The sequence below is a fragment of the Rutilus rutilus genome (genome assembly GCF_951802725.1).
Source record: "Rutilus rutilus genome assembly, chromosome: 3".
Taxonomy (NCBI): domain Eukaryota; kingdom Metazoa; phylum Chordata; class Actinopteri; order Cypriniformes; family Leuciscidae; genus Rutilus; species Rutilus rutilus.
Window position 1 is genome coordinate 38,456,423 of NC_140211.1, and position 72,089 is coordinate 38,528,511.

General features: G+C 37.9%; 1 protein-coding gene across 1 annotated transcript; it reads right to left on the reverse strand.

The window, feature by feature from the left end:
* Positions 1-1,235: 1,235 nt before the first annotated feature.
* Positions 1,236-59,192, reverse strand: rbpjb (recombination signal binding protein for immunoglobulin kappa J region b). The gene is made up of 11 exons (XM_084403984.1): positions 59,061-59,192; positions 26,812-26,850; positions 12,969-13,064; positions 9,403-9,568; positions 9,125-9,299; positions 8,782-8,919; positions 6,925-7,037; positions 6,558-6,698; positions 4,768-4,923; positions 4,552-4,655; positions 1,236-3,227 (listed from the first exon to the last, which is right to left on the reverse strand). The coding sequence occupies exons 1-11, from the start codon at positions 59,078-59,080 to the stop codon at positions 2,891-2,893; spliced, it is 1,485 nt and encodes a 494-aa protein (XP_084260110.1). The 5' UTR covers positions 59,081-59,192; the 3' UTR covers positions 1,236-2,890.
* Between the last annotated feature and the right edge of the window lie 12,897 nt (positions 59,193-72,089).

Consider the following 72,089-nt stretch of genomic DNA (forward strand, 5'->3'; position numbering starts at 1 on the left):
GGCTTAAAGCACTTGTTTTTGTCTTTTTTTGGGTCGTGATCCCATATAAATCAAGGGAAGCATTTGAATAATAATGGGGGGAGAAAACACATTACTTGAACGGAAGTTCTCACAATGGCAATGACAAATGAAAAACCGTCAAATATGAGAAATTAAAATGGACTGCTGGTAAACGTTTAACAAGATATCTGTTAGAAAATGCATCCATGCTTTTGCCCAGTGCCGTCTTCCCCCACATGGAAGTGTGCGCTTACATGATTCTGAATAGCAAGAACGCGGTAAAATGGAAGAAGACTGCGACGCGAGAATTCTGGGAAACCGAGTGCAAGAGCTTTAGGTTAAACTACCTCATGGAAGAGTTTTGCAAAGTGTCCGTCAAGGACAGAATAAAGTCATTTTGAACAAAAAATACGGGTGATGATGATGATGATAATGATGAAAAGAAAAATCTAGTGGAGGCAACGAGTGATTTTTTTTTCCTTTTTTGTTTTTTTAGTTTTTTTGCAGAAACATTCAAGTTACAGTTTTTCCCGAAATAAACTACATTATAGGCCTACAATGCTGGAGTATTGCCTTATTTGATGGGTCGCCTACTTGTACTACACTACAGATTTTCCAAGTAAGGAAGACAGTGCAGGATTCCACGCAAAAGGTGTCTGATTAAATTAGTATGAAGAAGAGAAAGTAGAAGGAGAAGTGTAAAAGAAAGTGAATATGACTCTAGTTGAGCCAGCTGTTCTTCATGACCACATGTGTTGTGGATCAGGCTGGTGAAAAAATCAGTGGCTATTTCCACAGACCAAGACACACAAAGTGACCTATACAGTATTGCTGTATGCTTACACATTTGAGACACACACATTTAAAAGGCCATTCATGTTTCTAGTCCCATGATGTCCATTTGCTATCCGGACATTAGCATACAAGGTAAGGACAAACTCGGACACTAAACACCCAACCGTTTTGACGGGAAACACCAAGGACATAACTGGGTTAAGAGCCACAGACGCACGAAAAAAAAAAAAAATGGCTGAATGGTTTCTCTTTTTCGTTCTTTTGTTTTTTTTTTCTTTACTTTTTTTTATTGTTTTTTACAAATGGATGCATAAAATTCAAAAGTTAAATTACTGTACATAAAAAAGAAAGTCACAAAACACTATTAGTGCTGGTTGATGGGTTCATTACAGCTAGGATTTTTTTTTATTTTTTTTTTCATTAATACTAGCCCAGACAGCAACATAGTGTCGGCCCAGATCCGGCCCACATCTGGGCCGAACGGAATCAACGTGCACCAGGTGTGGGCCGGATCTGGTCCGACACTATGTTGCTGTCTGGGAGTCTACTAGTTGGTGAGACACCAAGGCCACGATAAACACATCAATGACCAACGGAGTAAAGCTTCCTACTTTTGGTGTGCGAGAGGCCACAATTCTCAACATACTCTTCAAATATTCAAAAAACAGAGACAACAATGCAATATAATATCTTTGGGTATGTTCGTATCTATTACACATTTAGATCATCTAAATCCAAACGAAAAAATTTAAGTTTAGGGAGTTTAAATATCAAAAATCGCATGTAAAATGTTCAAAATGCAAGGCGTGGTTCCTCGGGTCGCGCTTGTAAACCTCCTTTTGAAGGGGTGAACTAAAGCGGGAACCTTTGTTCCAGTAAGGCCACATCTAATGGTAGAGCACGTCTCCAAATCATCCTTTTTTGAGAGCATTTCAAATTTTAGAAACTGCAAATGGATGTTCAGGAAGACAAAAAACTGGATTTTTTTAGAAAGGAAACATTATAAAACGGCACTAAAACTGTAGGAGTCTAAACTCAGGTCAGAACTTGACCGTTACAAATATCCAACTACTGTGAACTTTCTGAAATTGATATGTGAGAACCGTACGTGCGCCCTAGAGCAAATTAACTACACTATGGCTACCGCATCGAAGAGACACGTTGCATCCAAAGCCTCTATATTGTGTTTTCTGATTTCCAAATAAGACATAGAAAGATGGCATTGTTCCTTTTTGTGAGATCTAGACACATCGATCGATGATGAAATGCTTAAAGGAAGCGTAGCGCATATTGTAATGCAGGCAAGGCAGACGCATTGCTTAAAGCTCTTTTCTTTTTAAAGACTTCATAAAAACGAATGATAAAAAAAACAGGCCCTCTGAGTTTCTCCCAAATGGAAAATTAAACTAAAACCGTAGGGAAAAGAAAAAGGACGGTATTACAAAATACAAAGTATCAAAACTGAAGGAGTCAAAGCGAACATATGTATATGAAACTATCTATATACAGAAAAACAAAAAAATAAAAAGGCGAAGCTCAGAGGAGGAATAGAACCTATTTGGTAACAAAAGCGTACTATAATGTTTGATATAAAAAAGGTATGGAGAAAACAAAACAAAAAAATGTACCTTTACTAAAGCTTATACAATATCCTTGGTCCATAAAAACTGTCAACTCACAATTTCAATGTGACCCTTTTCCTAAGAGTTTCGACCTCCCAGGCTATGATACATCTCACCCAATCGCACACACGCAGACCGGAAGGAAGAAACATAGGAGACTAAACATGATTTTCAGTCGGCTGATGTATCATTGCTGTGGTCTTGTCTCCATGTCTTCTACACCCGTTGACAGGTGCTGGTGTTTCCTCTCAGGCATTGTCTATTGCTAGCACCAAACCGGATCCTTGGAGAAAAACCACAAGAGGGCACAGGAGAACCATCTCTCAAATATGTTGTCCTCGCCACAAGTTTAGCCTTTTTTGCCCGTCCGTCCATTGATTTTGAAATTCAATACGCAGCACTTTTGCAAACAGTTTGTAGTCTTCTGTTTTCACGCATAGCTCGCAGTGAGTTTGTGAGCACTGCTGCGTGTGTTATAACACCACAGCCGCGGCTGCGTTAGAGGACGACGCTGTGACGGCGTTAGACGTGCTGTTGGAGCCGTAGGGTGTCGTTTCTCCGGTCACTCCCGCGATGTTGCCGGTCGTGGAAAGCAAGCTGGTGTTGCCCGTTCGTAGGATGGCGCCGGCCGCGCTGCAGTGAGGACGGGGACCGGGTTCGGGAGTGTATGTGAACGTGAGCGTCGTGGAGTAGATGATGCCGTCGTTTCGGACCAGCGTCACGGGGACCTGCACCGGCTGCCGAACCCACCGCCAGCCCTCGCGGAACGCAGAGATGTCTGGGACGACGCACAGCATGCTCTCCCCGCACCTTCAGGGGAAATAACATGTCTATCAGTCTGTTTTTACAATGTTTGTAATAAAAGTACATATTTTTCTTTAACCACTACATAAGGATTACATACAGATTAAACAAAACATGTGGGGTCTGTTCTTTACAAGAAAAATTTTACAAGGCAGAGGCACTTAATTCAACCTACGACCTGTCAAATCTTAACATGTCTTTTACTGTTGCAATAAAACAGGTTTGTAAGGATTTAGGACTACCTTGAGAAAAAGAAGTGCACTCACTTGTTATGAATGTCCATTTGTAGCGCACTTCAAATCTACACATTTTCATGTACTTATTACAGTAATAACAGTAAATCATGTAGAATTACAAGCAACTAAATCAAACCATAACCCTAATTTCGTTAATTAATATTACTCAGTACTTATTTCTATAAATACAAGTTTCTTAACATACTTAAGTACACTTTTAAAAAGTGCACTTTGTAATAATGTCAAAGTTTTACTTTATTTTAAAGTAATTGGTTATACTTTCCTAAATTGCAATCATAATTACAAATGTGTAATTATTAATATATTTAAATACCACATACAAGTCTTGTATGACATTAAAGTATATTTTAGTTTACAATAAATGCCCATGAGTACGCTTTAACCATATTTCAGGCATATGAAATGGCATTTAAAGGTGTAATTAAGTGCGTCAAAAAGCACTTTAAAGTTTAAGTTTGCATCTAATGGCAACTAACATGCAATTAAGTGTCCAAAACATTACATTCAGTTTGCACTTATCACAGTATATACTAATAAAGTGTATTATTTCTGTAATAAGTACTTCATTTGAAAGAATGCAAATGTGTACTTCTTATTAATGTGACATACTGGATGTTAAACTGAAACTTTGAATTAATCCACAGCCAATTTACATTTTAGTATAGCAATTCATTTTCACACTGATAAGGATTTCATTCATTTGTGTGTAATTTCAGTAAGATGAAAAAAAAAAAATTGTAAGGAGAAATGCTATACTACTCAGTAGAATGTATTACTACTGAGTAAGTATGTACTACAGTACAAATTTCTCATATATAATAATGAAGTGCATTTATTGAAGTATTTTACACCCCTGTGGAGATCTAAATCAAGCTTATATAACAATATAAATGTATAGAAAAAAACCTTTAGATCCCTGTTTGTAACTATTCAGCAAAATTAAAATTCCCAGAATAAATGTATCTGTATCATATACATATAATATACTGTATTATACATAAATGACATTTCAAGTTCTCTTGGATTTATACTCCCTTTTCCTATATAGATATCTTTTCAAATAATATCCATACCTGTACATGGTTTCAGCCTCTACGTCACCGAACCACACGCGCAGACTTGGAGTGAAGTTCTGTCCTGTTAGCTCCAGCATCGCTACATCTCCTCCGCCATTTAACTGCTCCATCACAAACACACACACAGTGTACATCCATTATCAACTGCAGGCAGGGACTTGTGAGTGTACAACACCAGTAAGAGATGCAAGCTTCTGTGTGTGTATGGGTTACCTGTAAGCTCTCGACCACAGGCACAGGTGTGACGGGGGTGTGTACAGGGCCCATGCCCTCATAGAAGGTGTATTCTGCTTTATCAGTGCTGATGATTGTCCAGGAGGCACCATCATTTATCATCTCTTTATTTGGTTCCTTTGGGCATGGAGTAGCCTACACACACACACACACAAATCACACATAAATACAGGGAACTCAAAAATAGCATAAAAAAAAGGGATAATACACAATCAAATAGCCATTATCGCAAAATAAAAACCAACAATCAGGATACTTGTATCACCCTGAGAGGGTTTATTTAGTGATAATGACTGAATTACTTCATCCCGCCTATTAGATGGCTATCTAAATAAATAAATACATGGATGTGATATTGCTAAAATTATTTTAAAAGTTACGCAAAAATAATGCTTCCACTATGGAAATATTAAATCCATAAATAATTGTAACCTGTCATCAATTTGATGTTTTATGGACTTGACTAGTGCGCTAACATTTACATCAAATGTACCATGTCATCCTCTATTTTAAGTGCTCTCTCATCCAGCTCTTTGTGTCTCTTTCTGAATCTTTGCTATCAGTCAAAGGTTTGATGTCCAACATAAATTACCCTTCCAAAGTCTGGGGTAAGTAAGTTTTAGGGGTTGGGGGGGAGAGGGTTTGAAGAAAGAAATTAATTTCTTATAAAAAAAAAAAAAAAAATTCATCAAAAGTGATAGTAAAGACATTTATCGTCACAAACCATTTTTATTTCAAATACATGCTGTTCTTTTGAACATTCTTTTCATGAAAGAATACTGGAAAATGTATCAGTTTCCACAAAATATTAAGCAGTACAGCTGTTTTCAACATTGATAATAATAGTAATAAGAAATGTTTATTGACCACCAAATCATCATATTAGAATGATTTCTGAAGGATCATGTGACACTGAAGACTGGAGTAATGATGCTGAAAATTCAGCTTTGCCATCACAGAAATAAATAACATTTTAAAATATATATATATATATATATATATATATATATATATATATATATATATATATATATATATATATATATATATATATATATATATATATATATATATATATATATAAAAAATTGTAGTAATATTTCACAATATTACTGTTTTTACTGTATTTTTTTAAAATTAAATAAATGCAGAGTTGGTGAGCAAAAGTTCGGAGCCCCTAAAGGGACATGGTGATGGAAAAAAATATCATATGGGAGGAAAAATTAAGTTTGCTTGCAATACATTTGCATTCCCTCGCAAAACGTTTGCGTTCGCTCACAAAGAAAAGTCGCAGCAAAGTTTCTCGGGGGAACGCAGAAAGTTTGCGAGCAAATGCAAAAGCATTGACATACAATTTTTCCTCTCATCTCATATTTTTTTCCATCACCATGTCCCTTTTGAGGCTCCGTACATAAGAGACTGCATTCAAAAACACACACACAAAAAATCTTACCAATTCTAAACCTCTCTGAATGGTAGTAGTGTACATTAAAAAAAGTTGCAAGGAGGTGTCATTTGTGTTGGAATGAAAAAAGAGAGACCCCGGAGAGAAACAAAACCGAAAATACTAATATATAGTTTGGAGGTCATTATAAAAACAATGACTGCTCACAGCTTCCAATTCACTTTTCATTTAAGAAAACATACGTGATTTTAGATGGATACATATTTCGAACAAAATCAAACTGCATCACTGAGGTCATCATTATCAGCACATTGAACCAACGGTAAGAAATGCATTTACTCTAAGTTTCCAGTGAGCTACTCACTTGAAATTGGATGATCCTCTCTTGAGAAAGGCACAGGTACATCCTCTCCGTATCCTTCAGGAAAAAGGCACACTTATGCAGCTGGGAGACGGGGTCATCTGCATCCAGCAAGGCGGTCTGCTTGTCCACTTTACGGATGATCTGTGTGTGCGGGGAGAAGGAAAGGAAGTTGATAATCAGCAGAAGAATCATATAAACATCTCTGCACATCACATCTCTGCACAACTCTGCAGTGACTGATTGTGACCCCTAAAGATTTATAAACTGACTGTTAATTATACATACTGTCAGCAAATAGAAACAAAACAGAGGATAACAGAGAGAAATGATAACATTCATCGTCAGATGAATAGAGACAGATTCTTACCAGTCTAGGAAGAGCCATGCCAGTCACAGAGCACACGAGTTTGACAGTTTGGCCGTAGTGAATGTAGCCGTCTCGCACAGTGAACTCCTCTCCCTCCGACTCTTCATCATCCACTGAAATATAATAAAAGAAGACTAAGCATATCCTCTGATCAGACCTTCCATTATGGTTGTCAAAACACAGACAGTTCAGTGTCAATGGCATGTATGTTTTTCCATTACATACAAATAGTTACGGTCAGTAATAAAGGAAAAAGAAATGACTCAAGAACACTGAGGAGTTTTATCTTTCTTTCTTTTGTCTATTTAATTGACATCAAAGACATAATAGACAGTAATGGGTCTATTGCACTGCATTTACACTGTAAGGCTTGACACAACAATGGCAATAGTTTTCTCCGAATGACAAGCTCCAACATGATTGGCTGGCTTTATGGAATTCAAAATGGGAGTTATTCAGTCTGCCAGGAGACAAAATCATAACAGCCATTGCTAAAAATGGTTTGAGCTGCTGCTTCTGAGAAAGAACTATTAGCTGTATTTGTAAATGTTTGCGTTTCCCTGTATCAAAGACCTAGCAAGTTTTGTTTAAAGTCCCAGTGAACCAGAAGTTGCAACCGACTTTACTCCAGTGTTGTGACGTATTTCCAAGTGAAACGGAATATTGAATAGAGGGCAGGGTTTTACTTTAGCGCACCTCCTCTCTCCATCCCTCGCTCACAGCAGACTGATAGTCGGAGGGGAGTGAAGCGTTTTCAACCCAAGCCGTCAAATTGACATGATCAGAGAGGGAAGCCTTTTCAGAGCGGAAGCAAAGATTAAAGATGATTTTTTTTTCTGTGTATTAACTTGCACGGATTTATTGTTCACCACAAGACTAGTAATGTGCGCTAACAAAGTAAATAGTGTCAGTTTTGATTTCATGATGACTTTAAGACACATAGTAGCAGGTAAAGCAAACCTGTGTAGTCAGTTTTGCTCTCAGGGTTAACCTCCTCTTAAACATCACAAACACCAAGTAAACTGTGGTTGGTCAGATTTCTAATAAGGCCAAAATAATATTAACAGTGAGTGTAATAGTTTATTACACTCTGCCAAACACTTTGTTCTTTGAACTAAAGTACCGCACAAATGTTTGGAGTCAGTACGTTGCTGTTTTTTTTTTTTTTATAGGTCTTTTCATGCATTAAATTGAAAAAAAGTGACAGTAAAGACAAAAAAGACAATGTTACATAAACATTCTATTTCAAATAAATGCTGTTCTTTTGAACTTTCTATTCATCAAAGAATCCTGAAAATAATGTATCAGTTTCCACAAAAATATTAAGCAGCACAACTGTTTTCGACATATTATTAGTATGATTCCAGAAAGATCATGTGACACTGAAGACTGGAGTAATGATGCTGAAAATTGAGCTTAACCATATCAGGATTAAATTCCATTTAAAATAGAAAACAGTAATGTTAAATTGAAAATCATATTTCACAATATAATCTTTTTGATCAAACAAATGCAGTCTTGGCGAGCATAAGAAACTTCCTTTAAAAATGCCAAATGCCAAACTTTTGTACAGTAGTGCATATACAAGTATATATGACAGGGATAGTGTTCCTTGAACATTTCTTGCACAGACTGATCGGTTTGCTTTATTAGACCTCAATATATTGTCAGGAGCCTTTTTGAATCGCCAAGGACTATGGGCTTGACAAAAAAAAAAAAAAAAAAAAACCTTTAATGTTCTACTAATGAAAGAAAGTCACATACAGTAAATTTTCATTTTTGGGTCATCTATTCCTTTAACGATTTGACAATCAACATTACTCCACAGAAGTGTGTGTGAATGTGTGTTCGACTTACAGAGGTGGATGAAGAAGGCTCCCCACTGCTGTGAGCTGGCGTGAAAGTTTCCTCCCTCTACGTGCAGGTAACGTGTGCTGACCGTTTGAGAGCGAAGCCGGTTAAATAACGCCACTTTCGTTCCTGATGCTATACAGACTGCACACAGGAGAGACACACAACTCTGTCAGAACACACCACAGAGACTTCAGAACATGCTGTTGGAATCAATATCTCATTTCCATTTAAAGTTATTACACAACAGGATGTTATTATTCATTCCGGTTATGCTTTATTGTCAAACCGTCTCAAAAGCATTGTAGGTGTTTCCATTGAGCGTGTTATGGATGGTGAATGCACTCACGGTCTGCGTTTTTGAGGGACTGCTTTTTTTTCGAAGGTTTGGAGATGACCTTTATTCTCTTGCTGAGGAAGACGCCGATGTCTGCGCTGTTGCCGTAGAACATCTTTACTGACAGCATGAAGTGCTTCCTTTTGTCGGAGTCGGAGATGTATAATGTTTTGGCTGTGCAATAGTTCTGCAGGGAAGAGGCAAGATTTGCGTATTCATGAGATAAATAATGGTATGCTAATCATGTTGTTTTGGCTCTCGCGGTTTGCATCTGTGCATGAGTGTGTTACCTTCCCCTCTAAGTTTAGCTGCTGCATCTCCTGATCGCTGTTGCCGATGCCGATGAAGGCGCAGGGCTGAGACTCCTGCTCCGAGCAGCCGTCTCGCTCCATCTGCTCTCTCTTCTTCTTCCATCCACAGCCCATCAGATACACGCATGGGGGAGGACAGAAAAACCTAGGCAAACACAAAAATTAAGAGTGTTACTGTAAGATAGAGAAGTGTTTGAGGAGAACATATACTGTTCATTAAAAATATCAAAGCATGGCATATGGGCCATGCTCATTTATAAAAAATAAAAATGCCTTTTCAGAACAAAATGCGAGTCGTGCATCCATTGCTGGCACAAATTTAAAGTAGCCATTTTAGTATATTTAGATATGTATTTAGACAGAATATCATACGTATGTACGGACGCAAACAATGGATAAGATGGAACACTTCATATATTGCATGAGATGGATGGATGGATGAAATACTTCATAGTATGGGATGGATGGATGGATGAAATACTTCATAGTATGGGATGGATGGATGGATGAAAAATACTTCATAGTATGGGATGGATGGATGGATGAAATACTTCATAGTGATGGATGGATGGATGAAATACTTAATAGTGATGGATGGATGGATGAAATACTTCATAGTATGGGATGGATGGATGGATGAAATACTTCATAGTATGGGATGGATGGATGATGGAATACTTCATATATTATACGGATGTATGGATGTATGGAATACTTCATATTATGCGGATGGATGGATGGATGGATGGTGGATGGAAACAAACACTGCATGAGATGTATAGATGGATACTTCAAATGTTATGTGATGGATGGATGGATGGAATCCTTCATATATTATGTGATATGATGGATGGATGGATGGATGGATGGATGGATGGATGGATGGATGGATGGATGGATGGATGGATGGATGGATGGATGGATGGATGGATGGATGGATGGATGGATGGATGGATGGATGGATGGAATTCTTCATATATTATGCGATGGATGGAATACTTCACATATTATGTGATATGATGGATGGATGGATGGATGATGGATAGATAGATATATAGAGCTACTTCTGGGCAGGATTAAAATGAAATAATGAATGAATATTTAAAACAAACAAATAAAAAAATAAACAATCAATTATATAAATAAAAGCTGCCATTGTCATGACATGACATTCATAAACAAATTAATGAATAATGCAATAAAACTCAACAGATTCTGCAAGGGGTACATTAATGATAAAATGTACAATTATAAACACAACTGTTACATGAATGAATGAATAGCTAGACATTACGCATCAAATGTACATGACCTATCAGAAGTGCATTACATCAGCACTAGGTGGCAGCAGAACATGTGTAGTGTTGGTACAGCTTTCACTTGCAGGACAAACTCAAGAAACCACCATCAGATGGTCAATCTACAACACTGAAAACCTGAACCTATGCCTTGTACCTGTACTTGTGTAATGACAATAAAGTTGAATCTAATCTAATCTAATCTAATCTAATCTAATCTAATCTAATCTACGCAAAGCTGCACAGAAGGTACATTTCAGAACTCAGGAACACACTGCATTACACCACGTCCTGAGCCTCACCAGAGTTCGGGGTCTATGTCATCTTTGCTCATCTTGTGCATATTGTGGCTTAGATCATCAAAGGGATGTTAGAGCAAACAGACAGCAATCGGCGTGACCTTGAATACCGAAGCACGGAATCTGTACTTGACATTAAAGCCGTGATCTCTGTGGGTGACGTTATCAGCTCACCGCACATCTTGGGAGAAATGCTTGTAAACGTCTAGACGTGAGGCGGGGGAATGCTCATGACACAGAACTGCAGCTAATATCTGAAAACTGGTGCAATAAAAGGGGAATAACAGCGGTTCCACATCCAGTCAGACTGAGAGATGCTGTAGATATGAGTTAGGGGACAGACCCAACCCCAAGAGTTTTTAAATCAATTTGTTGGCACTGTTTAGCATTTTCTGTATTGGTGTCTTTGAAATGAAAAAGGAAGACATGTCTGAAGTCTACTTTCACATCCTAATAGTGAAAGACGCATGTCGTAGTCAGGACCAGTAGACTTACGAGTTTGACCTGTATCAATTTGTCATTGACAAGGCAGCAACAACGTGTTGGTTTAATCTACTCTATATAACATTTCTGATGTCATTTTAATGTTCACCGCCATGTAAAACCACGACTTTACTACATACAGCTACAAAGAAAACTAGAGTTCGACATTTTCTGATGGAAACGGTTGCACAAATCTGATCTCACCACCAAAATGCTAACCAAGCACGTACAAAATTACAAAATGCTCACCAAGTACGACATGTTCCAGGATCAACATCTTTGTTGATCCTGGAACAACATTCCAATCAACCAATCAGATTTGAGGGACAAGTTTACAGTTTGTTTACAAGTTTAGGTTTACAACCAGGGTTAGGTGCTTCTACATCAGTGTTATTCACCTATCATTTCCCTCTGATTTTAGAGATAAATTATGGGTAGGGTTATGTTTAGGGGTAGGGATACGATTAGGACTGTTTTTGGACAGGAATGAACAAAATCTGATTTTGGCAAAATCACAGTGACCCTAGGATGTTTTGGGGGGTTGTTATGGCATTGGTTTGCAGGTAGTTACTATGTGGTTGCTTTCCAGGGTGTTGCTATTGTGTCCTAAGTGTTAATTAGGGTGTACAACAGTAATAGTAACCATTAGGAATTTGAAAAGACAACATGGTCACAAGGACATGCAAAGAAGCAGAACTGGTGCAACAAGTCAAGTGCTTCACATTCATTTTCAATTGAAGCTAAGTGATACATTTCCTACTTACAAAATCATCTCTGATTACAGAACACATGTATATGATTTCATGAAGCGCATACTTTTGTTCTCATCTGGCATTCTGTCGCTCTTGACAAGTGTCCAGGTTTTGGCTGTGCTGGTCACGAATAACAGTGCTGTCTCTCTGCCAAATGAGGCCGAGCGAGCTGTAACCGCGACATCAGTTCCCCAGACACTGTGGTTCTCTACAGTTATCATCTTGTCTCTCTTTCCGCTGACCTTCTCTCCTTCACTTCCCTGTCTCATATCACCTCACCTCCTTTATTATTTCTTTTCTCTTTCCTGTCATTATTTGGTTTCTTTTTTTATCAGCTTCTCTCTCACTCCTTTTTTTCTTCTTAAATGTTCTTTCCTTCTCTTGTCCTTTCACCTCTTCATCTTACTCCATTCTTCCCTAAAAACCTAATTTTCCTACTTTAGGGAAGAGATGGACAGCATAAGGGGTTTCACATGGGATACGTTTTCGTGCTCAAAAACACAGATGGAGAGCTTAGGAATGGAACAGAGGTTAAAAGTGGAACTATTTTTAATGTGTCTTAAAATCGCAACACTCTAAGATCCTGAAAAAAAAAAAGTGAGACACATTGCAACTACCAAAGACGAAAAATGTTGCAAATGTTCTGTATTTACACCCGCTAAATGGTTACATTTCATCTCGTGAATTCATCAAGAATCGCAGTTGTCATTTACCTTTTTTCATTGCCGTATGATTTCTGTGCAACTTTAGCGTGGAGGATGAGCACAGTTTGGTCTCCTCGTTCCTTCAGGTAATTCCGCATGGCTTCTCTGAAATCACAGAAGGAAAAGAAACACATAAGACAGAAAATGGGAGTAATGGGAATTGTGAGTAAATCTGTAGCCACATACTCGAACCCAACGTAAATGATGAAAGGTAAACTTAAAATGTGCGTTCAAATATAATAACGTATGCAAAATCTCGTCCAATTGATTACTCATGCACATCCATTTCACTAGCAGACATATACGGTATACGGTCCACATGTAAATATATGAATGGGAGTAAACGTAATGCAGTGCTGTAGGAATGAAAGTGCTACCTTACATTTAAAATAACTAATCATTTGCTTTGTTTTTTTACTCTAGAACGCACTTGCACATTAGCTGGAAAGGCACACATTTTTTTACGTGATTTGAGTTCAAGCAGCAAAGTATATCATACCATCGATGTCAGATTTTAATCTTGATTTGAAGTATGTTATTGAAATGTTATTTCAACAAACCGATTTTGGTCTATCCTCATTGCATGACAAGCTGCCCGATTCTGGCTGCCAAGTAACCTGACTTGGCTTAAAGAAACTTTGACATAACATTATCATAGAAAAAACTAAAATCCATTACTGAAACAGGTAAGATTACATTTTTGTTAAGTATTTTCATAAAAACGGCAGCTTTTCACTTGTCTGCTTTAAGTCCAGTACCACAGTTAAATGTTTTTTAAAACATGTCCTTGTGTTTCAGACCTGTTAATCTGCTTTAGAATTGCTATTGTAGACGGTTCTGGTGAAAGCATGTGTGTGTGTTTTTTTTTTTTAAGAGAAAGCTTTCTGAAGGCCTGTATGCGCTTCAAAACCCACATCTCCAGAGCTTGACTAGAAACACAGGCCCAAGTTTGATTAGCCAATTCTCTGGTGAGTGCAACTATGTGTTGCTTGCAGAAAGCATACAAACACTGTGGCCAAAAACCTCAGCTTTCCAGCTGGGGGTCTTTAAAATAAAAAGAAGGGGAAGAGGGGGGGTAAGAAAAAGGGCAAAAGGACAACAATGTGTGTGTGTACAAGTCAAACGCCACAAAAACTCTTAGCTCATAATCTAAGAATTCCGATTTCGTGTCAGTGTTCCAATTACCTCAGTTAACTAACGAAAAACATCCCAGCATGTGCAAACTTAAATTAGCTCTCTAAATGTGGATTCTCTGCAAGTGTGATGCATTTCAAGGAAACATATTTTTTTTTTTTTAAATTGCTTCAAGGTTGTTTAATGCAATAACATACGTGCTTTGAACAGAATCCCAAACAGAAATATTCAGCAGGAAGATGAAAACACTCTGATCTGTAACAGACCCTAAGTGTTGGATTGAAAAAAGGTTACGCACAAAAAAACGGCTCATTTGCACAGATGTCGGTGACACCTGACACGTCAAAATGCTCAGAGGGACACAGAGATGGGGTAATTGTGGGGGCAGCTTACACACACACACACACAGCTTCCCTTTGCCACGCAAACGTCTCACACACGCTCAAGTTAGACAGGCTTTTGTTATGGAAAGCAAGGGGGCCCTGCGACATGAGGGTGGGAGGGGAAGAATGAGAGGTAAGAGAGGTGAAAGGGGTTGTGCTCTGACAATAATCCTTCTCCTACAAGACGAGAGACAGGCTCGCTGAAAACGTGCACCAAGACTAACAGAGGAAATAACGTTTAAGGTAAAAGTAACTTGGCCACTCTGGCCTAATTAAGTTTCCAGCATCAAATCCGCCTCCCCACATTGAGGGCAACATGGTGTGTGACGCCACACAAACAGCACTGTTGTGTCAGCAAAAAATATCTATTATCCGCTTTATATTAAAGGGTAAGTTCACCCAAAAATGAAAATTCTGTCAGTAATTACTCACCCTCATGTTGTTCCAACCCCGTAAGACCTTTGTTCATCTTCGGAACACAAATTAAGATATTTTTGATTAAATCTGAGAGCTGTCTCACTCGTCCATAGGCTTCTAAGGGACTGAAACTTGCTGGCCCAGAAAAGTTATTAAAGACATCGTTAATATAGTCCAAGTGACTACAGTGGCTCAATCTTAAGTTTATCAAGCGACGAGAATACTTTTTGTGCGGAAAACCCCCCCAAAATAACGACTTTATTCCACTATTCATTTCCTTCTCTCTGGGCCTCGAGTGAGTTCACGTAGTGTTTTAGCGCAGCGCGTCGGTGTTGTATGTCACACGTAGGCTCACTATTGGCCGACGCTGGTCATGTGTGTGATGCGTGTGACGTACAACACAGACGCGCTGCGCTAAAACACTACGTGAACTCACTCGAGGCCCAGAGATAAGGAAATGAATAGTGGAATAAAGTATTTTTTTGCGCACAAAAAGTATTCTCGTCGCTTGATAAACTTAAAGGGATACTTCACCTCTGGGAAGATGAATGTGTATTTAAAATAGGTCATTTAAGTAGAAGAAATGTGAAGAAATTTTTGAATTTGGAGCTTTCTAGACTGAGAAAAGACAGAAAATTTATTTTTGGCTTATGTGGATGAAAGACAACAACTCCCAGAATGCACTTGCTTCGCTGCCTTAGGAGGCCACGCCTACCGGTAAGAGTGCGCAGTTGTTGAAAACAACAAAGCTAGCCTACGTGATGAGTTTGCGAGGGATAGAGATCGTCCAAAATGTCCGGGATTCGGCTTTTGCGTTCTACAGTCGCCATTCATCATGTTTACTGTGGCGAGCAGGACGAGGCTGACGGCCGCGGGAGAACGGCGCGAGGCCGGTGGCGTCATTGCTGAGACGCGCCGGGTCTCGCATCTCTCACGGAGGAGCGGGAATTTTTCTTAGCAATGGTAAAACGCACATCAACCGATCACTTGTTTAGCGTTCATGTAAACACTACATTCAAATTCACCAATCGGAATGAATTCAGTTAGATTGAAAGGTGTGCATGTAAACAAGGAATAGCGACCGCAGAAAGCAAAAGCTGAATCCCGGACATTTTGAACGATCAAGTCCGGGAAAAGGAGGATGTTACTTACTCAGCTTTCTCCTACTATTCAGCTTTCTCCACAGAACAAGAGCTTGCTAGCTTAGCTTCCAAAGAAAGGCTGACTGTGTGTACATTCTGTGAGTGAGATCCCACCCTGTATGGGCGGGCTGAAAACATGCGGAACAACGCCATCTACTGCCTGTAGTCTTTAGCCTCTGTCCAGAAAATCCTCCGATGACGCAAAATGACGATTTTTGCGTCATCGGAGGATTTTTTCCAGACAAAAAATACATAAATCTCTTGTCTCAGGGTCATATGAGGGTGGAAAGCAAGGTAATTCGAAAATACTACAGGTTTTCTACTAATACAAAGCTTAATGCTAAATCCTGAAGTAACCCTTTAAGATTGAGCCACTGTAGTCACTTGGACTATATTAACGATGTCTTTAATAACTTTTCTGGGCCAGCAAGTTTCAGTCCCTTAGAAGCCTATGGAGGAGTGAGACAGCTCTCAGATTTAATCAAAAATATCTTCATTTGTGTTCCGAAGATTAACAAAGGTCTTACGGGGTTGGAACAACATGAGGGTGAGTAATTACTGACAGAATTTTCATTTTTGGGTGAACTAACCCTTTAAAGGTGCATTGAGTAGTTTGTGCACCGACATAACATGCGTATTGCGTCCCGCACACGATGCAGTGATCTAAAAATGGAGCACTAAAGCTAAGAAAGTTCTAGACCATAGGTGCATCCAGAAATTGCAGTAGATACTGCATATGAATTTACTTCACAACCGCTACAAAAAGTATAGCACTAAATAAATATTTAAAGTTCTATATAATGTATGAAATAGTAAATTAAATTTGGACGTAGTACATCTGGCATGTTGTTACTGTCATGTGAGCTTCCAGCATCAGTTGCATCGCTTCAGTGCCATTCATAACGCTGCCTTCATATGCTGCCTTTCCTACTTCCCATTTCTAAAGTCGTAATTACGAGCTTGACGCAATCAAGTGCTTTGTTGTCAGAAAGAATAGGAATTATGGAGAACGCCAGGTTTATTCTTTCTTATTCCTTGGGGAAAGATTTAAGCCAAAATATACTGAAGATATTTCATTCTGAATAAAATGCAGCGTCCCATTCGTTGACATTTACCGCAAAATCGAAATAGTCAGCTTGCTGACGATTCTGGATTTTCGGTCAAATACATACCATTTTCGCTGTGTATAAAACATATGGTATTCTTCAAATGGTCAATATGCACTACTTTATTGACAAGACAAAGTGATGTAACAATCGTTCTCCCCTCTACCATGTGTAAAGTTGATGGCATGTCCAACTTGAAAACTCAAGAATCCAAATTATCTCAGAAATTTCCAGTAGTAAATACTTGAGATGGCGTTCATGTCTAATTTCCGACTAGGAAACTTATTTTTATGATAATTCCGGTAACATGTGAAGGCAAATCTTAAAGGAGTAGTTCACTTTCAAATAAAAATGTCCTAATAATTTACTCACCCCCATGTCATCCAAGATGTCCATGTCTTTCTTTCTTCAGTCGAAAAGAAATTAAGATTCCAGGATTTTTCTCCATATAATGGACTTCAATGGCAACTAATGGTTTGAAGATCCAAATGTCAGTCTCAATGCAGCTTTATTGCGTGACCTTTCCAACGTGATGACGTAATGCGTGGCGCATCTCAGAGATGGTACAAGACGGGGCATTTGTGGTTAAAACGTATTTAATTTTTATTTATTTTTAGAAAATGGCCGATCGTTTCTCTAGATAAGACCCTTATTTCTCGGCTGGGATCGTGTCGAGCCTTTGAACCTTCAAACCGTTGGTTGCCATTGAAGTCCATTATATGGAGAAAAATCCTGGAATGTTTTCCTCAAAAACCTTAATTTCTTTTCGACTGAAGAAAGAAAGACATGGACATCTTGGATGACATGGGGGTGAGTAAATTATCAGGAAATTTTTATTTGAAAGTGAACTAATCCTTGAAATCTTCTCCCGCGGCCTCATGGGAGAGTAAAGTCCATTGAAGTCGCACTCCAGAATCTCAGCGGAAGCAGTAGGTAATCTGGGTGCTTTTCACCTGTTTTGTGAATACTAAGTATTCAGACATACTACTCTTTTGGAATACTGTTTATCGCATAATTTATGAGAAGTATTCCATTTCAGATGCAGAGATTGTTCTTTTTTTTCATTCCACTACCCTGCATCTCTCATTTTTTGCATTTAAAAACGTAAGACACATTGGAGCTGATAGCCTCGTGAGCAGTCATCCGACATTTTGGGCGTCCCGGGTTCGACCCCGCTCCCCTCTCTATCTCCAACTTCGCTTCCCTCCTGGTCACCTACTATACTATCTAAATAAAGACCAAAAAAAAAAAAAAAGCATTTGCACATGCCATACTTATTTACGCTAATTTATGTCTTTGTTGTCAGTCACATTAATTTATAGTGCTTTAAACAATGCAGATTGTTTCTGTATGAATGGCCCCAAAAAGGGACTTAATATAAATTATTATTATTATTTTTTTTTTTATTACTTTTGATTTCTATTATTTCTTGTTATTGTCAGCATTTTATAAAAGCAGTAAGGACCTGGGTCTAAGCGTACACTGTCAAATTTGTATTTTCCCTCATGCTAAATGATTTTACCGTCATAAAAGAACACTGAAGAAAAATATCCTACATATAAATATTGCATACAGGTTTATCTAATATCTTGTATGTCAGTGAACCTTGTGAACCGAGTAAATACTAAACTGTTCTGAACCTCCCAGCCTCACAGGACACACACATTCAGTGAATTCCTGCAGATCTGGTGATGTCATCTTCCTCAGGCCCATGTCATCTGAAACCTTTGATACTTCTAATAACCTGCCATGTGTGTGTTCAGAAAAGGAAGACTCAGTGACCATCTCTGACATGGATTTGGATTGCGTGCTTCAGAAACGCGAGATCGAAATCTTTTCTGAGCAGAGCCCTCCTCTATCCCCGGATAAAATGTACCCGTTTCCCCAAATGCTAGTGAATTCCCTCAACAGTGCAAAGACAAGCATGTGCAGAGCACATGAAATCAGCTGCACGTCTGAATCGTGATTACAGACAGCAAAGCAAGAACATTCAGAGACTTTCGACATTTCCGTCCAATGCTCAAGTGTTTTCACATCAACAGGGTTCAGCTTTGATATCAGGCAACATGACAATTCACAAAAACACCAGCAGTGTTTACAAAGCATCTCAGAAGAGAGTTTATTGATGGCCCTCGCCATTTACGAGGATGCTAGGAAAACCATAACACATCTTCTGTTCGCATTGCATCTGACAGTATAGCTCTCAGCTAAAATAGGTTGCCATTTTTTTTCTGGAAAGTAAGGTCAACATGATCAGTTCAGTAGTGACTAGTGAGGTCGACCAGTAAGATTGTATACATTTGTCGCTTTAAAAGAGGCTGAAATTTAGGATGCAACTTATCAGAGAAAGGTTTAACGTGCCTATATTGTAACAGTAACTTCTAAAGATGGTAAAACTGTTTAAATTTACCTCAGTCATCAAAGCACTAATTATATGACAAATTCACCACCTTCAACAATACATTTCAAGACAATTACTGTCAGACTTCAAACCACCTACTGTGAGCAATGCACATAATTTATACACCTCCATTTGTTTTCAAGGACTATTATGGTTTTGGTAATAGGTTATAGTCAGTTAGTCGTTCATAGTCATAGAAGGGTGCAAATACACTACAGTTTAAAAGTTTGGGTTGAGTACGATTTTTTTTGATGATGAAGAAGAAGAAATTAATACAAGGATGCCGTCAAGTCATCAAAAGTGAGAGTAAAACGAGATTTCTGTTTCAAATAAATACTGTTCTATTCATCAAAGAATCCTGAAAAAAAATGATCACGGATACCACAAAAGTATTAAGCAGCAAAACAAGATAAGAAATGTTTCTTGAGCACCAAATCAGCATATTAGAATGATTTCTGGAGGATCATGTGACACTGAAGACTGGAGTAATGATGCTTTGCCATCACAGGAATAAATTACATTTTAAAATCTATTCAAATAGAAAACGGTTCTTTTAAATTGCAATAATATTTCACAATATTACAGGTTTTACTGTATTTGTTCAAATACATGCAGCCCTGGTGAGAAAAGTTTTTTTTTTTTTTCAAAAACATATCTGGAAGTGTGTCTGGTGGACGTTGAACTTTGTAATTATACAAAGCTTTCTAAAATGACTAGTTGTTCTGACAACCCACCGACAAGACGATTTTGAAAATATGCAGTTGTGTGTTCAGTTAAAAAATGTATTTAAAGATCATAGATCACTTAGGATCCAAAACATACGCCACCCGAATGCTGAAGTGGAAATCATATGATAGAAGTTGAGGTTTATTTCATCGGCCAACATATACGGGGAATATCTGAACCAAACTTGGCGTTATCCATGTCATGGTTTATTGCATCTTGCAGTGCTGGTAAAAATAAGGTCATCAATAACATGCAACTTCATGCGAGCGGTCCTGAAGATCAATCAGAGTTTGCCTATACACACACGCACAAGCAAAGGTCTTGCACGCAAAGTCAAGCCGCTGGGCCATGTGACGTCATATGCTTAAGAGAAAAACCACAGACCTTCAGCTCCCTCATGGAAAACACACATACACAGATACTTAAACAAAACTGTAGTGATCGATAGAGACACTTCAGTTCAAAAAGAACTGAAAGACATATTCAGATCTATATGTGCACCTTACTGTAAGAGGAGAAAACCAGTATGAAATAACATTTAGAGACAGAAGGATAGAAAAACGCAACAAGCTACAGCACACAGATACACATACGCACAAAGCCAGACACACACTGAGGGAAGAAGTGGATAAGCCTATGTGAGTCATCAGTTTTCAGCAACAGCATGACAAATATGGGCACTTCAACAGGAAGAGCTTCTGACACGCACACAAACACTGAACACGCAACAGCGAACCCACAACACACGCCATAATCTACATACACATATTTTATTACGTCTCAAAACCGCAGGACAAGAAAGTCAAAATGCCACATAAGATACAATGACCAGAAAGATGAAAACAGTCAGACAGACCAAAGCTTTGTAATTGGAAAACCACAATGTGGGCTACGTAAGTCAAGAACCATATCTTTCTGTATTTGTGTCATAGATGTGGAATTGAATCGTTCAACTGTCTTTAAATGAATGGCTCCGAAGCTGATGTTACTCACCTTTTTTTTTTTTTTAAAGAAGAAAAATAATTATTAGTAAAATTAAAAAAAAATGTGTAAGGTGAACTAGCCTAATGACGCAGAACACTGACAACAAAAAGGTTTTAATATTGTTCAGATTTTTAACAATATTTAATATATTTTGGTTTTTGTGGAATTGCACTGAAATGGAAATCCATTTTAATCAGGAAAAATCAACTGGATGAGAAAATGGTCCAAGTAATAGTCAAAATTGTTCCAAAGCAAAACATTATACAGTACATATTCAGTACATTTTAATGACTAAAAGACAATAAATTAATATTTCCAGTTCAAAACTGTTTTTCAATAAATGAACAGGGAAGAATGAGGTAATGTGCCATTATGCCAACATATACATATAGTATGTACAATAGAACCATAGACTTCCATGAACATTTGAGTTATCACGCTAGATTGCTAAATCAGTGTCTGGAACAGATTCATTTAAAAGTGATTGGTGGAAATAAATCAAACCTTCCAATGCTATCTGCATCTTTTACTACTGATGTACTCTTTCTTAAATCTCCAACAGGTCATGATGCAAAGAGTTTTGTGGTTTTGTCATTCATCTATTTACTTTGAGGCCATCTATACTACCCATCAAAAGATTGGGGTTAAGATTTTGAATGTTTTTAAAAGTCTCTTATGCTCACCAAGGCTGTATTTATTTGATCAAACAGTTACAGTTAAAACCGTAATATTGTGAAATATTATTACAATTTAAAATAGCGGTTTTCCATTTTTATATATTTTAAAACATAATTTATTTTGGTGATGTCAAAGCTGAATTTTCAGCATTATAACCCAAATTCTTCAGTGTCACATGATCCTTCAGAAATCATTCCAATATGCTCATTTGGTGTTAAGAAACATTCCTAACTGTACTGACAAAAATTGTGCAGTGTAATATTGTTTTTGGAAACCAAGATACGCTGTTTTCAGGATGCTTTGATGAACGGCATTTATTGAAATAGTAATCTTTTGTAACATTATGAATTTCGTTACTATCACTTTTGATTAATTTAATGCATTCTTGCTGCTTAAAAGTATTAATTTCTTTAAAAAAAAAAAACTCCAAACTTTTGAATGGTAGTGTATGTGTTAGCGTAAAAGCAAACAAATACATTTTTAGCGGGCATACACATTTTCTCTTCAGATGAAAACTATTGGTGACTTATCTTGCGCTCAGGTACACATGTATAAAAATATGTTTCTAATCAAATTCGGTCAAGAATTTGGATGTTCCCACTAGTAGCAACCATGGTTAATAGTTCACTAAAGAATATTTTAAAAAACACATAAGAATAATAATATATCTAAATAGACAGAGAGATAGACAGTCTTTGGACAACAACAACAACAACAACAATCAAATGACAGCTAGCAAACTATATAGGAGAAAAGCCTAGAAAATTGGAGAGAAAAGAGGGAAGATTGAACGACAAAATGCTCAAGTTAGTTCATGCCCACATTTTGCAGAATTAGTAATACTGCTTAAAACAGTTACTTGTGCCAAAGCTGCATGTTTGAATGTGCACGAGAAGAGAAGAAGATAGTTTGTATAATACTCTGCCAGTTAATTGAGACTCTAGAGGTTTAAAGAGGTTCATCTTCCTCCGGGCATGTCACATTATCTTTAGCAATTGGCTCACCGACACACACACACACACACTTCATCACTTTATCCCCTATAGCAGTCACACCATGCGAACATTTCATTAAAATAACTGACGTCCACAGAAAGCATCATCTAAATAAGTTTGACCCAAATGAATCTGACCTAATCTGCTCTTAACCTATGACTGAACAGCACCTTAGTGAACCGTAAGGGACGGGGCCCAGCACAGACAGGGGCCGTGAAGCGGTGGCAACGTCCCGCCAGGGCGTGTGTCATCTGTGCCAGAATGCAGTCGTGCTGCGAGTTCACCGCAGGGCGTGTGGCACGGGTTGGGCGGGCAGAGCTGAACTCTCTCCTCTCTATCATTTTCCGTGTCCCTCACTTCTCCACTCAAAACAAAAACCGCTGACTGGAGCTGCTTCACAGAACAACTCGTCTGAAAACGTTTCGTTCCTTATTTCTTGAGCGAATTCTTGGCCTCTAATTTGGACTCTTCAAAAAAAGGATGGATGGAGGAAAAGAACAAGGAGAGACAAGAGGGAAACGAGAGAAAGTAGAGTGAAACGATTGGCGACAAAAAGGGACAGAAACTATGGAAAAACTCCACAGCAGTGTCGAGAGACTCTAAAACCAAAGCTCAGTGGCCGTCCAACAGCGCTTTTATTTTCAGACCGGCCATTAAATAAACTGTAACGCTGCCAAAGATTAAATCTCAGACAAAAAGAATGTCTAATAAACAGGTTTATGTTGTCTGTGCTACCCAACATAGACCAATTAATTTCTGGAAAAAATATAGTTTCAATATTAGAAATCACATTCAAATTTGTGAAGGGAAAATGGATCGCTTTTGCTTTACATATGGTTTCATGTTTTGTTTTTACATACCGAGTCATTCAGCGGTGTAGGAACTATTCAAAAACCTACATTGTAAATCTCAACAGTTTCACAGTTTTAAATGTCTTAGCCAATGACGCACTCACATGGCATACCTTCTATAAGCTTAAGCGTAAGATTTTTGATAAATGTGCATACCTTTCTTTCACATTTTTGTCTAAAACATTGTTGCAACAACTATGAATATATTTTTGTCAAAAATTACTTGTATAATATAAGATTTTTCAAAAAAAGAAAATTGAATCCTTTCTACACTGTACAAAATCCTATTAAATTTACTGTAAAAAGGCTGTGGTTGGTAGAAATTAAATATAAACCATAAAAATAATAATAATACTTTGACAATGTTTTAGGTATTACAGGATAGCATATTGGTGACTGAATATTTGATCAATTATAGCCATACGCTCACCGGCCACTTTTTAGGTACACCTGTTCAATTGCTTGCTAATGCACATATTTAATCAGCCAATCACATGGCAGCAACGTAATGTTTTTAGGCATGTAGACATGATCAAGATGATCTGCTGAAGTTCAAACTGAGCATCAGAATGGGGCAGAAAGGTGATATAAGCGACGTTGAACTGGTTGTTGGTGCCAGACGGGCTGGTCTGAGTATTTCAGAAGCTGCAGATCTACTGGTATTTTAATAACCATCTCTAGGGTTTACAGAGAATGGTCCAAAATAGAGAAAAATATCTAATGAGCAGCAGTTCTATGGGCGAAAATGCCTTCTTGATGCCAGAGGTCAGAGGAGAATGGCCAGACTGGTTTGAGCTGATAGAAAGGCACGGTAACTCAAATTGTTAGGACTGAGGTCTGCAGAAGAGCATCTCTGAACTTTGAAGCAGAAGGGCTACAGCAGCAGAAGAACACACCGGGTGCCACTCCTGTCAGCTAAGAACAAGAAACTGAGGCTACAGTTCACACGGCTCACCAAAACTGGACAATAGAAGATTGGAAAAACATTGCCTGGTCTGATGAGTCTCGATTTCTGCTGCGACATTCAGACGGTAGGGTCAGAATTTGGCATAAACAACATGAAAGCATGGATCCATCCTGCCTTGTATCAACGGTTCAGGCTGCTGGTGGTGGTGGTGTAATGGTTTGTGGGATATTTTATTGGCACACGTTGTGACATATGTCATGTCAATGTCAATCCCTTTATGAATGCCCATCTTCTGTTGGCCACTTCCAACTAGTGTTGCACGATGCACCGATACTCCAAAAGTATCGCGATTCTCGGAAATTAAAAACGTCACGATTCCTAAATTTATTAGTATCGGTACTTCTAAGAATGGCTGCGTGGCGTGTCCATTTTTATTTCGGCTCCCATGTTAAGAGCTAGAACACTGCCTGCGTGACGCGCGCCCGAGCCGCGCAGAAAACGCGTGCATTCTAGAAATAGAACCGACGCCTATTTTTCACGCGACACGCAAGCGTGTTGGAAGCGTTTCCAGGCAAAATAGAATAGGAAAAGATGTTTCTATGTCATTTTGACACGAATACATATTAATGTAATGTTTGAAAGTCTAGGTTTTGACATAAATGCAGATATAAATGTAATTTAAAAAAATATATTATCGATTTTCAAATACTGCACCTCTCAATACAGAACGAAATATTCTGTAGCCTATTTTGCCGTCAACACTGCCGACGTTGTCTTTGCTGCTATATATTTATGTTTAACATGAAGTATAGGCCTTCCACAACTCTCTCCCCATATGTCAAATATATCACCAATGAGGCTTATCATATGTTACCAATATTAAACATTGTTTAATATAATCGCTGTTCATTTTTTTATTCAAAGTTCAGAATCAAGATAAAGTTATTACCGGTAACTCTTATGTTTCTTATGATAACTGAGATCATTTTTACATTGAATATCATTATTCTAATTAATTTTTTATATTTTTATATTTCATATTTTGTTCAAATGTTTAATCTGCTGTTCATATGTTCATTTATTAGTGTGTATTATGATTAGAATGTTGTCCCGGTTTTAAAATAAAGCACAGCAATGATATTTGAGAGTGTTTCTCCCTTTTCAGGAAAAGTATCGAAATCGCAATTCTTGACTTGGTATCGGTATCGAAACAATAATTTTGGTATCGTGACAACACTACTTCCAACACTGGTTTCTTGAACATGACAATGAGTTCACTATACTCAAATGACCTTCACAGTCACCAGATCTAAATTCAATATAGAGCACACTTGGGATGTGGTGGAACTGGAGATTTGCTGATTCATGGATGTGCAGCCGACAAATCTGCAGCAAACGTGTGATTCGATCATGTCAGTATGGAAATCTCTGAGGAATGTTTCCAGCACCTTGATGAATCTAAGACACGAAGAATTAAGGCAGTTCTAAAGGAAAAAGTGGGTCCAACCCGGTGCCAGAAAGGTAGTACTTAATAAAGTGGAAAGTGAGCATATATTTCATTAAATGATATAATGTTAATATACCAAATCTGGTTTTTAGCTTAAAATGTACTGATTACAACCATGATAATTCAGGTGATACAACAGAAAGCCACATGACGAATTAGCTCATTGTAAGTCAATAAAACATGGCCAATACTCATATATAGACAGTGCACAGGGTCACATAAACAAAAACAAAACACTAGGATAACACATAATGCTGAAATAATACAATAAACATGAACTAACTAATTAACATAATACATAACACAAAACACAATTTTTATATGGGTTATTATTACTGATAGCAAAAATAAGAAACTAAACACAGGGATTTCTGGAAAATAATTAATTTTTACTTGAAAAAACTTGCTAGCATTTTATAGTAAAATTACATAGATTACATGGTTACTAATAGGTAACTTTAATAGTTAACCAATTTACAGATTTGAATACTTTTTTCTTTATAAATGGCAAACATTTTCATGTAATTATGCACAAATGTAGGCCGTACCAGAGGGCAGAAAAGTTATTCATTTTTCTCAGCTTGTTTGTTTGTTAATAGCATGTGAAGGTGATAAACGTACCTTGTCAGGCGCTGTGGTTGAGGGCGCTCCCCAAACTTCCTGTATAGAGAGAAAAACACTTTAGCAGAAATTCAACCACGATACAAACAAAAACAGTATTTTTCTGCACACAAATATTTGAAAGCACACCTGTGTACCAGGCCTATACAGTACTACTGTAAAAAACACAGTCCCGTTTCCCATCACTCAACGAGGGGCAAACACATTCACGCACTCAAATGTGCCGCAACGGGCAAACACACACACCTGTCCACTATCTGAGATTAGCAGGCTTGCAGCTGTTGTAGTGACCTTGTGAGAGCGCATTCACATGACCATGTGTACAAACACACACACACACACACAGGTGGCCGAAGTAAACCACTTTCCCATTCTGATTACATCCAACAGGCTAATTATCACAGGAAAGCCGTCTAAAGACACAGTGATACCTTCTGCCAAAAACACATCACTTTCCCTTTGACAGGGACTTAAAGGAATGTTCTGGGTTAAACGCAAGTTTAGCTCTCACCACAGACACAGCCCTCACTTAGTGAAAGCAAGAATAAATCACATTACAGTAATTAACTTATAATTGAAGTCTATAGGGAAAGGCATTCTCTGGGATAAAGGTTAAAAAGTACACCATTTTGATGTTAACACATCATATAATGAATATAGCGTGATAAAATTGCTAAATCTGTGATGTAATGTCCAATATTTCAACCTTTAAAGATACCACAAATAACACATTTTATAAAAGGAGAAGTTTTTAAGTGTAAAGGCTGAAATAGTATTTGGGTTTCTGCAGTTTTTATGAAGGTACATTTAAGACCTTTTTAAGACCTTTTTAAGACCAACTAAAGACATTTTAACTGATAAATTGTAGGGAAAACAATGTGTCAATATGTTCTTTAAATGTCTAGAGAGAAACCCAATGTTGTATTAGAAATATTCCATCTGATATCCATTGCTTTTTAATGTTGCAAGATACCAAGATACTTAATCCAAGATACAATTAGCATGAAATACAAAGTAACATAGAATATGATTTTTTTGTGTGTGAAATTGACCAAAATGAAATGAGTTTATGATTAAAACAAGAATATCTGCCAATGAGCTCATTAAAAATCAACTTAATTCAAATGGAAGTTTCCAACTCTTTAATCGATACATTTGTCCTAGTTTTAAGCATAAACATACTTCATTTAAAAAGACTAATAATTAAAATATCATTTTACATTTACATCTCAAGTAAATGTATTTTCATTTAAGAATGTTTAGATATTTGCATTGGAAAGCAGGACAAAAATACTGAAGATATAAAAAAAATTCTATGCATGCAACATGCCATAACTTTATGAATGTAAGACCTTTTTAAGGCCTTAATTTGAGTAATGGCGAATAAAGAAAGACAAGCAGAAATCCTGTTTCAAGTAAAACATACTCCAAAAAACGTAGGTTTATTTACAACGTCAATATATATATTTTTTTACTGTATACGTTTTTTTTTTTTTTTTTTTTCAGTCCAAGTGCTAAAAGGACAATTTGGATAAATTCTTGAGTTAAAAAAAATACATTTCTGCTTTTAAACCCTGTAAGTAAATTCAGTTAATGTGAGTATTTTTTTTTTAAACTTAATTATTTTCATGTCACTGATGCTGTCAATTAAGTAAGGGATAATGTAGAGCTAGAGCGAGGCGGTTGTTATAGCGAATACAACCCCGACAGGCTGATCAGGACCCCAACGCGCTGTCAGCCTGTCGGGGAGGTTATTACACTTTTTACATGGCTAGTTTGGCTACCTACCAAATAAATCAATAATTTGACACAAAATATTGATTTAAAAAGGAGTTTATTGATTTAAAAACGATTGTATTGCTTCCGCTAAAGAAAATAGTCCATTCCGTCTCTACGGTTAGAATCCTGCGACCATAGCAACGCTCTGTTTTTCATTGCAACGGTGTGTTATACTTAGCATTCTACATTAGAATTCAACAAAGCCATGTAATAAGCTTATTTAGTTGTAAATCCGTAACTTTTCTTTCAGTAGTAAAATGATCACAATCAGAAAAGCAACACAGCAGTTTTAAGAAAAGCCCAATGATGGCCGCACATTCCGTGATATTTCACGTCAGGCAGACGAAGGCTTGCTTCTTCGAAATGTCACAGTGAATTGTAGAGTAACAGATCATCAGAGTACAGTAATGTGGAACATTGATTGTATTGTTTCGCTTTTGCTTGTGACCTCATTTCAAAAGAACCTGAAGGCGTGTCGTGACCCCATCTGTTTGAAGCTGTAACTATAGAGACCCCACAACTGTTATTACTTCAAATCTAACCCGATGACTACCGTGCCCAAGACAATACTGGCCCCGTTCCAATCAGTTCCAATCCCAGAATCCAACGCGAACAGCTTAGTGGAGATAATCCTACCAATCAAATCAGAAAAAAAAAATATGGTAACACTTCAGTTTACGGTCCAATTCTTACTACTAACTAGTTGCTTATTAGCATGCATAATACTAGGATATTGGCTGTTTATTAGTACTTATAAAGCACATATTACCGCCTTATTCTGCATGACCATATTCTACATCTCTTAATCCAACCCAATACATAAACTTAACAAGTACCTTACTAACTATTAAGCATTAATTAGGAGTTTATTGAGGCAAAAGTCATAGTTAACCGTTTTATCAAATATTCGTTAGTACAATTGTGATTTACAACGATGATATATTTGTGTCTTCATTTTTATTATACAACTACTACTACTACTACTACTACTACAACTATTATTATTAATATTGACATAAGATAAACGTGAACATGTGAATGTGTCAATAGTTGTATTAAAATACTAACTTAAAATCTCTGAGGGTACTTCAATTAAATATTTTATGTCTAATGGGGTTCAGCAGACCAAAAAAAAAGAAAGAAAGAAAGAAAGAAAGAAAGAAAGAAAAAGGGAAAAAAGGTTCGAAACTCCAGAACTATTGATGTAATATCATAAGAAAAAGAGTTCGAATGTATGATTGTATCAGCACAGCTTGATAAAATCAGGTTCAATTCAGTTAGCAAGCTAGGTAACTTACTTGGAAAGTGAGACAGCTGCACACAGGTTTGAGCCAACATATGTTTCGCTTTGTAAATGACAACATGAGCATATTTGGAGCAAAATATATATCAGTGTTGCAGTTTGAGTATTTCGCCATTCGCTTGTTTGAGTCTGCTTTGGTAAAGCAAAACACAGGGCCACAGGAGCTGTGCTGAGGGTTGCGCCCGTGGCGTAGTCTTTACGGTACAGCTCATCCCAGGAGTCCGTGCTAAACTGACAGCAGCCTTGAGGCCAAAGCTGAGTGGAGACAGTGACTGTGGAGGGTTTAAAATAGAAGAAGAGAGAAAAATCAATGGCTGCAGCTTCCTGATCCAGCTCCACTGAACCTGAGGGACTTACAGGAAGATCTCAAATCAAGTCACGCCGCCACTGCCACAAGACCAGAGAAGACCACCGCAGACACAATGACAACAGCCAATGACAAAGTATTAAAGTACAAAAGTATAAAGTATTAAAAAAATATGAATTGTATATCATGCCCATTAGTATTGTAATTGCACTTAATTTAGACTAATACATCAAAAGATGTATTATGTGTGTGTGTGTCAGCTGCATGCCATGTTCTTTTATGAATACATCCAAAGAAAGTTGAGATGTGCATTCCTGAAATACACTACCATTCAAAAGTTTGAGGTCAGTATGTTTTTTAATCAGAAAGGATGCATTCAATTGACCAAAAGTGAAAGTAAAGACAATGATACTGTTACAAAAGTTCCTATTTCATATAAATGCTGTTCTTCAATCATTCTATTCAAAGAATCCTGAAAAATCAGCATGATTTCTGAAGAATGACACTAAAGTAATGACTGTTGAAAACAGAAATAAATGACAGTTCAGAATATATTACATTGTTAAAAAAAACAATTATTTAAAACTCTAACAATATTTCACGATATTACCGTTTTTACAGATTTTTTTGATCTAATAAATACAGCCTTGGTGGGCAGAAAGTTTCTTTCAAAAAAATCGTACTGACCCCAAACTCTTAAACAGTAGTGTATATGTATTGTTCATACCAATATAAATTTAATACGGCGACTTTAGCGACCAGTGGGAAGATATTATTTACTTTTACAGAAACTCCTACAGAATGTGCCAGGTGAACATGCAGAAATGGCAGCCTGAATCAAACAAGACACATTCGTTTTCAAAAGCTCTTCCTAAAGTTGTCTGCTTTTGAAACATCTGTAATTCACACCTCAAAAATGACCAAGTGGTCGAGTCAACTTTAATTGCTTGAAGGATTAAATGTGTTAATCACGGCAGCCGTGATCAATCTCATTTAACAGACAATCAACTGATCAGCCCTACTTTCTCGAGTTTCAACGTTAAAAAACGGATCTTTGTAAAATTCTGAACTGAAGCCGACCTGCGAACTTGTTACAACTTGACTGAATACCCGTTTCCTGACTCGACAATTGCTCTGTTGTACTACATATTCAGAGAAATTAGCCGTCTTATTTACTTGTAGACAAACGACAAAGCTTTTTCTCAAGTTTGATAGAACACAAAAGGTCATTGCACTTTAATGAGTGAGGGAACATTGAAAAAGAAAGAGAGGGGAAGAGAGACGAAGAAGAGAGATAGGGCTGGAATTAGGGGAATGGATGAGGCACGTGTGGGGGAAAAGAGGAACATAAGACAGACAAAAAAGCAATTAAAAGGGAAGAAAAAAAGAGCAAGAAAGGGGATAAGGAGCTCAGCAGAAAGATAAAATAGAAGAGTGAAGGGGAGAGAGAGAGAGAGAGAGAGAGAGAGAGAGAGAGAGAGAGAGAGAGAGAGAGAGCTAGCAGAATAATTATAGAGCTGTAGATCAATAAGGTTCCCACAGTGAAGTGCTGATGTTTGAGAGGATAATGGATACCAGCTCACTTCAAGCACATGCTGCTACCACAAACCCCACAATCAGGGGCCCATCTGGGGCCAACACCAGCCGCCTGCCCTGGATCTCCAGTACAGGGCTCAACTCAAAGGGATTTGTCTTTTGGCCCCTTCTTCTTCCACATGCCTCACATATACACACATTAAATTTTTTATTAAACATTTATTAAACATAAGCGTCATATATAAACGCACTGACAAACTTCAAAAACACTTTCTCTGGGAAAATGGCATACTGTGCAAAGACTTGTTCACAATTTCAACAAAAGCTCCTCCGTGTCCACCAGCTAAATACTGTTATCCTGGTGGCGTTATCTTGTTTTACATCAGCAGAATTCACAAAACAAACCTTCTAAACCAAATGTCCAACTTTGCAAGCATAAAAATAGTTGCACATGATCAACAGGATGAATGTGAGATCAATGGAACAGTAACATAAGAACTAGTTTGAATCTCTCTCACCAGCCCCAGTCCATCAGGCTGCTCACAATATGAAGTATCACAGTGACACGACACTTCCCCTCTTATCAAATCATTTTAATGTAATGGTGCTAATTTGGTGCACTAAATTAAACTTGCACAATCCAAATACAAGTGAGGCGTTGATGCCAAGCAACCTTTATTTTAACAGATTTTTCTACACCACTGCATTGCGCTCCGTTTACATTTCCCTTTAGCAGTCCAGACATGCAGCTTTGCAATCAACATGAAACACTATTCACAACCCATTTCACTTTCGCAAACAAAATGTAAGGAAAGGCTAGATTGTATCCATCGGGAATTGTTTGGATAGTGAAAAGTGGCCATTATGTTCCAGAATAAATCCAGATCTGCACGAGGGACGTGGAGGCCGAAGGTCAAGATCACCTTCATAATGTATCTGAATAAATCTGTCATTACTTGCTAAACTTTGTGACTACCACGTAAACTATAGCAGTTATAGAGCAGTTATTACATTAAAAAAATTTCTCTTTGGAATAACATGATGAATAATACACAATAAGACCAAAGCTGCATCCAAAACCTTAAAAGTTGTGGAGTTTTTTTTTACATGACCTTCATTTTACATCAGGAATTATTAAATATTTTTTATTGTTCAAATTTGAACAGATGGTATACTAAATTCAGTTGACTCTTACTGCAGTTGCTTTGGCATGAAAGTTCAGAGGACTGCTTGTTCAATCAGACAATCAGGTTTCGAAATACTACGAGAGACAAAAGAAAAACTATTACGCTGAAGGAAAAACATACACTTCACTTTCACAATTTTTCCACTTATGAGCAACTCATTTTGCATATCAGCAAAGGCTCGTTTCAAGTGCGGGCAAAGTTATGAGCCATCAGTGGAAGAATCAGGCATTGGCAGAGCTTTGTATCTGAAACACAGTAACGTGCAGTATTTAACAAACGGTTAAATTCTCCACAAATGCCAATATCAATATGTGCCACTTTGCTTAACTGACACATACCTACTTTGATATGTTTGTGCCATTCATAAGTGAAAACAGTCAAATCGTGCACTTAGTTAAAAAAAGAAAAAGTGCACATGACTGAACAAAGTGTATTTGAGTTATTCGTGTCTGGTGAACTCTACAGATGAAAAATAGACGTCAACATTTCTTCAAGCCAGAGAGACTTTAATTGGTTACAAGACCAAACATGAAGGCTGTGGAAGTCAATCAAATCGAGATCCCACCACATGTCAAGACGCTGGAAGAAGAGTTGTCACGAGAGAGGAGCGCAGAGAAAGAGCGAAGTGAAGTGTGAAGCAAGTGCGAGAGCGATAAAAAAGAAACCATTTCGGCGAAAAACCACCAGCATTTCCTTGAAGTCTTCCTACAGAGAGAGGAGTTCAAATGTGTGTGCCTTGAGAGGTGTGTGAGCATTATCCGCTGAGCAGAAGAGTGATGTCAAACAAATAAATAAAAAAAAACACTATCATACTTCATACAGCAATTCAGCCCGCTGAAACTCTCCTCGACACGCCTCGTGAGATAATCAGAACACAAAACAATGACAGGACGCCCAGATTTTATTGTTTTGGAGCATATTTACGTTCATTTGATCCTGAGGAAAATATGAGGCTGAATGTGACTCAAGTGATGGCTATTCCATTTCACTGGCATTATGAGGAAATGGGTTTTTTTTTTTTCAGCTCGTAAAAAGTGATTAGAAAATGAAAAAAGGGCCCGGATTTTCAGCTGGAGTCTTATCCCTATTTACTCAGTGAGGTTATGCGGTAAGATAGCTCTCTCTCCAGCTCCGCCGCTATCTGTCCGACTCGACCCGTGGCCGTTTCTTTGTGTCCGTCCTCATGGGAATGACTGACGGTTAAGAGCTTCACACAGTTCAGAACCAATACAGTAACTGAGACTCAGGGTGTGCTAAGTACCAATTCAAATTATTTTCAGCTTTCTAAAGCCTTCCCCTGAGAGATCATGACCATAGGCCTCTCTGAAGATAAGATCACAACAAAACAAAGCCCAATTCAACTGGATCTTCTAAAAAACATTTTATGTCTTATGTAAACCGGCTATTGTAACTTTATGAAAAGTTCTCGTTTCAAGTCCAAACATATATTGACCATTTTTATGATACTTCTATGGCGAGTTTGTGTCCTTTTTGAGGCCTGAAAGCCCCATTCACATGTTCCATGAATGTTATACAGGTTTGGAACAACATTAAGGTGAATAAATAATGACAGAATGAACATTTTTCTGTAAGCTATTCCTATGAAAGCAGCTTGCAGCCATGCAGTAGAAAGACAGCTGAGAAAATGAATGAATGGTGCTTCAGATGAGAAACTATGGACCCTTTTTATAGGCTGTGATGACACATTACCACTGATATTGACATCACAAATCAAGTAAAGTTTTCATTTTTTTATAATGGAATAAACATTTACATATTGTGTTATATTACCATTTCAGTAAATGAAAAAAACAAAAAACCATTTAAAACGCTGCTGTGAGGGTTCTGACCAACGTAATCAATTTTTCTATATCTTTTTCTTCTTTGGAAAGTCTATAGGAGCAAATGGAAATACAAAAATGATATTTGCTGCCGTCTCCCGTACACCGGCCGCTATAGAAGTTTACCCAACCATGACGATTTCCGCTTTTGAGAACCCCGGAAATGTTCAAAGTATCCATTGATGAAAAGGAATGCTGAAATACTGCTCTCTCCAGGTCTATTATACTCCTTAGTTTAAATAGAATGTGTAAATTGTCATTAAACATTAAAATGTGACTGTTAATGACAAAAAACCCAAATACAATATGACCTCTTTAAAGTAGCATTGAAATCAAAGTAGCGACAGATCATTTCCGTATTGTGACGTATACATGGCTGAATCGCTCGCAATAAAATGTATAATATTAATAAAATAAAATAATTTATTTCATTGGGGGAATACAAGCAAAGCAACAAAAAAAAAAAAAAAAAAAAAAACCTATTACGTCTAAGAAGAATGATGCCGGTGATATTTCCCCTTTCAAATGCTTGCAAGCTGGGCTCAATAGAGGAAAAGGAAGTGCTGTCAGAATTGTTTTTAATCTGTTTTTCTGCACGTTATCCATTTTTTGCTTCCTTCCCTCCATCCTTCCGCTCCTTTCACTCCAGTATGTTCCATGACAGCACACAAGTAGAAGTTCCTCTATTGCTCAAGGTCGACCGAATCAATGAAGCATCACTCTCGCTTCTGTGCAAGTCGACTTACAAACGCATTTGACATTTCTTCAGTCTGTGGTTTATTTTGCTTACTTTATTTGCGGAGTAAAAGTGATTCTGGTGTTAACCTACATAGATAAGCTCAAAGGTGACCTATATTTCATTACAGTGAACAGAGATGTGGTCTACGTTTACAGAGTATGCACTTTGCATTACTTTGATGTAGGATGTCAAAAGTAGTGATACTTCAGTACCAGTACTTCTGTAAGTTTTTCTAAAATAATGATAAAATAATTATTTTTTATACATAAAAAAAAAAAAGATAATTGGATGGCCCTCCACTGTAAATGCAAATGGGTTTTTTTAACAAATAAATGCAGGATTTTGTGAGCATAAGAGCACTGTAAAAAATTTCTAACCCTCCCAAATCAAAAATTTCAAGTGACCGATAACATCTAAATTTTTCAATTGGCCCAAGTGAAAATCTGTACATTTAATTTTATAATTTACAGAATTTTACTTGGGCCAATTGAAAAATTTAGATGTTATCGGTCACTTGAAATTTTTGATTTGGGAGGGTTAGAAATTTTTTACAGTGAGACTACCTTCAAAATGTAAAAATAATAATAAAATAAAATACAAAAATGTACAGATTCTGAATTTTCGAATTAAAAACATTATTTAAAAAAAAAAAAAAATGTTATCGCTGTTTGGATGGAAATTGATGCACCTCTTGATGGAAATAACTGTTTCCATCAAGAGGTGCATCCATTTTTGGTCAAGATCTTGTACTGACAATGCAAGAGTCCAGCACTCTGTAAAGTCTACTCCAGCACATCCCAAAGACTTTCAATGAATTTAAGGTCTGGACTCTTGTGAGGTGCCAATTCATGTGTGAAAATAATTCTTCATGCTCCCTCCCAACCATTCTTTCACAGTTTGAGCGATGATGAATCTTTACATTGTCATCCTGTAATATGGCCATGATGTGTCTTCCAACAATGGTTGTTTAAGAAATAAAAAGCTACACACTCCATTGATTAGGTTTAGAAGAAGTGTTACCAAACATTATTATGCAATTTTCAAGGGTAAATTAGTCTGAAACGGTTGGTTCTAAGATTTAGTTTCTCTGAACCTCTTCCTTTCCGCGAGCCTACTATGCTCTGATTGGTCAGACGGTCCAGTCAGATGTGATTGGTCTACTGCTTACAGCATGTCTCGGAAATGAAAGACATCTGAATTTCAGCTCTGGAGGCTTCCTCAGCTCGATACAGTAAACAGTAACAGTAACAACGACAATGGCGTCGGTTTTACCATACCAATTCCAGCGCGTGTCCTCACCCTTTTGAAGTGCATTCAAAGTGGATTTGAAGCGCTGAAAACAGCATCTTCTTGACATGACATGAACCAAACTCTTTCAGTCCTCAGCTACAATTACAATGTTTGAGGGCGGGACAAAATAGGCATCATTCACGGGTAGCCAATGAACGCCATAGGCTGGCATCATGCGAATTAGTTACATTGTTATGTAGGTATGTAAGAGGAAGTGAGGTTGAAATTGCTGATGACTTGTTTCAGCAATTCGGAATCGATTCTTTCTTTTAGCAGACAATAACTTTATTTGAGGTGCACTTTTGAACTTTGCAGACCTTTTACATTCACAAACAGTTAGCCTATAATACACTGCATGAAAGGTAATATTCAAAAAGGCATAACGGGGCACTATGATGTTAGCTTTTACATCTATAAAATACAAACTTTACAGGTAGGACAGCCCTACTTTGATGGTATTTGACAGAGCCACTGACCTCAGTGCTGACCTCATATATCCCAAGGTCATTAACCTCATAAAAAAGGCCTCCTGGAGTCATGATAGGTGCTGACGAACTAAATGTCTTTATTAAGTAGTGCAAAAAGAAGTATTGACTCCCTGTTTTCCAAAAGGAAGTGTGGATGATGTAATGGTTTCATCAGCCAGAGCAGCAGGGAGGGTATTTCTTACATCAATAAAGAGTAAATCAGTCCTCAGTGGGGATTTTAATTTAGACTCTGCAGGCGGCCACAGATTTCACAGCAACATGATGGATGTGCCTGGAGCAAAATTTCAGAGAAAGAAATGATAATTGACCACTAGACACTAATATAAAAAAAAGAGGACATTGTTAATCTGCTCACAACAGAATTTATTTTTAAACTGACAAGATTTGAAAATTACCCTTTTTCCAAAAGCATAATCCATTACATGTGAAAAATGTCCCATAAACCTCTGGATTGTGCTGCCTGATGAAACATTGAGATAGAAAACTTAAGATCAAACTATGCTTGGATACATCTCATTTAGTAGATTGTTTTTGGACTTCCCCAGACAGCCTCATGACAGCATGAATGACAGCTGAGCATATTTTCCCTTGTCTTTGAAAAACCACACGCCACAGTGACAGAAATGGGAACTGAGATTCCTTAACCAACTGAAATCTACAGACGGGTGAATGTGTAAAACCTGAAGCAACAAATGCACGCACACCAACACGTCTATGAACAAAACACAGTGTTCTGTCCTAATAAAACATGAAGTGGTTGAAAATGGAAAATAAATCACTTTCAATCAGATTCTGTCACCATCAAAAAGGGAATTTACCCTTGCTCACCGCAGTTTTATCGAACTGTCACGAAGACCAAGTAAATACCCTCCGAGATGTGTTCAAAATCTGATCAGGAACAGAAGATAGAGATATGTTTATGTAGAAATTAATGTGCAATTGCAATTAATGTGTTGATTGCAAACACAATCAGATATGAATACGATCAATCAATATACATGATGTTTCCTTACGCACACATTCACATGTTAGCAGAATTAACCACACTTTTCACAAGAACCAGTTCTGATAAATGCTATAAAAGCCAGAACTGCTAAATGTTATCAAAAAACTAGCAGCATTTATAGCATTTCTCCGTTATATCATAATCCTACTGGCTGAATGCGCAGAAAACCAACAGAGATGTAACGAGGAGCGACTAAAGCCAGAAGAAGACTCGTCCGCAGTTTTACATCGTCAATCCGGGACACGTTCGGTGACTCTGAGGTGCATTTACATGTGGGCTAGAAATGGCGGCCAGCAAACAAAAACAATCTCTAGCGCTAACTTTGATCAAGGCTTTTCTTGAAAAGAAAACGAAGAAGAAGAAAAAGCGAAGACTGTGGAGCAAGTGGTGGTTTGTTGTTGTCCCACAAAGAGCGTCATCAGGTTCGGTTCTCCCATTGCTTTTTGATTTAATGGTCATCGTTGGAGAAGTCACACTGCAGGACTGCGCCTCAAAACGCATCGCAATGGTCATTAATTGGCTGCTGGCGAACACGTCAAACTAGTGATCAAAGACTTCAGATTTTGACCCAGGATCAGAGGAATCTTTTAGGATTCTCAAAATGTGTCTCAGATGGCCAAATCATGTCCAAAATCGTACAGTGTGCACTTGGATTAACACGCTCAAACAAGCACACTGTAAATCACAGAACATGATGTTGAAACCACGTTTCTCAAGAGCTGCAAACTTCGACGGTTAGATTTTCTCTTTTTCTTCCTCCCTTCCCCCCCTATTTGTACTGTTTTTCGTTTACTTCTATCTATTTACTTTTCATTTGGTCTCTCTTGGACACCGTTTAAACAATACTGACTGTTTCTCCTATTATGTCAAAGCTGGGTAAAAAATGTTTGTTTACTCAACTAACTTTGAGTGAAATTTGACTAAACATTACGTAAAAATAATATCTAATTTCAACAATTTTGTGTTCAGCCAAATTGTATTATATAAATTGCATACAGTTAAGTCTTGTCCATACTGTTTTCCAGATATTAGAGGCATCAGGTACTGAAAACCCCTTTCTGGGTTCGGACAAACATAAACATCCCAAAAAAGAGAAAGAGCACAGCATATGACTGTGTTGACAATATAAAAGTGTCTTGGTATCTGGCACTCATCTCATCTCCCTAACATAACAACCAGCAACAACTGAACTGAACTTCGGTATGGGTAGCTGTAGGGCCACAGGCAGTGACATCATCAAAAACAGACAGGAGAGGATTAAAAGTGCAGATACCATTTCAACGCCTGTGGGGTTTTCTAACTGAGCTATCCACTGTTACCACTGCTCTATTCACAGCGTGGACGTGCATAGTTCAGGAAAACAGAGAAGTCCTGAAGTCATTCCAAAAGGAATGAGTCACAAGATGTGAAGGCTACAGTCTTTTATTAAACGGTTGTGCAATATGTTGTACTGATAACAATAAAAGCAAAATATGTTCTTTGTGCACCTGAATTGGCTTCACAGACAGAGGGGGAAACACTTAACACTGAAATTAAGCTCTGAACCAGGAGCCCTTGAGGTCCACTGTCCTGCAGAGTTTTGCTCCAACTCTAATCAAACACACCTGAACAAGCTAATCAAGGTCTTCAGGATTACTAGAAAGTTATAGGAAAGTGAGTTTGATCAATGGCTGCGTTTACACTTGGCATTAACATGCGACCTGTATCCGGATGTTGTCCACATACACATTGAAAAGACAAGTGTAAACGTGCTTCTGATCGGAATGTTATCCGATCAGCGTGTCCAGGGGCCCGTTCTTCGTACGTTGCTTAAAACATCCGAGATCAAATTACACATCCAAGATGATATAATCGTGCTAATCATGATCTGGCTAATTAGGTTCTTCGAACACACTTGCCGGATATGATTAGTATAGCTGGATTGAGTTATCTGAGATAATTGCGCGTTCATGCGCTGGTTTAAAAGGGGATATGTATCGATAGTAGAAACATTGATCAGCAACGCTGCTATTGGCTGCTCAGCGTGGCCAAAGAGCGTGCTCAGTTTTTCTCCTCAGCAGAGCAAGATCTAATAGTCGAAGTTTATTCGGAATTTTAACCTGTTAAGCTGCAACCCCACTTTTGAAAAATCCCCAGAAATGACATACCCAAACTGAAACAGATACAGTTCATGAACCCTTTGCATTAAAAGCACAAGTATGATCTCATTTGAAAGCTGACACCTGGCAGTTTATTGTAAATGTAGAATTAATTATTGTCATAATGACAAAAATTGTTATAAATAGCTTCAAAGTTTTGTAAAATTATTAGAAATTAATTTTTATGGAACATCCTCATGAAAATAAAATTGAAGTTGGCACTGGAGCAATCTAGAAATGCACTACAGCTAAAGCCATATGTCTAAACATTCTATGTTTAAAATCTGAAGATAATAAGTCCAAAACTCTGTATTTAGTGAAATGTTTTTCAAGACCATGTCATGTGACTTTATTTTGATTTGACGCTAAAATGCTACTGATGTTTATTGTCATCTTCTAACCATCTATCCAGTATATTGTCTCTATTGTTTTGTGGTGCAGACGATCCCCATTCAGTCTCAGTTTCCCCCTGCACACATTCACACCTCTCCAGCCTGGTTATGGCTCGAAATATGCATTTCTTTTGTCTGCATTATAGCTACTAACGACTGGCTATTGACAGGCTATTCATAGGGTTTCAGTCCCTAATTTCTTTTCTCAAAGTTTACCACACATTTTAAACTGTATCAAATGCATTTCTTGAATAAAGACACATTTCAGGTAGCATTAAAAAAATAATACAAGTATAACTTCTAGGTAGCAGGTGCACCTAGGGCTAGCTAGCATGTTAGCTTAGCACACCATCAATACACGACAATTTATGAGATTAAAACCATGTTTGTGCTCTAAACTTACTTTTTAACGCACGTTGAGTATTTTAAATAATCTTCTGTGATCTAATTTGGCTTCAGATAAAAAAAATCAGACAGAAAATATACTATTGGATAGTGTTCTGCACAATGATAGTCTATATAGATTAGCATTACATTATAAATATAATCTATTATTATGAAAATACCTGGCATGGCTTGAAAAACACAGGTAACTCAAATATCAGTGCAATCATGTTTATTGTCTTCAAAACATCTGTATCTGCATGTTACAGCGCGATCTCTTGTTAGCTTTGTGTGTATCAGTCAGGTATCAGTGACGTCCTGGAATGTCACATGATCATGGCTCTTCTTCATGTTCCATATATGGACTATTATTGTGCATATAGCGCCCTCAGGCTATTGGTATGAATTAAAAAACACAGTATCGGAATACCAAATGCTCATAAAGATTACATCGACGCATTTGGGTATAAATTCAATAAATATTATTCCTGTCTATAGAAATATGATGTAAATCTATGAGAATCTATCAATATTTCTCCAAATCTGCACAGTTTTGAGCTAAAGCCCTGAAGGACGTTGTTTTGTGTATCGCTGTCATGACGACAGCACGGAGTTTTTTATGAATGAAAGCGGCTGACGCGCATAATTCATATTAAAGGTATCGACTCATTTTTTCATTTCATAACTCCTGACACAAATTAAGACATAACTGTCACTATGAGTTTCTCAGAATACAATAGTGGTCAAATACTGAAACTTGAGTATTATATCTTTTTAACTATGTATAGTTTGTCAAGGTATAACATTAAATCTGATAGTAATTTTGAATTAAATAAATAAATAACGCTTCAGTGCGCGGGCGCACTGGCAACGGTTAACAGGTTAATGTTGAATCAAAACGCCAGAGTGTAGTTCATTGTAATGACATTGTGTTTTCCTCTTTTGTGCACTTTTACATAATACACCAACACTTGTATCTTACTTTCTAGCCCCTCCCATTCAGAGGGCGTTTTAGCTCCTACGGTGGCCGTATTATTTCAAATCTGCCGACAGTCGCGAGTAATCTCCCCCTCGCATTCGTCACGGTGCCACTGAGTGTAAAAACGTGAAAGCCGAAGCTTGAATTTCCAGGTATGTCCCTCTTTGGCACATGTATTTTCAAGATGGAGGCGCAACATGGCTGCCGCCATTCGAGCGGCTCGCTCGTATCTATTCTAAATGGCAGATTCTACGCTTACGAGAATACTTGATTAGTTGGTAGAAGTAATTACACATTAATGAGCACATAGTGTTTTTTGCTAAGAACCAGCTTAAAAAATTACACAGTGTAGCTTTAATTTATACTTGTATGCTTTATGGCTACAATATAAGTTGCAGGATTCCACAGAAAGGCCTACAGAAGAGTCTGCACAGACAGAGGAGACATAGGCCTACAGGTGGGCAGTGTATAACCAACTTTTCCTTTTTATTTGTTGCATGAGGCATGTGTCTAATATCTCTTGTTGCAGGCACTTGACTACTGGCTTTTCTTTACAAAGAACAATTGAAATAAAACTCAAGGAACTAAGCATATTTGTCTTTTATTAAACATTTAATGTAAAGTGTTTTTTTTTTTTTACAATGTTGTGTAATATGGCACATGCAACAATGTCACAGGCCCTGTCAGGTGTGCAACCCTCAGACACTGAAATCTTCCCTTTAGTTAGCCAAAGTTATTTTCATTGTGTGCCCTTGTCCTGGCTAGAGCTGCATTGTAACTGGTTTGGGTCAGGGAATGGGGTCATAAAACACCTGTCTGCAGACAGGAACATGTCATAATCACCTATGAAAAAATGCAGTTCTGTTAGGATCAGCATAAGTTTATGTAATACAGTGATCTTGATATTTAATTGTGGAACTTTTCTTACCACTTTCAAATAATGTGCATAAATGTGAATCTCTGAAAATTCTTAAGTCATGCACAGACCCTGGCCATTTTGCTTTCACATTTGTGATATGGAAGATTTTAGTCAACTGCCTTTTTTTTTTATTTGATATAATATTACTAATCTGGAATATTAAGAATCACAATAGTAACTAGGCTGCACATTTACATTGTGAACCCCCTTTCTGTTCACATAATCCCCGTCATTGAGGCCTTGATGGCAGTCTATGGTCTGTGGAGTGACATATACTGTAATTGGCATGGTCATGACTCATGATTGCATGATCTTCATAAAAAATTATGATAGCCTAAAAATTTAAAAAACTGCTTTAAAAAAAAAACTGCTTTACAACATTGGGTCTTAAGTGGCTTGGAAATGCCACAAAAAAACCTAAAACTGTTTTTTAAACCTAAAAGCGCCGGGTAAACTCAGAATGACACGACAGACAGCACTTTCCATCAAGTTCTCTGCATATCTCAGTGTAATGTAAACGCAATCCATTGTGTCTGCATTCACAGGTTGACATCACACAAAACCCCGCCCACTACCATTATTCCCCTCCTCTCTCCGGAACTGAGAGCTGTGTGGTTTTGCGATAAAGTCAGAGCCCGTCTACGGAGAGCCTGCCCACTCCCTATTAAGTCCAATTGTACCGAATTTTGGTTGTAGTTCCACCAGAGTTCCACTAGGGGCGATCGCCATGAGTGCAAAATGAATGGGAGTCTATGGGGCTAGACGGCTAAATGTGCCTCTTTCAGCCGATTGCCGTTGAGAAATCTCAGATTTGAGTGTAGATTTTGCAAGTTCAACATGGGTTATAGGTCGAAAGTTGAATGAACGAGTACTTATGTCCTTTCGATTTCTTACAGGTTGAGTTGTTGTTGCCCATAACACGATAGCATTCTGCTAATGAACGCTGATTGGTCAGTGAAGGACTGATTACGACCAGAGATACCGCTTGATGGCATCGTGGCATCCGAAGCGGGACCAGAAACAAACAAAACAAAAACTCGTCTAGCACGTGTATTTACCTGTGTCAGCTGTGTTGTCGATGCCTCCAGAGAAAACAAAGTGCAGAGCGCGAAAGCACCAGAGTGACTGAAGGATTGCCGTAAAGCAGTATCTCTGGTCGTACGATGTGTATGACGTCATTGACACTTTAAAAAAAAATTTAAGCAAATAAGTGACTCTAAAAAATCTAACACCCAGCAATGTGTAATTTCTTTGCATCTCCTTTCGAATACAACATTCAAATTACTAGACAAAAAATTATATCCTGAGAAAAGTGGATTTTGGTTGGTATAGCGCCATAGACCTCATTCTGCACTCGTCCTGTGAGCGCCCTCATATGGAATCAGAGTGGAACTGCAACCAGTTCAGAAGCCGGAAGTGTACTGAGAGTGAAACTTCTCGCCTTATTAGACATTCTCTGATACAGTCGAGTGTGAAGTACAACACAAACAAACTGAAATGCTTGCTTTCGCACCCTAAAGTTGCAGAACCATTCATTTTCTGTAAAGAACACACATTTTTCCCACCACGACTGGCAACGTTCTCGGATACGTTTCTCTGTACCGTTTCCATTACGGAATCTATCCACATTATTAGTAGGCTACTAGCAGCCTCTTCATCCTCCTCATTTTGCGCGATTTGTAAAATGTACCCCGACTGAAAACTGTTTTAAAAAGAAAACCCACCACTTCAGGTCGACTTTGCCCCGGAGCCATCCTTTTATTTCACGGGAATGCGAGATCTGATCTGTTATCCAGATACAGAAGCCACTTGATGAGGACAGGTGTAAACGCACCGTGTCCTGTTTGCCTTATGATCCGATCTGCTTGATTGGATCACGGTGATTGCATGTTAATGCCAAGTGTAAACGCAGCCAATGTTGGAACTAAACTCTGCAGGGAAGTGGAGCGCATGCATCACCTCGAGGGCCAGGGCTGAGAACCCCTGCTCTGATCTATCAATGTCACGACTGTGATGACATTATCGACATTGCAAATCTTGTAAATGTTTATTTATTTTTTTACACATTTAATACATTTATAAATTGTGTTATATTACCTTTAGGAATGCACCGATATGAAAATTTAGGCCGATACCGATAATTCTTTATATTTGAAAGCAGATAACCGATATATTGGCCCATAAATCAAAACTTTCACCATTAAAAGCCATGTCCTAAGCACACAATTATATATTATATCTCATTATAGTTTTATGTAGCCTATATGACAGCACATGTTGCACTTAAAGGGATGGTTCAGAGTAAAATCAACCTAGGGTCCTTTGCACCATGACCTCACAAACTCCCCCCCCAATGTGGTCGCACCCTAATCTCACAGTATCAGTTGAGCTGCACGTTCACAAAATGTCAGACTGCATTAAAAATAAAAAGAGTGTGATGTAAGTTTGATCGTAAGCATAGGACGCATGTACTGAACGCGCACAGACAGATTTTGCATGTGTAATCGGCTGCACACACGCATACAAGACCATTGGTGGCATTGATCATCAGTTAGTGGGGAAAACCCTCTGAAAGTGATTCCAACAATATCGTTTTGTGTTGCTATCCACCTTTTTTCAACATAAAAGTCCACTGCTGACTATTTAATTCAATGTTTAAGACTTTTGCTCTCATTCACTTCCAGTTATTTTAGCTGCACAAAAATAATCCGTTATGCTGTTTAATGTTGCACATTGTTATTTTAATTTATTATCGGAATCAAAAACTGGTTCGTATGCAAATAGATTTACAGTAGTTTACTGCACTTTGTTATTCTTCTAGTTAATGAATTTGAAGTCTCATACATTCACAGAAAATAGCTTACTTTCACATTGAAAATAAGGTGGATAGTTGTGATGTGGAATCTGTAATTGTCTTAGAGTTATTTTCAAGACTTTATGGTTAGGAGGAACAATTTTAACATTAAAACATAAATCGCACATGTCATCTTTAAGAAAATGAATTCCTCTTTGAAAAAGCTAACAAGCACTAACCACAATGATGATTCATCTTTCACATTTAATTGTGTGCGTGTGTGTGTGTGTGTGTGTGTGTGTGTGTGTGTGTGTGTGTGTGTGTGTGTCCTATCTATCATGAGTTCCCTGTAGGGCAGACAGATAGATTTCTGCGTTCTAAACCCTGCACGACTACATTTACAGCGTCTTCTTATTGAGAAATACCATCTTCCTGAAGTCACAGCAACAATAGTCACACCACACACCAGCACTACTGGACAACCTTGTGTGCCGGCAGGACCAGAGGCAAACAACCCCGTCTATAGAGATCTGACACCTGATACTCTCATCTAAGAACCTGGCAACACATTAAAAGTTTACACACAATCACGTCTCATTTGAATTCATTTCCAATTGAACACGCACGCCACTACAATTTGATGCTGAGTGCCGAAATAAATATGACGGAGGCCGATGCAAAACACCAGTGGTGTACCACAGCCCAAATGCGAGGAATTAGCCAAATCAGCAAAGCATGTTGTGAATCATCTCCATTCAGTGTCTGCTTCGCTCCTTCCTCTACCAAGACCAGCTTCAAGACAGTTTGAACATATGGATTAACTTTACCTTTTATAGCGGCACCAACCATTAGTTCATTCAGAATTAATGTACTGTTAACAGAGTTAGCCATGAGCAAGCAGTTAGTTAACGCTCAGTTGAGGTTTCCATTTCCTTCCTACCGAGTCATTACACGATATGGAGAGCTGAAAGATATTAACTTGTGGAAATCATCTGAGTCGAGTTAGCGGTTACCTCAAATTACCGAATTATGCTGACCTTTTGACAGCACCTAACAGCGAGCCGAGGGCTTTCCTAAATCTTTCAGTATGTGCTTCGTAGACTACAGCATTTGGCGAAACTTGTCGCTGGGAGAGGCCCGAGCTGTGCCAACATGTATCGGCCCAGGAGCCAACCATCACATTAGTGAGGATACGAGACTCTGAACAAACATTCTCACAACCCTCCCTGTTTGCCAAGCCTCCAAGGAAATCTGGATTGCACATAAAGAAAGAGAGGGAATAACAGGAGAAATCCAAGACTAAACGAGAAAGAGAGAGGAAATTATGGGAAAGGTCTAAAAAGGGGTTAATGGTGGTAAAACTGAACGACTAACCATGAGTGAGCCAAACCCGACCATATGCTTTCCTTCAGACGCTCCATACGTACAGGAATAAAGTTATTTTTGTTGGGACAAGTTCATCTGATTAATGTTATTCTGACTGGGCAAGGATGGCTCATATTGGGCAGTGTGGCAAGTGCCATGACTGGATAATATCAGTTTGACATGTGGCTGATCCGTTTGGAAGAATCTTGAGGTCAGCTCTGAAAACGGCCCATTAATTGATGGGTCAATAGTGTCCATGATGAGGAAATGGAAAAATCTTTTAAAAAAATCGATTTTAAAACATGTGTCAAGTTGACTTAATGATGTCATGTGACTAAAAATGTCATGTGGTGAGACCATCAAGTAAAAAGAGATTATATATTTTCTTACAGCTTTAATACATGTGAGTGAACATCTTTACTATGGTGGAATTTTATTTTTAAATATATATTTTTTAAATGCGTAAAACGCAAAAAGTAAATCATAAAAACATAAATTATCTGTTATTTTTTAATAGAGACTTTTTGACCTCAGTTTGGAATAATCCTAATAAGTCAGCTCTGAAAATGACTTATTAATAGATGGGTCAATGACATGTAAATGTCCACAATAAATGTATTTTAAAAAGTCTAATTATTAGAAACAAATTCTTTGTGTTCATGTTTTATATGGGTCTGAAAAAACTTTGTAATTTTCAAAAAACGTTTTAATTTGTCATGTGGCTAAGTAACAAGTAATTATATATTATAATCACAGCTTAAAAAAAAAAAAAAAAAAAAGTTTAAATATATTTTTTACAAATATCATCAACATATCATAAATATTAAGTTTTCTTGATCTTGACTCACATTAATGAGTGTCAAAATAAAATATCATGCCAAACTTTTTTTTTTTTTTAAATCATTGTGATATGAAGACATGTCCTTTATGCCCCCACCCAAAAATATTAATAGTAATTCAGAAATCATAACATGCTCAAAGAGGGGCATTCAAGTCATTTTATGTGTGACTATCCAATGCAGTTATGAATAAATTAATAGAACATTATGTCATTGGACCATTACTTTGACATGTGGCTGATCTGTTTGGAATAATCTTGAGGTCAATCTGAAAACGGCGCATTAATGGTAAGTCTCTGTCGTCACTCTTGTCAAAACTTTAAGAAGTTACATAATCAAAGTAGCAAGTAAAGGAGATCAAGTCATACGCAGGACCCTATTTTAAGAGAAGGGTGCTATTGAGACGTGGCCCTAATGCCTGCCCTTAAACGCCCCTGCCAACAGCACAAGGGAGGGGCTTTTTTTTGGAAGAGGGACAGCTCTGGTTTGGTTGTTAGGTTGGGCCGAGTTGGGTCGCCTCGGGCAAGGCGCATATGGCTGAGCTCACAACGGCAGCTCTTTCTTTGACATGGGGATATTTTAATGACAGGGAAAGAGTCTGAGAAAACCTCCCTCTTTCTCCTTCTGACCACTTCCAACATCAAGCAGAGCCCATAGAATATCCATATGGGCCTTTCTGGAGAGCAGTTTCGCAGCTGGTCGCTCGCCTAAAACAATCGGTCAAGCTCATGCGTTTACACACGCAAACTCACTCATCTCCACGTGCGTACGCTTTTAGTTCAACGTAGACACACCAGAAGAGAAAAAACAACAACATTCCCTTAAACGTCTGGAAGAAATGGTCTTGTTTGCCTCGTGCTTCAACCAGAGCTAAACCACACAAAGGGGAAGAAAAGAAAAGGACACTGACGTCCTATCGGTATCGGGTCATGGTGTATTTCACTGGAGGTTCTCTGACTGGCAGTCGTATCTTGGCGTTCACATTCAGGATGCGAGCTTGTGCAAATACGGAGCTTGCGCTGCCGGATTCATTTTAATCCAAGTCCCACAACTATAGCTGAAAGAAAATCACAGGCCTTACTCATCACTTAGTTGAAGCTTTTCAGCCAAAGAAACTTCAAGTACACTAATTGCAGGAGCCTAAAACCCCAGAACAACCTGAGGTGAAGTGTCTACCTCTACCTCCGAGGAACATTTGCAATGCAGGAAACTAAAGAGCTTGCCCTAACCTGGGACTGAACCTGTGACCTTTGTGTTCTCACTTGTGTTTCTTAATCATTGGGCCAATAGTTTCCCCTTTACAAAACATGGAAGTGCTTAAAATAACAGTTCTTCTTCATATAATATTTCTAGTTTTCATTCTGACTGATGGAAAGTGGACAGGATAGCGCATGAACAAGATTTAGGACAGGACACATAAAATGAGAAATTAATGCTTGTGGCAATGAAAGAATAAACATGAATCTATATTCTTAAAATGCTTCCTTTTTTTTTTAAAGTTATTAAGTTAATAACTTAAAGTTAATACAAGTTATTACATGGCATCACAATCAATAAAAATAAAAAAAAGTCAAATATGTCAAGACTACATCGTATTCTCATAAGCAATACACAACCGTCCAACAGTCTCTTATGCTCACCAAGGATGCATTTATTAGATTTTTTTTTTTTAAACAGACAGAAAAAAACAGTAATATTGTGAAATATTACAATTAAAAGTAACTGTCTATTTTAGTATATTTTAAAATGTAATTTATTCCTGAGATGGCAATGCTAAATTTTCAGCAACATTACTCCAGTCTTCAGTGTCACATGATCCTTCAGAAATGTTGAAAACAGTTGTGTTGCTTAATACAGGATACATTTTTTATCTCATTTATTCTTTCAAAAGAACAGCATCTTTTGGAAATAGAAATATTTTGTGACATTAATTGTAAATGACTTTACTGTCACTTTTGATAAATTTCACGCAACCTTGCTGAATAATTCGTGAAAATAAAATGAGCATGTGACCTCCAGCAATAAAGTCAATGTGATTATAAAAACACATAACCGCACTTTTTTTGTTTGAGGGACAAGTCCAAACTATTTTTGGTGGGAATCTGTTATTCAGAAGTTAACGGGGGGCTCAGGGAATCCAGTAAAGCACTAGTGATGTCAGACTGTGCCGTAATATTGCACGCATTTCAAATCTTCAGCTCAAGATGTGACTGTTGTGTGGGCTGACCAACACAATAGCTGTTTCCACAGACAGATGCGAGGAAAAAAAAAAAAAAAAAAAAAAACACTTCAAAAACTTTGCTCATGTTGCAATCTGTAGCTGGGTGAGGGGTTGTAAGGTCCAATAGACAGGAAGGTGTCGCAGTGATGTGTTGCCTACACATGTCAGCTCTAACTCACTGTCTGGTTTCTCTATGCGTGGTTGTATCAGCAGAGGAAACGCACACATTCAGAGCTACTCTTTGTTCCTCTTTCAGCTTCCTAACACTCGCTTTCCTTCACTCAAGTCCAATTCTGACTGAAGGAGCTCTTGAAAGGGACAATCCCACCTAATGTCACATACATCAATCCTTCTCTGACATCATCAAACAAATGAAGCCCTCAAGTTCATGTCCAAAAAAAAAAAAAAAAACTGACGTCTGGTATCGGATAATTGTATTTTTGTTTTTAACACTTTCAACTGAAAGAGGCAAGCTAATTCGAAAATTATAATTCACTACCTTCACACAAGATATATTATCGTCCGATACCGATATTTTTTTTAAATGCCTAATATCGGTCGATAATATATCGGCCTTGGCGAATTATCGGTCGGCCACTAAAAAATTATTCAAATTTGTCAGCAAAGGAAGAATCCCATCGTTGGCCAGAATGCCATGCGTTGTAAAGATTGTTTGGCCGATGTGTCAGGACTTTTAATTTGATGGCACTGAGAACGCAGAAACACGTGTTTCTGAAGGGTGCATTTGTAGCCTGAATATAAACATGTGTATTTTGTGATTGACAGTCCGTCAGTGCGAAATGAATGCGGACAGGAGATGCAAGATCGCTCAACTTTAAACCTTTGATTTCAAACTATGCTGCGCTTTGTCCAGTTGCCCAACATGTCATATTCAAGTCGTTTTCACTGTGTGCTTAGTGTAAAATTAGTGTCTTCTTGTCTTTATTTGAAGAAATACGATTCCCAGTGCGGCCTATACTGGATTACTGTGTGCCCAGTTGGTGACAGTGTTTACTTTCTTTCTTTTTTCTTTTGTAAAATTTCTTTATTTGTGAAAAATACTGTAATAGGATTACAGAATTAAGAAGTCTACATCTTTCTTACGTATATATCTGTTTATTTTTACAGATTTATTTATTTATTTAATTCTAAAATATAAAAAATGAAGTAAAATGATTTGCCATTTGCCACCAAAATTTTTTTTTGTTTCATAAAAATCATAATAGGAATTAAAAATGATATAGATCAGACTGCCATGTGTCATAAATCTTTGGAAAGCTGTCAACTAATAGAAAACAACAAAACAAAAGAGAGTGCAAGGGTCGCAATACCCAAAGTTACAACTTTTAACATATCACAGCACCATAGCAACAGTACTTATGGCGCAAGGTGGAAGAAAACAAAACAGCGAGACGCATTGTGATGGCAAAAGAAGTCTATCTGATGCATATGTAGAAACAATTAAAACCTTTTAAAATAGCACAGACAGAATGAGAGAAAGCATACTCTGTAAACTGCATTTTTGCTTATTAGGCTACTTGACAAAAACAGGAAATGGCATATTTTCACTTACAGCAGATGGTCCCAATTAAGTCTAACCACAACACAACATGGTGCGAAGATTTGAAAATAATCCTCAAAAACTGACATGATTTAGGCTTAGGTTTATAAAAAATATTACAAAACCGTTTGTTGTCAATAATAATAATAATAATTAGGCTACACGTTGGCAATTATCCGTGAATAACATCGGCCATGTATTTATGTTTTAGGACGTACTGAAGCATATAAAAAAAGACAAGACTGAGTTGCTGTTAGAATATTTCTAACAACCAAGAAATTGTCTCAAAGCAGTAAATTAAAAGAATGACCTGGTAATGAACTTATCAACGAAGCACTTCCACTTGCTCGTTTGACGACTCTGTCAAAGAAAGATTGTGTTTCTAAAGAACTGACTCCTCATGCAAGATGCAAGGTCATCCAGACCTTGCGATGTCATTCCTTTGCGGTCAACTCCCAAGTGCCAGCCACTTCAAGTGTCTCTTGTCATCCTCCTCAGATCCCTGAGGAACGGCGCTTAGCAGCCTAATAGATGTCCTTGTCCTGGAGAGATGCCGGCCAGGCTGCGCTCCACAGGCTCTCTAAATAGTGTATTTCTAAAGTAAAGTAAAGTACTACCCAGTAAAGACCTGGGTAGTGTAGCGGAACATAGAAATCCACATTGAAATTAGATGACAAGCTGATCAAATGGGGTTGTTGTTGTTTTTTTCCAATGTGGTTAGTGGAATGGAGGATCAAGATAACATTATAGGGGGAAATAAGAAGCTAAATATTAGGAATTCACACAAGCAGACTAACCAATTATTAGTGTCAGAATTATTATTAAATTTTTTTTAAGATCAATTTTATTCAGCATGGACACATTAAATTGATCAAAGTGACACTAAAGACTTTTAAATTGTTATAAAAATAACCGATTTCAAATAAATGCTGTTCTTTTGAACTTTCTACTCAAAGAATGCTGAAAAATGCATCAAACTTTCCACAAAAAAAATATTAAGCAGCACCACAATATTAGATTGATTTCTGAAGACTAAACAAATGAAAATTCAGCTTTGCCATCATATAGGGGTGAATACAATTTTGAAATATAAATAGAAAACATTGTACATTATTTCACAATATCATGATTTTTACTGTATTTTTTACCGTATCAAATAAATGCATCCTTGGGTTAGCATAAGAGGCTTTTAAAAAAACTAAAAAACATTAGAGATCTTACAGACCTCAAACTTTTAAACGGTACAAGGGGTGTAACAATATCCCACGTCACCATTCGATACATATCACGACACTGAACTCACGATACGATATTGTTGCGATACTCCAAGACATATGGTAAAAGGTTAACAAATATTCATGTTTCTGCTGAAAATACAGAATTATTTTAGACGAATATGCTTGCATTGTCACTGACTAGATATTTAATATATTTAAAGTATTTAAAATGATGTAGGCAACTTTTTACTGGTAACATAAGACATTGTCATATACATAAGACATTTGGCATTATCAGGACCCAGAAATATTACCCCCTTGCATAATTATACAATATATTTACCATTATATAGTAGATTAATGTTACCCTGGAAATCCAGAGTTCTCGCGAGAGCACAAGTTGAATTTGCTCAGCGAGTTACTCTGGCGTCGAGTAATGATGCTAATTAAATATGCCCTTGTATCCGAGCTGCACCAATCACATCGGGCTATCTGATATAGGCGGGCCAGAGGCGAGCTAAACAGGTGACGACAGGTGACAATGTTAGTAAACATTGCAAGATGGCTATGGATGAACACCAGTTGTTTGAAACGGCTTTGGCCGCTACAATGAACGAGTTAGACTTGGCTTTTTATCTAAGACGGCGCTCGAATCGCTCCTTTGCAAGAAGGGCGTTTTTGCTGTTTTGCTGACCGGATACGGCAAGAGTCTAATCTACCAGTTAGCTCTGCTGGTAGCTAAGCGTATGGGGCTTGTTGTGATTGGTCGTAGAGTGTTATCCAATTGCGTGCAGTGAGATTTTCAAATGCATGATTGGTGCCGTCCCTCGAGCTGGCCGATTTTCATTAGTCGATGCCAGACCATTAATCTTTCAGATTTAGGTCTGGATTTCCAGGCTAGATTAATGTAGTACTGACACTAAAACTCTGAAAACTTTTTCTTAGACAGTCATTTTTATTTTGGGTGAACTAGCCTATACACAAAACATATTGTCACTATCCACGATACATTGTTGCATTTTTGCAACAAATACTGAGACACATACTGAGACCCCTAATACTATATCAGTTTCAATAACAGATCACTATGTTTAAACTAAATTAATTTACATCAAAAAAACTTTATTTTTCCACTTCACACACTTAAAAAAAAAAAGTAATAATTTTTCTTATCAATTTATTTATCGATAAATTATCAAAAAAACAATCAGCGAATAAACAATCGGTGCATCTCTACTAAATAGCCCATTATTAGTCCATCAAACTGCTCTTTTATTTTGGGGGGTTATAAGTTCCAAAACATTCAAGAAATCTGAAATATATCAACAAGCGTCGCTGTCGCTGTGTTCAATTACAGGGCACACTCTTAAAAACAGCTGGACCACTAGAAAGTAAACACTGTCAATCAGTCACTCCACAGTGCTGAGGTCCTTCCCCAAGCCAAAACAAACAATTCATCAACGTGGGGCCATTTTCCTGTCATGGACAATCAGAGGCTTTTTTCTGTCTAGCTTTGTTTCTTTTTCATACAGAGGTTCATGAGGTCCTCAGACACGTTCATGCGTACCTCGCTGGTGATAAAACCTATTTTACCCTTGACCAGGCTATCAACGTTCCAGATTAAGCATTTGTCCAGAAACATTCATAACTTCAGGGTAAATTAACTCAGAAATCAAATACAAAACGGTCAAGGCAATCACTTCCATGTTTTCTGAATTAAACATCCTGGATGTTTGAAAAAAAAGAAGAAAAAAAACTGCTGACAGTGAAGAAAGCAAAGTTCCCTTGGCTATGCTGTAATCACAACCAACCGGCCAGTGCAAGAATGAGGAAATTCAAGAATAAAAGGGCACCACAAACACCGTAGCACTCGGGCTCTCTTTACCTCATACATTATCCATGCCAAGTCAAACACAATGGGGGATTGGGTGTTTTTTTTTTACCCAGTTTTTCATCAAACCACAACAGCAATTTTTTGGCTCTGTATGATAATGCCATTCAGATCCCTACTGACAAAGCTAAGACCATTTAAAATATTCCAAGCTCACACAAGTAAATGAGATCTCTTGCCAATGAAATCAAGACCTTTTTGGCAAAGAGATAAACCTACAAACAACATATATCCTTAAGCCAACTGACCAGTCAATAAAGAAAGAATGTTTCCAATGGTTTGAAACATTTCCAAAGTTTCATTCAGAGTGACAGCGGATCTTTTTCCACGATCATCAGACTGCACATAACAGTTATTGAATGCAACTCATGGCAAAGGACCAGAACTGATGCTGGGTGCCATGCAGACTCTGAGCCAAGCTAAATGACTTCGAAATTTGCCGTTTCATCCTCTAAGCTCCTGGTGTGAGCATTGAGGAAAGCCCCAGCAGTCTTCGTCACCTCAAATGACCGCATTTCAAACCGAGACCTTTGCAAATAGATGTGAGAACATGTGAAATGTACATGGGCAGCTGTCATAAAAAAAAAAATGATGCAACAGGCAAGTAAGTTACACTAAGTAGAGAACTTCCTTTTTTCCTTCCTTCATACACAAGATCTTGACCGAGTTGGACCGACCACTCATTTAAGGTTAGACTTAGACCACAATAATGATGGCAACTCTGCATTAAGGTGAGAATAGCATGCGCCATCCAGCTAACAATAACAAGCCTTTCTTTTAATGGCTTACCTTTGCTCATTTTCAAGGAAGGAAGCTAGACAGCAGGCATGCTCTCTTTTAGGCTACACACCATTTGATTTCTCCTCAGCTCAGACAGGTCACCGAAAGCACCTCCGCTCTTCCCTCAAAATCCCTTTGCTTTCTCCGAGTGTCTTGCCTGCATAATGGGTATAAGGGAAGGAGAGACGCCCCAGGGGAACAGGTCTTTCACGCACACACGTCTACCTGTTTACCAAGGCACACACCTTTCATTGTCCCAAGCGGACAGACTTTATTGTGTCATTATACACTACAGAAAGTGGCTACACTCCAAGTCTACATTGCATATGCTTTAGCAAAGAAAGAATAGAGAGAGAAATTGGTCTGTGTAATGTTAAGTAAAATCTTCTTCCCCTGGAGCGTGATACAGGCTGCATTGTGCTGGAGGTGATTCATGCTTTCATCATTCAAGGTGATGCTGGGATTGTTTTTCCTCCACACACACGAAAGATCTTTCTTAAACCAAGGAATTGATAGTTTCCAATGAGCACCAGAGCACATTTTCTGGCTAACCTTTCCAAAAGAAATAAAAACACAATGAAAGCACTATATATACATACATGCATACAAAAAAATTATATATATATATACACACTGAGGTTTTAAACTACTCTTTTATTTAGCCAATTTTTTTTTTTTCTTGAAAAGGCAGTTTTTGAAAACCATATAAAACCAACATAAATACAAAGAGTACCTTTGAAGAATTAGGCACATGTTTTAAACTAGATTTTCCCTTCCTTTTATGTATTTATTTATTATTTTGAGTGTTTTATTTTAAGACCCATTAGTGACAGAGGATGGTGCAAAGTTCAAACATAAAATCTCTACATATCCAGCAAACAGTGTCTTACTGACTGATGATTTATCTACACAATACAGTGGCATTTCTCAAATCGAAACTAACTCCACTACTATCGAAACGGCGCTAAACTGATACGTAAGTTGGTACCAGGTGTAAACAAGGATTGAGAAGGATTACTCATGCTTCACACTGAACGAGCAACCGATTGTGTTAGCACACCCACCAGACCCGTAGTCATTAGGCTATAGCACCAGCCTCACGTGAGAAGCCCAAGCTTTATCAGGTCAAACAGGGAGCACCACACAAAAGGCTGTGTGCAGTGAACTGTAAAAGACTCGAATCGCTGCAGCCACTGGCATGATGATGCCCTCACACATGCTAACAAACATGCCATCTCTAATTTCATTGGTGGACATCAGCTGGACAGGTGGCCAGTCAACCAGTCGTTGTCAAAACAGCGGCGGTTCAGGTCCGCTGGAAAGCCCCCAAATAAACAGTCTGCCACCACCTCCGCCCCTCGCTCTCTCGCCAAAAAAAGGAAGAGAAAAAAAAAAACCCAGCCAGGGGATGTCTGTCACCTACTTGGCTGTCTACAAAGATGATGAAAGGTACCAGAGACTCTATTATATATATATATATATATATATATATATATATATACACACACACATATATGTTTTTATATACATACAATTCCCTGTGTGACAAAATGTAGTTGACGGGTGCTTTGGTGAGTATCTTTTTGACATGAACGTATCGACTAAAAAATACCTCATAATTTCTACATCAACATGGCAGCATAAGATTACAGCATAATAATAATATAGTGAATATAAAAAACTATTAACAACAGTTACAATAATAATTGAATGGAAAATAGACACTGCAATATATCACTTAACATGTCTAATTTCTCCCCCACTAGTGTCACGAAAAAGAATACCAAAAATGACTGTTTTCAAACAGGTTTCCCCAAACGCTTCCCCCCCTCTGTCATTGGTTGATCGAACAAATTGTCTCAAATGCACAGCACTGAACCAATATTGCTGTCTCAGGCTGGACATTTACACTTTTCAGGGAAATCAATAGAAAAGCGTAAGGGCTGTTCCCACCAGGAAACTACAATGATATTGATAACTATAACGTTTACATAATCGTTCTAATTCTGTGAGAACATGGAAGTCCACACCACAGCTATATCAATACAGGAAATCTCTTTCACTTTTTTTTTTTTTTTCAGGTGATGAAAGATAAAAACATTGACAGCCAATCAGAATGTACCCAAGCTTGTGCATAGCAATTATAATAAACAGAACGTTGCTGTGGACGCTAAAATAGGTATCTTTATTATTGTACTATTGGATGGGCCTTATAGTTAACTAAGTGGGATAGGAGAAATATTTTGAAGTATTACGAAAATAAATACTTTCTACTAAGTTGTCATTCACAAACAAATGACTCCAATAAGTTGTTTCTTTTAAGGAACCGTTCAGACTCAGAAGTTACCAGTGTGAATCGGTCTAACGAATCGACTACTGAATCAATATCGATTCGCTTATTGAACAACACGCTATTTTAAGTGATGTACATCTCGAAACGATTAATATCTGCAACAAAAAAAAAGTAATTATATTTTAATTCGAATATGTATATATAATTAATAATATATCTAGTGAAGGGTTTACTGTCGGTCATTATCACACATAATTTGTTCACCGATGTCCCAAAGTGGCACAAGCGAAACACTGCCATGCAAAAGGGTCCTAAACGTTTCCATGCTTCTTTTTCCAGTCTGTGAGCTTCAATGTCCTTAGTTGCACTTGCCATTAAATAATCATTCGTCTGCACCGAGTGAGCGACAGCAGAGCCAGCGGCTCTGTTTAGTAAACAACACTTCACAATCGAGCACATTTCCCCGCAGACAATCAATAAAAACACATCTGACCAACGACAGAGCAACAAAAGCACACATTCAGAGGGGAGGTGTTTTCCACTCCAATCCCAAACGAAACCAAGCCTGAAACAAAGCCACTGTACTGCATTACTATAACCATACAATGTGGCTCTACACCATGTGTACTGGGGGCATTCCGTTAATGGGGATTTCCTTATACAGAGATGTATAATAAAAAAAATCCAAATTATATTTCGGGACGTTGTGTGGTTAGAAAGACTACACAAAACGGTCTGGCTGGCTCTCCATGCATTGCAGACGCACCGCGACGGGGCTCAATGCAACAACCCCACAACACACGCGCACTACACTCAAAATATAAAAACACACACTCTACATGCTCTTATAAAGAGGCTGAGCGCTATCATTCACAGTGGAAAGACGGTAAACGTCCATAACGGAAAAGAAACCCGCCATGTCTTCACTAAACCCGTTAATTTAAGAGAAAGTGTGTAAGAAGAGCTAAACTCCTGCAGCAGTCCTGAATCTCAGACTTACCCTGTCACAACAGGCGCCATCTTCCACAAACTCTCACCAAAACTCCAAGACTCGCGAGATTCTCTCCCAGACCCTACCAGCCGCCGAGACAACAGAAGCAGACTGGAGATTGAAGGAGCGAGGGAGAGAGAGAAAGGGGGCGGGTGACGAGGACAGTGGAAGGGGGGCAGGGTGAGTGAAAGAAAAGGGCAGACACCACAACAACAGGCGTGGGAAACTCTTCTGATCTCGCGAGAGGAGGAAAACTCTCATCATACAGCTCAGTGAGCGAGGCTCGTGTTATCGCGAGATTGGTGCGAGGCGCCGCGGATGGATGTTTTACGGAGCCGAAACACTGTTTACAAGCTCGTAAATAACCTCTTCGGGCGGAATTGGCAAGGTATTTTGACGTGAAGGCTTGAGATTTCCCAGGCTCTGGGTCTGATAAGGTTTGCTCGCAAGATACTTATTTAGTTATGGAGCTTGCTATCAAGCCATGGAAATGACTATACAGTGTACAGAAATAGTCACATACAATGTATTCTAAAGGGGGGGTTCAATCTATTAGACCCTGGTGCGTCAAAAATTATTAAATGCCCATGAGGATGCAAAAAGGAAATTACAAAATTAAAGTGTGAAAAGCTCATTTGGTCAGCAGGGTCACACAAAAAAAAGTTGAGAAGAAAAATATATGACCTGCAAAAGACTTTAAGAATTAGGGGGACCAATTAGGTGTGAAACCATCAGGAAGCCTTTAGTCTCCAGTGCCTCCATTTTCCAGAACTGCAACCTGCTTGGAGTCTCCTGAAGCACAAGGTGTCAGGAAATCAGAGACTTTGCTAAGGTAAATAATCCTGAAACATGACCCCCACTTAATAAGAATCGTGGGCTGAAGTGTTGTGAAATGCGTGAAGAATGATTTTTTTTAAAGCTTTATAGACAGAAAGGTTGAGAGAGGCTCTTAAGGGACCAGCACCACTTCCTCTTGTACCACTGTTTGAAGAATTCATCTTCCAGAATCTAACAGTAAGCTTTGGGAGTTGATTTTAAGTCCATCTCCTACCCTGAAAGGTGCGTCTTGCTCATTGTTAGTAGCAGCTCACAGCATGACTCCCTCGACACCCCTGCTGTTGTCTGACTTGAACTGGTGCTGGTCCCTCAAGATTCACTCTCAACCTATCTGTCCATTTAAAAAAAAAAAAATCAGTCTTTGTCTATTTCTTGACATATTTCAGCTTGTGATTCTTATAGGGTTATGTTTCAGGATTCCTTGGCTTAGCAAAGTCTCTGAGAACCTGATACCTTGTACTTCTGGAGACTCCAGGTTTGCAGTTCTGAAAAATGGTGGCACTGGAGACTTTAATTAAGGTGAAGAATTAAGTCTGAAACCACCAGGACATGCAGTTAACATGCATCTTTTCTTCTCAGCCTGTTTTTTTGTGACCATGCTGACACAATTGCTGAGCATTTCGCTGTTAAATGGTCACGCCATCATTAAAAAAATGTATTTAAAAAAAAAATTCTCATGGGCATTTCATAAATTGACTTGCCTAATAATTTTGCACATCTGAATATTAGGCGTTTTTCACTTTAAGCCCTCATCAATAATTACATAGCCTATTAATGATTATATTCAATCATAATAGTAATTATTAAGATTGATTTGATGTGGTTTTCAATTGGTAAAATCTGCTTGGAAAAAAAGACTATCACAATATTAACTTGCCTTATAATTATGTATGCACTGTAAATATATTACTGTGCTGTACTAGATGTATAATATATTTAGATATTTATTAATTTTAATTGATTCAATTCAGTTTATTTGCTTAATCTTGTATTTATTTGATTTATTTAATATTAGTCCTTATTGAATCTTAATTTTTATTTTTTTATTTTTTTACGCTGTTTCTTTACACTTTTCCACGGACCGCTTAGGACTCCCTTGCGGCCTCCTGGGGGTCCCTGGACCCTTATTTGAAAACCCCTGTTCTAAACAATAGAAAATAACTAAATATAAGTACTAAATACCAGAATCTTTTACATGATTCCAGTGTTTTAGGAATAGTTTTGTCATCAGTTTCTCACCTTCTTATTTCCTGTACTGTCTTTCTTTCATGGCATAGCTAGCAGAACGTGCTTACTGCTCTTTTACTAAGAATGAAAGTAAATGCTGGCCATGGCTGTAAAGCAGGAAATTCATTGATTAGCCTGAATCTCTGTCCGTTCCTTGCACAAAAGGTGTAAAAAGGACTTTGGTTTATAATCAATGAGATTTGCCACCTGCAGGTGAATGAGGTGTTGATAGCTGACAAGTCGGACAAGTTCGATTTCCCGCAGTGACTCCCGTGTTTTATTTGCTTTCTTTATTGCAGACGAAGTGGATTAGATGTAATTTTTCTCCGATAAACAGACATCTAAATTTTACATGTAGCAACCAGAAACACTTTTCATTCAATAGGTTAGTTAGAAGCGTTCCTGTGTCTATGACCAATTGTGAAACAGCTGTGACCAATTTGCCAAAATGTAAAAATAGTTACAAATTTCCATGAGAGTTTGTAGAATGGACCACTTTGGTGTTTTATTTTTATTTTATTTTTTTATTGTTTGGTGTTGACAGCCCATTTGAGTTGAGAGATGGTTGCTCAGACGTTCTGCTAAACATCTCTTTCAGTGGGAAGATATATACAGGAACACCATGAGGGTGAGAAATGACTGACATTTGGGTGAACTATTCCTTTAAAATACTGTTTGTCTAACATCCTATCACCTTTCTTTATAACCCTGCTGTTCTGAAGCTGAATTCATCTTTATCACCCGACTATTTCATGATCTCGATTTCGTAAGAATTGGTACGATTTGTATGGAAATGTCTGGCTATTAGAAAGCACGTAAGCAAAAAAGATGATACAAATTAATCACCAATTTGCCCAATCCTAAAATATGCCTTTAAAATACTGTTTTTCAAACATCCCATCACCTTTCTTTATAACCCTGTTGTGCTGAAGCTGAATTCAACTTTATCACCCCACTATTTTATGATCTCGATTTCGTAAGAATTGGTATGATTTGTATGGAAATGTCTGGGTATTAGAAAACACGTAAGCATGAAGGTCCACCCATAAACCTAACCATCACTGGAGCACAAGATTGTATGAAAACGTGCAAAAAAAGATGATACAAATGAATCACTAATTTGCCCAATACTAAACTATGCCTTTAAAATACTGTTTTTCAAACATCCTTTCTTTATAATCCTGTAGTTCTGAAGCTAGAATTCCTCTTTATCACCTGATTATTTCATGATCTCAAAACACACTTGACGGCTCATCTGATGCCTTTTGTGCTGCTTGGCTGTGAGATGTGTGAACTGTTCAGGAATATTAAATAGCAGTCTGACTCAAACTCAGGAATCTCACACCTGACCTCAAACTGACTTTAATCCACAGTTTTCCAATCTTTCAGAAGTATTATTGATTTTTATTTGTCTGACAAGACAGTGAGCGAGAGTGGAGGAGGACAGAGAGGAAAAGGCGCATAATAAAGAAAGAAAATGTGAGAAGCAAGATAGTGGAAAAGAGCGACACGAGTACTATCACAGCAGAGAAAAAGAGATTGGGGATTTAAAAAAAACAGGTTACACACAATCTGGCACTGAGCCTTCAGCCAAAGGATTCAAGGGAGGAAGCCTCATGCACCAAAGCCATTTTTCCATTCCTTTCCCCCGTCTTTTTTTACGATCTGAGTAAGTAACCTCCAGTTACTCTTAGAGTTTTATAAAAACTGTAAAGTTTCCGAAATCTTTTACAGATGAAACCAGTAAATGACTGCAGAGGTGCAAGTGTTTGAGGGCTTCACAACCATTGTAACAAAAGCCTCGAGATATGTGAAATTATGATAGGGAGTGAGTGTTTCCAAGTTTAACTATTGGTTTTAAACTTTGACCCCAACGTGTTATAAAACTAATAACATGTTTTATGGACGCACACAAATATGATTTAACGTTTCCTTTAGGAATCCCCATAACTCTTTCCTCTTCCTGTGCACACCGTAGGCTGTCCAGCCTTGCCTGAGAGTTTGTTGGAAAAGTCTTTGAGACTTTGCCAAAGTTTGCCCTAAGTAACAACTATTATTTTTATCGCTATTAAAACATCGTTCATTTTAATGTGTTTGCATAGCTCAACAGTTTCACCATCTCTTTTCTATTCTTTCTCAATCCATATGGTGTTGATTTATAATTTCACTTCACTTTTTTCTCCCTCACTTTTTCTTCCTCCCTCTCCGGTATTGTTCTATCATCTGTCTTGCAGGTCCCAAGTGATTATTTTCAATGAAAGAGACCCATCTCAGGAGCTCGATGAAGCAGACAGCATGTGCCGCCAATTCAAGCAATCACGACTAAACCACAAGTGTGCCGCCCGTAAATCCAGCGTTGATGACTGCCTGTGTGTTTTGCCAAGAGAAAGACTGGTCTCCAAAGGCAAGTCTCACTCCAGCCCCACAACCAGATGATACCTTATAACCACAGACCTGTATAGTGTGTGGATTAAGGCCTAGGCCTTACGGATTTTCAATATTCACTTAGTACACACTCATCATAGTGGAAACAGCCCTCTGAGCAGTCACTGAGGAGGGAGAAACTTGATAGGAGAGACAAATTCAGCTGTCCCAATGTGGGTAATGTGGAGAGTCACATTCTTAATGCAGAGAGGGATATCATTTGCACACCAAAGTTATATTTTGCTTTCTTTTTGGTGTTATTTGAATTGTGGTGCAAACTATTGGACCAACCCGATCCTCTCGGCAATTCGTACGTATGTTACGAGGTGGCTAATTCGTACGAATTTGTATGATTTTTGCTAAATCGTACATATTTTACGAGTTGCCCAATTCGTATGAATTCGTACGAATTACCTACCCCTGACCCCGCCCCTAAACCTACCCATCACTGGGGTTTAGACAAATCATACGAATTCGTACGAATTGGTCGCGATATAGCGTTGGATGGACCAACTTCTCCAAACGCACACACACACACACATGGGTTTCCATGTTTTATGGCGACTTACAGACATAATGATTTGTATACTCTACAAAATGTATATTCTATCCCCTAACCCTGCTCCTACTCCTAAACACAACCCTTACAGAAAACTTTCTGCATTTTTTCATTTTCAACAAACATCATTTACTAGCTGTTTTCCTCATGGGGACCAAAAAAAAAAGTTCCAACAAGCTCAAAAATTACTATCCATACCAGTAACCTACACTGTAAAAAAAATCCCGTTGTTTTTACGGAAAAAAACTGGCAGCTGTGGTTACCAGAACAATACTGTAAAAAACACATCACACCGTAAACATACCTACGGAGTTACATGTAAATTTAACATTTTAAAAATGTATATTTAACATTGGATTTTAGTAATATGATATAATGTTAAATTACCGACCTATTGAAGTATTAATATCTGTTTTGTACCATAGTATTACACTGACAAACCAATAATATCAGCAGTAATGAGAGTTACATGATTAATCAAAGCTCATCACAAGTAGTTCTTCCACAAAAAAGTTCATATAAATATCTATAGAACCTGCACAGTGTCATTCACACAAACATTAAACACCAGCATGGTAACACACATGAAATTTAAAAAATACAATAAACATTAATTTAACAACATTAAATGTAACATAAAACCCTAATGTACATAACTGATTATAAAACAACTAAGAAAACTATGACGAAACATAGTTATTTCAGCAAAAATACATCAAATGTGAAGTGTCACGCAGGGAATTGTGGGAATGTCAATTTACATTTTTTCACTGTAAATTATACAATGACTTGTTAGTTTTTACTTCCAAAAACTGTCAATTTAACGGTATTTTACAGTAAAATGACATTAAAAGTACCATTAGATCTATCACAGTTATTTACCGTATATAGTACGGAAACTTTCTGTTAACCAATTAACAGTTTTTCACTGTAGCATTTTTACAGTCTTTTACTGTTAAAATTACAGTAATTTTTTACAGTGTAGGGTTTACGAGGACCACACACACACACACACACCATGAGGAAAATCGGCAGCATTTCAAAAGTGAGGGTGCTTTGGGTAATTTGATAATATTTCTGTATCTGATAATGAATGCCAACGGGCATCACAAGACACCACTGACATTTTGCAGGGCTGGACTGACCTGTAGTTCAAGCAGTCAGCTGTATGAGTGTGTTCGCCTCGGGGGGCACAAACACACATGCATACACCACAAAACACTAGGGAAAAAAGCCACAAGAAATAGGCAGTTTGACAAATGGAGAGTCATCTTCAAAAGAACCAGGCGTCGCTGGCTTGACAAGCAGCCATGGCCCAAATCAGTGCCTTTCTCTCTCTAAAGTGAGAGGCGAATGGAAAATCCATTGTAGTAGGTCCGAGAACAGCTTAAAAACAGTTTAGTGAGTCTCAAGTGAAATTAAAAGATGAGTTTAAGGCTCTGGGCTTTGAGTGTCATTCCCGAGTGCACATCCATGAATGTGAATTTGGAATATTACCTCTTTTAGTGGGAGTATATGAGCTAAGATGACGGCATCTGAGGAGAATTTCACACACACACAAATCATTATCCTATTTAATGGGTGCTCGACATTTCAAAATATCTCATGAAACCAAAAGATTAATAAACTGGCAAGTATTAAGCCCATAATCAGAAGTCTGGTTTTCCGCTTTTAGTTACAGAGAGTAAAAGGCAGTTGTTGTAGCAAATATATAAGTTAATGACTGAATTTCAGTGAGTTCAGCTTTAGCCTTGAGCTGTTAGATGCACAAACGTGAGAAATTCAGCATGGGACACTTCTCAAAATAATGTGGCAAAGAGGAAAGACACAAGGCCAGTGTGCAACTTCAACCCTATTTGATCCAAAAAAGATTGCGATCAAAGAAACAAAATGTGAACACTTTATAGCTTTTTATTTACACCATCAAAATATCCTGTTAAATTTACTGTAAAATATTGAGACAATGTTGTTGGTATGAAGGGAAGGCATATTAGTTCCTATATGTTTTGCAACTTGTTATATCCATATTTCATTACGTGATATAATGTTAATAAGCCTACTTTTACCTTACAACTACCAAAATCTACTTTGACCTTAAAATTTAAGGATAACCAAAATAATAATGCAGGTAATAAAATAGAAAGTCTCACAATGAGTTCATAAGTGGCCTGTCCATAAAACATGACCAATATTTATCGATGCACAGGGTCATGCAAACAAAGACCAAACACTACCATCATGGTTGACATTAAAATAATGCAATGAACATTAACTAACATGAAAATGGAACACAAAACACTCTAATGTACATTACTGATCAAAAAAATAACTATTTAAATACAATATAATCATATGTAATGCGTCACACACAGAGTTCTGGGAATGTCCTGTGTTTTTTTACCGTAAATTACACAATAATTCATAATTTCAAAAATCATTAATTTGACATTACTTTAGGAATATTACATGCAACACTTAACGCCTTGTTAAACCATTTACAAATGTTCACTGGTAAGGTAACTTATGGTTAACCAATTAGGTTTTTTCTATAGCATTTATACAGCTTTTTCTTTAAAAATAACAAACTTTTTTTGTTTTTTTACAGTGGTTGGACATGCATGGTTAGCAAATGTTGAATCTGACAAGAACTGAAAACTGGCTTGCCTAAAAATGTCATGGCATTTTATTAGTCTCCATCTGTAATGTGTTTGGATTGGTTCTTCTTTCTATGGTGGATTAATCTGTTCTGCTTTTGTCCTTATCTTTAAATGATCTGTAACACTTTCCACTTTAAATGAGGAAGCCAATAGCTTAAAGGACCTTTATTGTGGCCATGAAGAGTTGATGATCTGACTTCATTTACAGCCAGTTCAGACATTCAAGAAGGTCCTGGTTGTTTATTTAGGAAATCCCAGTTCGTCTCTGCCTTGCTGGAAATGTTTTGTTTTTTAAAAACCTTTCCATGGCTCTAAAGGACCAATGTTGTTCAGATATCATTATGGTCTATGTAAAAGATTGTGCAGTCTATACAACAATTTTTCTTTATAATTGTGACTACTAGCTGACTATTCATTATTCCAAAATCATGAAGGAACTGAATCCAAACATGTGGCGACGTGTACATTGATGTTCACTTGGGGTAACGTCATGCTCTAGAAAATACACGCATGTGCAGCAATAATACAGTCTAACATTTAGATGTTTTCAATCTCATTTATTTATTTCTGAAAACCACTGTGAATGGAATTGTGTTTGTCATCAGGATGCGGTTTGAACATCAGGGCTTAATATGCAGTATTGTGGTCAGTGCAGCTCGAATCTGTGTATTTGCATGGTTACTGTGTCAGTCAGATGAAAAAAATATAAGCCATAGAGTTGAACGATGTATCAGAACTGGCCTGATTTTACATCTTGGAGATGCAGTGTCTCAGCATGTCTTGTTAAGGCTTGCACAGACGTCTTGAGACTCTGTCTGCTTCGCACAGAAGTAACAATGGTGTGAACATATAACTGTGCACTGCAAGCTTTATTCTGTCGTGTTCCAGTAATTAAAACAGGCTCACACAGGCCTCTTGTCATCTGTTTAACTTTGCAGCAAGGCCAGTGTCATATCAAGCTGCGAAGCACACGGATGCCTTTAACATTGACGGCATAATCACATAGTCTACATGGAGATGAAACCCAGCATTTATGATACTTCATTAAAAATATGTACTCAGTTATTATCCCCCTCATAAAGGCCCATCTATCTTTCTTTAAATGGAAAACATAAGTTAAAAACTCTTTAAAAAAGGTCTTTAAGTTAATTAAAATGCTGGTCTGTAATACATATAATCCTAAAAACTGAGTACATTTTTTATTTAGCAATGGTGCATTGACTGTACAAAAACACACGAGATAAACAGAACTAAACAGAGCGCACATACAGTAATATCTAAAAAGGACAACACCAGACTAAGGCCCTGTTAACACCTGTATTAAGATGCGTTTTGATCAATTGGATGATCACAAGTAGACGAGGAAAACATTCCCGTTTACACTTGGTGTTACCGTGTTTTAATTTCCTTAGTCAACTTTCGACAACTTCTGCCTTGATTTCTTCGAGGGGAGGATCTATGGGTGGGCAAATTACATATGAACACACCGAAGACAACGGAAAAACATACCGAGAGCAGCAGCTTTGGTTTCTGCTCTGACAGACGCAAGATCACGCCGAACGCGTGAGAACATTGTGCTTGGTACGTTTTTTGTCAAAGTTTGGTCTCCAGCCGACAAAGTTTAGATCCCATCTGGCTAGAGCGCTTCCCATAATGTTTACGCATTAGGTCAGTAGGCGAAGAGTGTGGCTGTTTGAACACATTCGACCACGAATGTCTACACTACGAAAGCAATCCGGTCAAATGCGTTTTCGACTACCTCTGGAAGTGGTCGAAACGTTTTAGACCCTGTTTACACTTGTATTTAGCCTTGTCAACTTGTGATCCGGTCAACCAAAACGCATCTTAATACCAGGTGTAAACAGGGCCCAAGACCATGAAAAACATTGGGGATGGATACTGCGTTCACGTCATGCTGTAATTACCGTAAATAAAGCTCCGAATGATTTCGAATGGCTCTCGCGGTATATTTGATGTGATACATCGATCGGTCTGCACTGCGCCTAACACACAAGTCTGCAGTGGTCAGATGCTACAGCCGCATAGCTCTCTCGGTACAAGTCATAGCTCTCATAAAATTAAGAGTTGGGGTGGGGAACGAGACGAGCCAAAAGGACTTGTCAAAACCTTGACCCAGATCTCCCAAATGAAATGCATAACCAACATCTCAGCTATAGCAAGACCTATACTCAATTTACCACATTCTGTTACAATTTGCTTGTCTTTCACACTTGACATGCCTTGCATTCGCATGTGCCTCATATTGCTCTGTTTTTCTCCCAGAAGTCCACACACACACACACACACACACACACACACATTCTTGTACATCTATCTTTATGAGGACATTCATTGACACAATGCAATCTCTAGCCGCTTACCCTAACCTTACCCATCACAACTAAGTGCCTAACCCGAACCCTTACCCTAAACCTGCCCTTAACCTTATTATAACCTTATCCCTAAAACCAAGTCTTGACCCTCAAACAGGCCTTTAAAGGGGTCTCAGAAAGTGAGGACCGGCCAAAATGTCCTCACTTTACTCTCTTTGTCCTCATTCCAATGGTCTAAAACTCAAACTGGTCCTCACAAAGATAGTTGTACAAGTACACACACACACACACACACACAGCACATACTGTGTGTGAAGACCTTGACCCTGCTGTTGGACAGGAAGAGCTGTAATGATTATGATCGCTGTCCTTGTCTATGAGCTTTCTGGCTGAAGCTCTGCTGATCCTAAAAGAGGCCCCGGAAATTTCAATGGTGGGCACAATACATCCCCTTTGCACGGAGAGGAAAAAGGGGAGATAGAAAAGAGGGACAGCCAACACAAATGAGAGGTGAAAATAAAAGTATATTTTGTGTGTTTTTTTAAAAGGAAAAAAGTGGAAGGAAGTGGATAATAAAAAATAAAAAAAAGTTATCTTTTCAGAGGGCAATCTCCAAACAAAATTATTAACTAATTGTTGGTAATTATTTTGTTTTGTTGACTGCAGCCAAGCTGGAGGTATCTCCCATTCACCTGATGTAGTTCGGGTTCCTTGCCACTGCCGCGTCTGGCTTGCTTATTTGGGCACACTTAATATTCAACAATATTATTGACTTGAATGCACCGACACTATCAAATGAGAACAGAACTGAGCTGGACGATGACATCACTGTTTTCTCCAGAGCTGCTTTAGATCAATTGAACACATTCGATAATAGATGAACTTTACACAGTTACTGAACTGAATCAACACTGAACTGATTTCAGCTGAATAATGGCTGTTAACTATTGTCTTTTTTTAGAGCTGCTTTACAGCAGAGTTGAATTGTGTTTGCATGAATCATTATTTTCGTTTCACTGTGTCTGCTTTGAAACAATATGTATTGTATAAAGTGCTATACTCACTAACAAAACTATATCGGTCATGACAACATGTTTTTACATTGCTTTAACTCATGTTGTAATGTTCAATGTAATTTTAGTTGAAATGACTTAAACACCAAAGTTGATTGTACTTAAAAATTTAAGGCAGCAATTTTTTTTAACAGTGTTTAAATAAAGGTGACTTGACTTGACTTTTTTACTCTTTTCAGAGAGAAATCTTCTCCAAACAAAATGTTTTGTAGTATTTCTTGTATATTCCATTATCGTTATTTTACTTTTTAAGTAAACTGGATAAAATATTTGTTCATTTTTTCTTTTATCTTTTCAGAAAGAAATCATCTCAGACCAAAAAGACATGATACATATATATGACTGCTTTTGCAATCCAAATGTACAGGTTTGGTCTTGCCAATAAAGTAAACTGAAATTGAGAGAGAGTGAGAGAGAGAGACACGAACAGAGGTGGGGCGAGAGGGGGAACGTTTTCTCAGACAATGTGACATGGCACACGTTATTAATTCTGGCTGAGTGGACAGCCTGCCCCGCCATCTGCTTAGGTCACCCCCACTCGCTGGGGTCAGCGTCTCAACCCTCTCCTAACCCCCCCAACAGACAACGGACCATCGCTGCGTGCCTCTCTACACACAATACACCCAACCTGCTCGAAAGGAAGAAAGGATGGAGGGAGGGAGGAGGCTGCCGGGTCGTGGAGAACAATGGCCTGTCAGGTGAATGACCGTCACAAGTTAATATACATTACAAAAGGCCATCCAGCCGCCTTTACATTTGAGCTTGGCGTTGCCGGCCGTGCTGTTATATTCCGAGGCACCTCCTCCCTCTCTTTCAAGCTCTCGCACACACACACACACACACACGCTTCTATTCGCGTGGCAAGGCGTGTGTGTGGGCGGGGAGGGATGTCAAGGGGAAGGGTGTGTATATGGTGTGTCTGTGTGTGCAAATACTCTTCACATTCATGACATCATCTGTTGTTCTCTCTCTTTCTTAATCACAATGATTTATGATACTGTTTGGGTGTCTATCTCAACCACATTTGAGGTTAATTAGGACTCTACTCTAAATTTTAATGACCCACCCATGTAGGTCAGACTGTCCTTATAAGCTTTTGGCTTGTCACTTCGGGTTGAGAAATTTCAAGGACACACAGGATAAGCTTTATTTATTGGGAACCTGCATGACAACATATGCCTCACAGGACTGATCCGCATACGCACACACACGCATCCGGACGCAAATCAACAATGCAGTAGATGCAGCATTCGCACCTGATGATTTAATGCCTCATTTTCTATACCGCAAGACACGCACCATCCATTGTCGAGATCTGAAAGGTTTTGGCAAAAGCCTTTGTTGTGGGCTTGTTTACAAACCACTTATTTGCTTATTTGATGGAGAGCGTTGATGGGACAGAGAATAATCTCGCACTAAATCTCTTAATCTTCTCAGCGGCCACGTCTGGAAAGGCAAAACAAACAAAATGGCTAAATCATCCCCAGTCGGGTGCTGTTATTTTCTCCAGAAACATTTGCTTGAGAACTTTTTTGTCCTGATTTGATGTCTTGATCCATTATTGAGATGAATTGTTCACTGATCAATGTGATAATGAATTCTGGGATTTGTTTCAGATATAAAATATATTATGAGGACAATAACTCATTATGACATTAATGAAAGAAATAACCATGTTTGGAATGATTAATATTATATTCATTTTCTTGGAAGATGTTCCTGTTCTAAAGCGACTTTTCAACTGAACTCTCCAAATGTGCTAGGCCAAAATACAGGTCTGAAATATTGAGCTTGTCACGCGCACTTGTTTGTGTTAACATGCTTTCATATGATTCAAAGACACATCTCTGTCCAGTTTTAAGGTATCAGAAGTGATGGTGTGTGTGTGTGTGTGTTGTGGCAAGATGGGACAGTGTAGCCTGTGTTTT

Excerpts from the sequence above, each read along its gene's own strand:
- rbpjb (XM_084403984.1), bottom strand. The coding sequence starts at position 59,080 with ATGGCGCCTGTTGTGACAGG. Across the intron at positions 8,920-9,124 it reads GTCCCTCAAAAACGCAGACC|TCTGTATAGCATCAGGAACG; the intron begins GTGAGTGCATTC and ends TCCTGTGTGCAG. Across the intron at positions 6,699-6,924 it reads GCATGGCTCTTCCTAGACTG|ATCATCCGTAAAGTGGACAA; the intron begins GTAAGAATCTGT and ends CCGCACACACAG.